The 72089-nt window shown below is 37.7% G+C and overlaps 1 protein-coding gene across 2 annotated transcripts; it reads right to left on the bottom strand.

Annotated features, from left to right (window-relative positions):
- Positions 1-24328: 24328 nt before the first annotated feature.
- GORAB (golgin, RAB6 interacting) lies at positions 24329-47280 on the bottom strand. Of its 2 annotated transcripts, none has more exons than XM_068541226.1 (5): positions 46960-47063; positions 36955-37306; positions 34608-34709; positions 32117-32257; positions 24329-25616 (listed from the first exon to the last, which is right to left on the bottom strand). In XM_068541226.1, the coding sequence occupies exons 1-5, from the start codon at positions 47018-47020 to the stop codon at positions 25157-25159; spliced, it is 1116 nt and encodes a 371-aa protein (XP_068397327.1). In that variant the 5' UTR covers positions 47021-47063; the 3' UTR covers positions 24329-25156. The 2 variants fall into 2 exon arrangements, with proteins under 2 accessions (XP_068397327.1, XP_068397328.1); XM_068541227.1 differs by lacking the exon at positions 24329-25616 and adding an exon at positions 27068-27469 and having other exon boundaries at positions 46960-47280.
- Between the last annotated feature and the right edge of the window lie 24809 nt (positions 47281-72089).

The raw sequence follows: 72089 nt of genomic DNA, 5'->3' as shown, positions 1-72089 counted from the left end.
TTTTGTTTTCTTCTAACATGGCAGACATGTTCTGAAGGCACTGATAGTGATTAACCATAAATGATTGTCTAAAGGGTGGTGTTTAAACATCTATTTTCTTGCCACTCCACTCCGCCCCGCCCCTTTCCCCCCCCCCCGAACGTCAACCTTAACCTAGTTTTATCAGGATAGACACACCTGGAAAGTCATTCTGGAGAAGTGTGTGCATGGCTCCCACCTCGAGGGTGGCCACCAGTGTTGCCCTGAGAACACTGGTGTAGCATCCTCTGAGACAAGTCTCTTGAAATATGTTTCAACTTATGTGTCCCAGTTTCCAGTATTTGTTTCCATCAGAAGTGAGCTCCTCGAAGGGGTGAACGTTTCAGTGGTGCAGTAAGAAGCAGTGCCTAAGCAGACTGTGCTGTGGATAACAGTAATGATCCATAGGTGCAGCACCAACCCCCTTGCCGGGTAAATGATGGTAGTTGGGGGACATGTATTTTAACCACCGTCAATTTAGGAGGCAGAATATTGGTATTTTAGTACGGATGGAAGTACTGTTTCTATCTGTTTCTACTGTTGATTGACAGTTGCAGATAAGTGAAAGTCAAATCTGGCCATTCCCATGTGGCGGAAATAGCACGAGCTTTAAAGTCGGACGGGTCTGGACACACATGTTAACGCACTGCATGTTAACCTTGCACCCTTGACTTCCCACATCCTCAGTATCCTCACCCTTTAGAAAGAACACCACCTCAAGGGATTTTTAAGATAAGATGCAGAAAGTGCTTCGTACGTTTAAAAAACAAACGGGAAACAGGGAAAAAAACAAAAACAAAACCATCAACACTCAATGAAAGTTAGTTCTTTCTTTTCTCCTAAAAATATAACAAAACGACAATTTTTGAAGTGAACCATTTTTGGTGCAAATCACTCTGAAGTCTAGTTGTCATCCTCTTTAACAGTTGATGACCTTGCTATAACCATGATAGATTAGAGTAGTTGCAGAAGTTAAAGGAGACACGATATACACAATGTCTTAAATGCTTAATATTATGCGTCATCTGTCTTTAGTACCAAATATCCGTAGGCAGTTTTCTTATGCTGTAATAATCATAATCATAATATCTTTTTGAACATTGTGAGAGCTATAGATATATTCTTCCGTTTATCTCACATAACAATTTTATGAAGTGGTTATTCCTGTTTTACAAATGGGACAATTAAATCTCATTATTTGCTACCACACAAATAGTGGAGGTGAGATTGTAACCCAGTTCTACTTGGCTCTAAATCCCAAGCTCTTAGCCACTGTGTATACTACCCTATGCTATTCAGCCATATGGTACAGAATTTCACCATAGCATCACTGCAGACAATCATTTAGATTCTGCTCAAATACTCTGATGACATGAAATCTACTTTTCCATCTAGGTAACCCATTCCACTTTTTAATAGTTCTGTTTTTCTATAGTTATTTACTTGGAATCTGATGATCATCACTGTGAAGCTGAGAAGGACATCCAAACAATTGTATGAAAAGAAATGTGTTGTTATACAGGGTAAAAAAGAGAAGAAGCTGGTGAATTCTCTACAGGTCCCCTGGCCATTATCCAGTTTCTAGTAATATTCCCAGGGTCATTAAATGTTATTTTCCATGTGTTGGAACATTTTCATGACCAACATTTTAGAACTGCACTTGCTACATGTGGGTATTAAAAACTTGAAATGTGGCTAATGTGGCTAGTCCAAACAGAGATGTGAGTGCAAAATACACATCGAATTTCACAAAAAACTTCTCCTTAATTGCTTACACATTGATATGATAGTATTTTGGATATTGCTTAAATAAGTACATTATTAAAATTATTTTTACCTGTTTCTCTTTACTTTTGAAAATGTGGCTACTGGAAAATTTCAAATTACGTATGCATAGACTTACATTTGTAGCTTGCATTACATTTCCATTGGACAGCAATTGTTCTGCACCCTCAAGAGGAAATGTACCAGATGTTTGAAATGTATCAAATCCATACCTTGCCCCAAACAGTCTCAGAGAACAATAAAGGCAAATGCTTATTTATCTTCCACTCTACGCTGTTTTAAAGCTCTGAGTACAAGGTACTTTGTATGCACAGAGAGATCAGTTATCTTTTGGCATGTGTCTAGCGCTAAAGTGAATATCCCTTAACCATCCTTGTTTAAGTTTGACAAGAATTATTTCTTTATTTACACCAGAAATATTGCTCTTTGTGTTGTAGAGAAATGCATGGCCTTAGTTCTTAAAAACCATGGAGTTAGCATTGGAAAAATTTGGGCATCTGTTCTCAGTTTTGCTGGGTGTGGGTAGGTGGGTATGAAGGGAAGGTGTGGAGCAGAGAACAGATGGAGAGCTCTCCTAAATAGACACCACGATGAACATAAAGGTCTTTCCAAATCCTGAGTCCTCCACTTGAACACAACAGACTATTATCCAGAGTAACCAACCATGGCTGAAGACCTGAGTTGGCTCCGATAACTGTTCCCTGGGAAATCAAATGGTATTTCCAACCTCCCCACCTAGAAATGGTTTGTTCAAGTCACAAGAGGAGGCTACAGCTGATTTCCATCTTGGAGGAAGGAATTGTTCCTGTCAGCCTGCCTGCCTGGGATTGCAGCTGAGCCATATTTAGCCTCTAAAGCTAGATGTTTTAGTGCCTGGCTCTTTTTAACTGGCATATGTTAAGAGCTTTGAATTAACAGGTGCATAAAAACTGTCAAAACACACTTAAATCTCAAGACAGACCGTCAGTTGTATTAAAAAATATGGTGTTACATAAACATGCACTCTCAACACATCCAGCATATAACAGCTTGGAAAGTCCTTTCTCCCTGCAAGCAACCCAGCAATGTTAATCCATCCCATGAAACAAAAGGCCATGGTCCTTTAACCTCTTGATGGAGGATGGTGTGTGTGTTTGTGCACACGCACGCGTACGTATTGGGGGGATCAGAATCATGCACAAACTTTTCCCTTCTGCAACTGAATCTTCTTTCAGTTTCCAAGATCCCCATTTATAAACTAATCTAATTGAAAGGAAAAAGAACTCCCAGAGCTCTGGAAGGCACCCTTGAAATTGTTCCTTTTAAGGAAAATAAATTTATCATGTAATATGGTGAAATTTAAATTAAAATTATCACAGGGTGGCCGAGAGAGAAGATGCATCACTTAAAGCTGCGTGAATTATGTGTAAAAGACACTACTTGGTTAAAATGGGTAGAATCAAGTAAGATCCAGTACTTGATCAGAGGATAAGCAGAGGATAATGTTTGCTTCCATGATATTAAGTTCCTTTATTATATTTGTAAAGGCAATAGTTATGTATCACGAACTCTAAAATTGGCATGAAAGAACCTTACATTTCTGAGTTAATTACTTTCTTGCACATAATATGTACCATAGAGCATTTTAATTTAATCAAATTAAAAGTTTAATATGACCTTGGCTCTGTGTTTCATAGTGACATCTTAGATTCAGCACTAGGCCCTCATCTACCAAATAGCTGGGTGACCATAACCAAGTCAGTTACTTTTTCAAAGCCTCATTTATTTTTTTAAATTGTAATATGAAGGTGGATAGAAGTGGGATGGGAGAGAAAGTCTCCTTAACATTCATTTTGGTTCTAAAAAGAGTAAAATCCTATGACTACAACATTCTTCCTGGACTAAGAGTGTCACTTCTAGATACCCCTGTGTAGAATACTAGGGCCACTATACTGAAATGATGAGGCAGGGTATTATTTGTTTGTTTATCTTTTTGTTTTTTCTATGTCCTAGCATTTAAATTGTTTATGTTTTTGTTTTTTTCATTTTTTAATATACATTCCAGAAGGCTGTCAAAGATCAGACTTCCCAGAAAATAGAGTCTGGGATGGAGACGTGTGTGCCGAAGTTTATTGGAGAGTATGCTTGAGGACAAGGGCTGTTAAGTGGTCAAGGAAGCAGGACTGGGTAGGGAGAGCCGTTGGGTGTGATACAGACACAACACAGGCCTCAGCCAATCCTATTTGGCGTTCTGGCCCCAGTTCTTCCCAATTGAGGCATGGGGGCCTTTGTACCCCCATAACTCTTAGACTTTGGTTCCAGGCTGCCCCCCCCAGGAAGGGGGCACAAACTTTGGCAAGACCACTCTCTTTAGCCTAGGGCAATTCCTGAAGAAAGAATCTCCAGTGAGCCATTAGCAACCAACACTTTCCACAGCTGGGGGAAGGGGTGCCTTGGTCCTGAAGGGGTCATCTGGGCAGTGCACCACTGTGACCATTACAAAGACAAATATAGGATCTGTTCTCATCGTTCTTATTGTAGCTTCTCTCCTACTAGATGTATGACCTTAGACAAGATGCTTAATTTTTGTGCTTCTTAACTCATGCTTTGCTCATTCCTAAATTGTGGATAATAACAGAACCAGATAAAGTGATAATGAAGACAAAAAGAAATAAAATTTTCAAGCATCTAGCAGAATGCCTGACATGTAATGGGCTCTCTTTAAAAGTGAGTTTCACCTTCCTCTCTTATCAAATGATAATCCTTTTTTCATGTCTAAGGATAGTTTCAAAAAATAAGGGAGATCTAACAAATAGCAGACTGTCCTTGAGGTTAGTCCACAGATGAAAATGTTGTCGTGTTGTAAACTGCCTTGTTCCACGAGGAGTGTTGACATTTTGGATCAGGGTTGTGCTTTCTGCCCCTGGAGGATGTCACTCTTGTCAGAGGAAAACAATCAAATGACGTAATGCCCTTACCCCACCACCACGTCATCCCATTTCAACACCATCCCTGGTATTAGCATTACTCAGCATTAACTGTTAATACATTAGGGATTGAGATAGGAAGTATCCTTCAGAAAGGCTATTTCTGCCCTACTTACACATTCATTTGAGAGGTTATCACTAAGCAGCCTGCCAAGTTCCTCCGACATCAGTTTATTAAGCTGCATAGGGTTTGGATAGGATAGAACAGAGGTAGACAGAAGCATCTAATTATTTTGCCAAATCCCCTTTAAAATATGAAACCAAGCCAAGAGCAGATAGCATGCACAGTTCCCAACACTGTTTTCCCATTGGGAAGGTGTTAACATTATTGTTATTGTTTTATCCTTATTGACTGGCAAAGACAAGTTCCTTTCTGTAATGAGTATGGAGGAGAAAGGGGTTTTGCCGAAAAGAACTACATTCCAAGAAAGATCAAAGCATGGGTGTTTCATCTGATACACGACGTTTCCTCTGTTTGGATACTCAGCCCTGCAGCCTGTTTTGAAATTCCTGTGTGCATGTCAAATAGTCAGGGCTTGTTCCTCTTTCTTGCTCACTCTCTCCTTCCCTCCTTCTTTGCCCACAGAGGTTTCCTCCTGGCTTTTCCCCTGCTCACCACCAGCCCGTCTGATGTAGCTACCCCAGCAGACCAAAGAAGGAGATGTGATGTTGTACAATCAAACCCTGTTGGTAAATATTTTCATTTCAGAAAAGCTAAAAAACAATTGTTATTTCAGAGGTTGAAGGGCCAAGTCCAGGAAGGAAATTCCTGAAAAGGGACCTGGTCCTGGCATTGACGATCTCTTTAGCTGGGAGATATTTTTATCTTTGAATATGGAACAGGAAGATCATCTTCTCTAAACATTAGAATGAAACCGAATCTTGACCAGCCTGCCAGCAACTTATAACAGAAAAGAAGAAAATTACTTGAGTCCTAACCATGGAGAAGTTAAAACCATAACAATAAAACAAACTAAAAAGACCCAAACAAACAAAAACCACTTTTCATTCCATTGTGTGAGCTAAACAATCCCATCCCTCAGGGTGTATTGGTTTTTATTTTAGTTTATTTACATTTGGACATCCTTTTTGCTTCTCTTCAAAGGAGGCTGAGGTGTCTTAGGGATGGAGATTAGGTTTTCTAGGTTATTTATATTAGCAGTTTTCATTGTGCCATGTCGATGATTATATAAGACGTCAGGTTTTTGTTTTTTTTTTTTTCATCTTTAAAGAAAGTTTGGAACAAGTCCCTGAGAGACAGTATTCAATTAAAACTCTATTCATATTAACTCTTCAGTTCTGCTAAAAAGAGATGATCAGGGGCCTCATAATTGATTCATACCTGACACCTTGTCAAATTTTAATGGACAGTGTTTATATAGCGCTAACCTCAAAGAAAACCAAGTCTTGTGCTGAATTAGGTAGCCCTGTGGGGTGGGGGGTTGAATGCTCCCAAGACTGTCAGTAAAGAGTGGGATGGAGGTGTGAAGGGAGGGGCTTGGAGGTGATGTGGCACATTCTAAGCATCTCTCAAGATTACCTTGGAGCCTCTCACTTTCTGCACCCTCACCCCCTTACTTGCCTTGCTTTGCTCAGCCTACCAACTCAGCCAGGCCTGGTGACTCCCCTGCTGCCATGAGCAGCCTACTGTTTGCAAATGCCAAGTCCTCCCCCTCAGCGGCCAGTCATTTATCCACATGTTTCTATCTCCTCCCACCGCTTTCGGACTTGGATAAAACAGTACACCACCGGCCTACTACACATACTATACCTACGGTGGCATTTGACATCCTAGCAGCCGCCGAGATGATGTAATCCAGAAAGGTGGGGAGCCCCACCCCATAGGGCAAACTTCAACCAGTGAGAAAGGGAAAGAGGTGGGAGCTGGCCAGATAAACTTCCTCTTCTTCCCCATACCCATGGACTGCCCTGAAGCATTATAGTCTATCTGCAGAAGTGGCTGCTGGATATACCAGTGCTGCGACCAGCTACAGCTCTTCACCATTGTGGCAAAACACTGGCCAGTGCATAATTGCTTCCTGTTCCTTCCCTTCCTCCCTTCCTTCTTCCTCACTCTTTCTGACTTCCCAAGCAAAGCATCACCAGGGAACTTTTGCCTCAGGATCTGTTTTCCAGGGGGCCTGAGTAAAGACCAGAGGGCAGCATGAAGTCCTCTGAGAAACTAGTTTTTTCAGCAACCCTCACGGACTACTGTCTGAATCTTAGAAAAAGTGTGTAAAAGTAAGAAATCACTCTGAGGAGTTTGGAATGTTAGATAGCCTCCTTTAAGATCTTGGTAGCAGAGGGTCGCACAAATACACATCTATGAGGGCAAGCGGAGGAGAGGGCTCTCCACTTGCTCAGTGCAGGACAATGCGGGCACAGGGTGGCCCTCAGGGGCCACTGGGTCCCTCAGTGGCAGGAAGTAGCCCAGCCTTAATAGTTGTGATGACAAGCTTTGCAGAGAAATCACTAAAGAGAAATAGACAGAGGAGCAGAGAGTATGGTGGGTGGCACATGGTGGTTTGAGAGACCTTGTTCAGAAGAATTTGAGAGGCTGCTTTTCAAAGTTTTAGAACTATTTGGAAATTTGGGAAAGGGGAGTATTGAGGGAAGGGTTAAAAGTTCTGTAATACAAGTTGGACCAAAGCAAACTTTTATAATGCAGTTGCTGAGCTAGAATGACTAACTGCATTATACATGAGTTAGCCACAGTGTGATTACTATTTGCTGTGTACCCTTGCCATGTTTCTGTAGGGCATAGTGTGACACTTGTGAGGTCCATTTACTAACGGGATGTACCATGACTGGCTCTACATTATTATTTGTTTTCCTGCATCCTAAGCCAGTAATCAATCCATGAGATATTCCATTTCCCTTAGAAATGACCATGCATCACCATGACATCAAGCTTTCTTGACTAAGTCTTTTAAATTGTGTACTCAAAGCTAAATGCTTCTCAAATGATAGCTCTGGGTAAAAAGAGGTAGAGAACTTGACACTTGAAAAGATAATATGTTCTAAGGTTAGAGCTCCTTATTATAAGCCCTCTACTTATAATGAAAGGCAGCTTCCAGATACCCTCAAATTATGCTTGAGAAATTATTAGTAATTATTAAGCTTGAGAAAAAATGACTACAGGAAAGAGCAAACAATACAACAGCTAAGTAAGATTGAGGACAGAACCAATGACTTTTTCCCTTAAAACTTTACCTGTGTCACAGTTTCTAAGTCCAGGAAGAACTGAAGGGTCTGCCCAGTTGATTAGCATATGTGTCTGTACCCCAAAGAGACTAGTATAATATAGTTATAGTCATAAACACATTCCCCATAACACAGTTTAAAAAGCTCAAAAGTCCATACCAGCTATACTCATTCAATTTCTATTTTGGGATCTTATGATTTTTTTCCCCCCTAATCCTTTCTTCGAGTAGTTAGAGGAATGATGACTATTTTAATTTTAAGATAAAAATAATGAATAATAAAAATAAAATTTCAGAATTCCCACATGACACAAGATTTAAGGTTCAACATGTATGTTATTGTCAGTAGATCTATTACTACTGCTTTCTTCTAGTTGATATTCAACTGTGACACATATTCGTATATACATTATTATGGATACACAAAAGTAAAAAATGGATATTGTGCGTTGCTGTTCATTTATTGCCCCTTCTCTCACCCACCCCCTCCCCACCTATCAATATACTTTCTTTTATTCAATCCGGAGATCAAATTTTGTTGATTTTCACTGATGCATCTCCAGTATCATAGCACTTGCAATATGGTAGATATTCAAGAATTACACATTCAAAGAATGAAATTTATCAAAGGAGATCACTCTAATGGATTAAATCTCTTAAAACCATCTCTTCTTCTGAGAAATCTAAACAGGGTTTACTCTTAAGCTACACACTAAACTATATGAAGCACATAATTTTGAGACCTAGTATTTATTCATTTTTGTTACTTTACCCTGAAGAGTACATCTGTTAATCAGGCAAAAAAGAGGCCACATGTATAATCATAAGGTGGGAGCAATTATATACCTTTTCATAGAAAAAATGTACACAGCTTCTGTGTGTGTAACGGCATTATTCCTCCTCCTCATCAGCATGATTATCCCCATCTTCATCATCCACTGTGGGCTAACAATCACCACAGAGAGATGTAGGGAACGAGGCAAAAGGTGATGCCCAGAAGGAAGCCTCAGGAGACAGTAGGATAGGATGTACTAAAAAAAGCACCAAAGTAGGAATCAGGAGGCTGGGGTCTTTGATAAATTGCATTACCTCTTGATCCTCCATCTCCTCAGCTATAAAACAGAAATCATAATTGCTGTGTCAATCTTAACTGATTGTCAGGAATATCCAAGGAAATCAGTGCTTGAGAGCTCTGACATTCTATATGGCTATAAAGTGCTATTATTCTTCATGTAACAATCTATTTAGGAGATAGCAAGGCATTAGAATCAGATAGACATGAGTTGAAATCCTGAGTCCTTTATACTAGAGCTATATGGTCTTAGATGGGTTACTTCATTTTTCTGAACCTCTTTTCATTTTTATATGTGGCTAATCATACCTGTTAGAGTGGACATAACAATAAATAACTGCCAGGTTGCTAGACACAGCACTTGGGTACCTTGTCCATGTAAGCCTGATTTTGAAATGTGATCATTTTACATGAACAGACATTTGTGGAGGATTTTGTCTCAAGAGTTTGACAAATTGGACCTTGTCATTTATTTAGTAAACAAATGGAAACTTTGTTGCACTATTTAAAATATATAATGCAGGCTAAATTAATTTTCCTGAAGATGAGGCTGTAATCTGCTTCTTACTGGCGATGTGACCCAGGAGAACCCAAGAAATTTCAACCAATTAACAGTACCTTGGTCACACGATGCTCACAAACAGAATCATTGTTTTCCATCAGATCTCAGCACTCAGTAACTAACTTAAGCAGTAGTTGATATAGAATATTAAAATAGCATCAGTCAACTGGAAAAGTGAATTACCTGTGATGAGTCACAAACCATAAAAGTAAGAAGGTTTTACTCATAAAAATGTTTACAAACGGTAGATAACATAATAAGGGGAGATAATTCAAATCAAATTTTAAAAATAGATAGAAGACTGGAAATAGACACACATAAAGCTTTTTCCCAAGACCACTGGATTTGGTGAACAAAAACTCTCAAACCTACTTGACCAGTTTACCATGGTATGAAAAAGGACAAAATGACCCTGGTGTCTTTTCTTTCAGTGTTATTGTTCTATTTCTGATGAGACTTGAAGAAGAAAGTCATTTGTTAATAGAAATAAAGCAGTCATTCAAAGGTGAGACCATTATTGATGAGACAGCAATAAAGAATAAAACAATCATGAGAAAATATACTAAGGTCAAAACCCAAGGTTTAATAAAAAACAAATATGAAGATTTTCCATGGATAAACAAGAGTCAAATGAAAAGATGGGCAGCTAGAATTTCCTGCACCAGACGATTATAGGTCAAAGAGTAAGAGAAGGAGAAAGATGAGGCACATGGGCGCAGTTGTAGAGGCCCCCTGGGACAGCACTGTGGAATGCCAGCTGCCAGGTGATAGCTGTTGCCAGCTCTTGGGCATTAGGCTGAAATCTAGAACTTCCTTTCCCTGCTGTCTGACATAAAGCTCTCCTGTATCCACCATCAGATTCTGCCTGGTCCTGACCTCCTCGCTAAGACATGTGCAGTCACCTGTGTCCTTGAGTCATCCTGGACTCTTCTATTCTCTTTTGAGGCTGAGTGCAGCATGTTTTTTTTTAAAATCCTCATTTTTTTCCCCACTTTTCTGGTTGGAAAAAAATGTGAATAGAAGAGAAGTAAGAATGGGTGGAAAATGGGGAAGGGCGTTAGACCTGCTTGTAATCACGGGTGCCTTGTTAGGACTGATTTATGTTTGTCCAACTTAGAAAATGTATTTACCAAAACAATCCAGTCCTAATTCATAGAGCTATGAAGTTTTTCACCCTCAATCTGACTTAAACTACTAACATGATTTAAACTCTGAAATGCACACATTGCCCAAGGCAAGGATTTAAGGTGAGAGTCAAGTTTGCAGTCTTTTACAAAGTATACTTTCTCACCCCCTGTCACTTCTCTAGTTACCAGATCTTTCCCAACCTGTCTGGACCTTCTGGGGCTTGGGCATAAATCAGGAGAAATGCGGTTGGAAATGGCTTCCTTTTCTTCAAAGCATCAGGTACCCACCTCAAGGCTGCATTAGAAATCCATAACAGTGCATGTGGTTTCCGTTATGCCATGGGAAATCCTGTCTTAACTGCTCTAAACTGTCTCTCCAGTGTATGACATCGCAGCCCAAGTTGATTTAAAAAATTCTGAAGTCCTTGGGTTAAAATCAAGAAGGGATCTTCTAGGCTCTCAGATCTAGTTTATTATTCTGAGAGACACAGAGAGCGTGTGCTTGTGATGTATGTATGGTGCCTTGGCATGGTCTCTGAAGAAAAGATCGTGCTATGAGATTTCTGGACTCTAAATACCACTGTCCTTTTGGGACTTTAGAACTCCTCTGAGGCTGTTCCCAGCCTGAGCCAGAATGGTCACGAGAGTCCTGGGAACAAACATAAGACACGCAGCCTTGAGGCAACAGCGATATGTTCACGGCATTTTTTCCTTTCTTTTTTCTTTTTTTCCTCTCTTTCTCTATCTTCCTTCCTCTCTCCCTTCCTCTCTCCTTCTCTCCTTCCCTTCCTTCCTTCCTCCTTCAATACCTTTATTATTGATTGTTTAACTTTTATTTTTGAGTTTTATGGTATATTTTTCAGAGGGCTGGGCAGGTGGAAAAGGTTAGTAAATGATACATATTTGTCAAACGCCTTCTTATAGCTTTCTTGTTTTTTCCAAGATGGTTATTAGTTTTACTGTGTTGCTGCTTTCAGCAGTGGGGAGTAGCATTGAAGTCCATAGACAAATGGGTTACCTGCCACGATGAATTGATCTTTATGTGCCATTGAGAGTCATCTAGTCATCAGATAGGAGACCAAGGACTCAGAAGAAAACACTCATCAAAGCGAGTATACCAAGAGATATATGCACAAGCCCTGTCCTCCAAAAATTACAGGCTAGTGGGGAAAAAAAAAAAAAAAAAAAACGAGAACCAACACTTACTGCACACTGATTATTCATTAATTCATTTAATACACATTAATTGAGAACCTGCTCTGTGCTAGGAACTCTTCTAGGTGCCAAAGATAAAGCAGGGAACAAAAGAGACAAAGCTCTGACTTACTTTGTAGTGTAAGGGACCAGGTACTCTGTATATATGACTTTATTTGATGTTCCTAAGAACTCTGTAAGCTAGATATTATTATTTCCAGGTTACACATGAGAAAATGAAACTGCAGAGAGGTTAAATTACCAGTTTATTAGGGAAAGGTCCCAGATCTCCAACTAAGTCTATTTGATTCCAAACCCTATACACTTTCTATTATCTCTCATGGCCTTCAGAGCCTAATGAAATCATATGAGATATAGGGCAACGCAGACTAGCCTAAGTACCAGAGGAATCCAGATGAGAGAGACCTGGGAAAGCCTGGAGCAGCCCATGAGAGTTTCATGGAGGCATCTAGTCTGAAGGGTAGAAAGACAGAGCTTAGACAAGAGAAAAGAGGGGAAACAGAGCACACTGAAGGTGCAGAGGCACATGTGTGCGTGGCCTGGTTAAGGACAAGTAGAAATGGCCTAAATGAAAAGAAAGATTCTCATAGGAAAATATTTGGAGACAGAGCTAAAGAGACAGAGCCACAGTATATGTCCTCCAGCTCTATTATTGCTAAAAGATTTTTTACCTTTTCAAAGTTATGATTTCCTTGTCAGTGAGATAGAGGATAATCATGGACATGTTTTTAGATGACTTCAACAATGACCAGCTAATAGAAACATTGGTTAATTGCTGGACAAAGGGTTAGCCCATGATTAGATTTCTACCCTGGATATATTTTTTAATACCCACTCAGATTCTTCTTTGGGCGGGCTTGGTGTTCATATAACTGGATACATGAGTATTTAGCCAATAAAACTGGTTGAAGAATGCGAGAAATTTATCTAGTACATGAAGTCATTGTTTCATATTTGTCTGAAGCTCCCAGCGGACTCTGAACACCAGATTTTCGTTCCCCTCTGCTTTCCACATTGCTCTTTCCCATGAGGAGATTCTTTTGATGTCAGCATGGGGTATATGGAATTCTTTGGGGGTGAAAGGTGTTCTTTCTATTATAGTAACTTTTTAGTTAACTAGTTCATTTCCATGTAAAAGCTGCTATTGATGCAATAAAATAAGAAGGGGCATATCAGATTTGTTTTTAATTTTCCTCTGGTGGGGCAGAGTTGCTGAGCAAATTTGTTGAGCAGCTGGAATGGCTAAGGTCACACTAACTTTGAAAAAAGAAGGTCCTGACATCAACATATCCAAAGATCTGAATAATTCTGGGCTGCCTCCAATTCTGAAATCCGCTTCTTCAGGCTGTTCATTTCTTCCTTTCTTTCTCCCACACTGGTTTCTGGCTTTTCCCCTTTTTCTAATGAACCCAATACTATGTGGATGTTTTAATTTTGCCTGCTCTAATGCAAACAGTTCCTATGGTATAACCTTTAGGTCAGCTTTATCAAGTATTATTTGCTTGGTCGGTTCAGGAAGAAAAAAATCACATTCTTCTGCCCAGATCTCATGTAATTGCATGAATTCTCTGATTTAGTTGGCTCTGCAAATCTATCCCAAGGTGCATTGACTGCAGAAATGGAAGGGAATTCATTATACGTTCCCTGTTGAAATAGTGACCTGCAAATAATGACGGGGAAATCAACCTTGATCGCTGTGCTTTCGCTTTAGTCTAATTTCTTCTGAACTTTAGACTGTAACTTGTTTTTTGGCTGGATAGCCCCAGGACACACTGGAGTCTGACCAAGGGGGTGCTGAGACCTGGATTTTCACACCATGAAGCTGGTAACAGTTTTGACTTCAATGCCTTGAAAAGTGGGTGATTTCAATTGCCCTGTTTCCTTTCAGGGGAAAATGCTTTCTTTGCACCTAAACAATCTTCCGGTGCTCTTGACTGACAAGCATATTGTTATGATTATGACTGGACTTCTTGACTCCTGCAGGGATAGCATTTAAAACTGCCTGAGACTGGCACAAATCAAAATATTCATCAACTTAAACTATGTCAGCTAAAATGGAAAAGCCAAAATTGTAGTGTTTTATATCATGTCAGAAGTCCATGAACACAGTGTAAGACTGCTTAACTCTTTCCCTGCCTAAAGAAAATTGTAGCACATAATAGAAGGTATCTGGATACTTTTTCAAAATTATATCTGTCATGTAAATGCCTTATATTTCTCCCCTTAGAGTATCCATTGATTTTGGGGGGAGGGCTTATTGGTTCAATTAACTCTTTTTTTTTTGTTCCCATTCATTGATTCTTTTTTTAAAAAAAAATTATTTATTTACTTATTTAGTTTTGGCTGTTTTGGGTCTTTGTTGCTGCGTGCGGGCTTTCGCTAGTTGCAGAGAGCGGGGCTACTCTTCATTGCCGTACGTGGGCTTCTCATCACAATGGCTTCTCTTATTGCGGAGCACGGGCTCCATGTGCGCGGGCTTCAGTAGTTGTGGCGCGCGGGCTTAGTTGCTCCATAGCATGTGGGATCTTCCTGCAACAGGGCTCGAACCCGTGTCCCCTGCATTGGCAGGCAGATTCTTAACCACTGCGCCACCAGGGAAGTCCCCATTGATTCTTCAATGGATGCTTTTGAATCCTGTACTCTGCAGGGCGCTGTGTTTGCCTTTGTGGGGAGAAACTAAGTTCTTGCCCATGGTTGCTTGTCCCATTAGAAGAGAGACATATCCCTAAATAGCTATGAAATGAGTAGTCTGGTAGGTACTACATGATAGGTACAGATAAGCTGCCAAGATAGTTTTGGAAAGGTGAAGTCACTTCCACCCAGAGAACAGTAAACTAGACATCTAAAGCGCTATCTGTCCAACCTCTTTTTTTTCAAGAATTTTCCTTTCTTCTGTTGGGCATGGGCACTTGGCAGTCTTTGTAAAATGGGATTCTGCCCTTCCCTACAAGTACTCTCTCAGCTATTGTTGCTTGATCATTGACCACACTGATCGATCCGTTCCATTAGAATTCATATATTAGAACAAGAAGATTTCAGTCTCAGCACAGTAGCAGGAGGAGTTCAAATGCAGGCCCTATCTACAGAGGGGCCAGAGAAAGCCATGGCGTAAACAGAGCCAACGTGAAAACAGAGAAAGCTTGGTTCAGATAGAAATTTAGGTCCTTGGTGGCTTCGTGAAGCATGATTACTTTTCTGTCTGTCTCCAATCCTTCCCACTCCTTCTCTCAGCACCTGCATTTCATTCAGGGAGTGGGTCGGCAAAAATGGGTTGACTGCTATTACTTACATCCCAAAGACCCCTTTCTAATGCAGAAGACTGTAAGAAAGGAGAAAGATGGGTTTGTCATTGAACAAAGAATGAGAAAGAGAATAGGAATCCTAGTGTAGCAGGATAATATTTTTATGTATTAACAAATGTGTTTTTCCCCGTGATTTCCTGTTACCCTTGACCCTCCCCCACCCGGGCAGCCAGACCATGAGTCATTCCTTGCCTCAAGGGAGGGTTGTCACAGCAGAACCAGAGAACAAAAGAGACAAATTCTTGGCTTTCAGAGTTTAAAAAGCTGAGCTTCAGGCTTCAGACAAAAAAGATTTGGAAGAATATTAGATCAACTTGAGCCAATATTTTCCTGCCCACGTAAAATAAAAATTCCCCTGGCTCGGAGACAAGAGGCCATTCTAAAGCAAAGCAAGAGGGTTAGATGCTGGTGACTCCCTGAAAGGGACTCTTGCACTCTATTCTGGCCCCCCCCCCCCCCCACAGGCTGAACCCTGGCTTAAGAGTGGGTTTTTCAGGTTCTGAGAACAAGGAGACCTATGCCTTATTTCCAGGTTGGAAGGCAAAAGATGGCAAACTTCCCAAAGATCCCCTCTACCCAGCATTGTGCCAGAGACACTGCCTGGCACACCTAGAGCAAAAGGGTATGGGTTGCCTCAGAGAATTTTCCATGGTCCTAGAGTGGCAAAGGAGTTGTGAGCCTAAAATTTTCTTTGGTCCTGAGAGGTATAGAAATGGCCAAGAGGAAGCCAGATGTGGAAGAATCCCACAGTCTGGTCCAAGCGATGTTGAAGATGTAATCCACATGAATTGAATACGAGGGACAAGTGGTACCATATACGACTTAAGAGGATGCCAGCCTGGACAGATAACAACCAAGAACCAGACCCTAAGACAGGCAAGGGCAATTCTGGGAGAGTAGCTCAGCTTCCCTTTGGGTAGCGATCTGAATCTAACCCACAATTCTTTGCTCTCTGCACTGAATACTTCCTCAAATGAAGGCGCTGATCAGGTCGTTTAGGCATCATTTAGATATGGCACACACCTCCTTAGATGGGACAGAGCTTCTGCTAATCACCTTAAGGGAGGCTGACCTCCCTCATGGCCAACTTGTATTTCGTTGCCTCATATAAAAGAAAGAGCTCCTGATTCAATCTACTGCACCATATCAATTATTTATTGCTGTGTAAAAACCCAACCCTAAAACTTAATCCCTTTAAAACAAAAATCATTTTCTTTGCTTCTGATGCTGTGTATAGAACATAAGAACTGCCCCTCTGATCCTAGTCTGAATTGCTGACCCACAGAATGGTGAGAAAATAAAACAGTTGTTTTAAGTCACTATTTTTTTCTCAAAGACTTATTTGTTGAGGCATGTTTATACAGAGTGAAATTCACCCTTTTTAAGTGTATAGTTTTATGTAAGCCATACCTGATTTAGATGATATTTAGATGAGGTTGGACTTTAGACTTCAGATGCTGGAATAAGTTAAGGGTTTTGGAGCTGTTGGGATGGAATTTGTTATAACAGCATCCCAGTTCTTGCTACATATACGTGTATTAGTCAGCTTGGGTTGCCATAACAAAACACGATAGGCTAGATGGCTCAAACATTAGACATGTATTTCTCATAGTTCTGGAGGCTGCAATACCAAGATCAAGGTGCCAGCTGATTTGATTTCTGGTGAGCATTCTCTTCCTGGCTTGCAGATGGCCATCTTCTTGCTGTGTCCTCATATGAGGGAGAGGGAGAGAGAGAGAGAGAAAGAGAGAAAGAGGAAAAGAGAGAGAGAGAGGGAGAGAAAGAGAATATGAGGGCTTTCTGTTGTCTCTTATGAGGACACTAATCCTGTGAGATCAGGGGCCTACCCTTAGGACCTCATTTAACCTTAGCTACCTCCTTATAAGCCCTATCTCCAAATAGAGTTACACTGGAGGTTAGAGTTTCAACATACATATTTTGGGAGGACATAATTCAATCCACAGTAGAGACATTGGGTCACAGCTCCCTGACATATACAAGAGAATTGAATTCACAAAAGCACCACCAGTTCGAACTAAAAGAGACTAAGACTTTCCAAAATGAAAAGAGACCCCTGGACCCTCAAGTTTCTATGGACAGGAAGCAGGCTGAGAAAGCTACTCATTTGCAAACATGGGTCATTTCTTCTGGAAAAGGGAAGAGATCTCCGAGTGTGCAGGCTAGAATTGTGAACTAGGGTGCCACTCCCAGAGAGCAGAACTAGGCTCTCATTACGTTCCCTGGCCCCAGAAGAGGGAGACCTGACAGCATATCTCAGGCTAGATTTCAGAATGCCTCCTGTTTGCCTCATGTTCCTCTTCTTTTTAAAAGGGAATGTCTACTGAAGCTATCCTGTTCTGTCTCACCCCTGTACGTTGACATGTGGTCAGGACAGGTAACTTTTCATTTTAGTTCATAGGTCTTTAGATTAAGAGGAGCCACGCTGGAGGAGTTACACCCGAGGAGCCTCATTGTGTGGCTGAACCACACTGACTCCATTCTGTCAGCTCCATCTTAGGCCCGCAGTCCTACCCCCTCCCCGTTCTGCATCACTGAGCTCTAGCCTCCTCACAAAGAATGCACCCAAGCCAGCTAAGTTCCCTATCGACTTCTACTCTTGCCTTCATCTAATATGAAAACTGGAAGAATGCCTTTTGCTGATGCAGATGATTAGTGATCATGAGACCCCCCCAGGGGTGGAGGCAAGGAAAACCTCCTGGTTCCTGTCAGCGCAGACATACTTCTCCCTAGTAGTCAGATTCTGTTTTTAGCTTTGACCTCCTTAAATTCCCCTGTGCCCTTTTTGATGGTACAGAGGGAAGCTGTGAATGTCTCTGGATCACCATCAGCTTGATCCTGCCTGTATGTACGTTACCATAATAAACTTCATAATTGCACTTTATGGAGTCACCTACTTCAGTTCTAGGTCTCAAACTTTCTTAGTTTGCAGGATATTGTTCAATATATCAGCCTTGCAATACTCATCCATATCTGGACTTGATCAAAGGATGAGTGCCTGAAACCAGACTAGGAAGGGACTTTTAGGGGAGGCGGTGAGTACATTTTGCATGTGAAATGGCTGTGACTTATAGTAGCGAGGGGGAGGGTGCAGACTGTGGCTAAATTGTTTGCAAAGATGGCCACAACAGTTCCTCCCTTTTCTGTATGACTGACCCTTTTCAGAGTGCCTTTCTGTTCCTCCCATCAAGATGTAGAGCACATTTTGCCACCACTCGAATCCGGGCTAATTTTGTGGCTTGCTTTGCAGTGGAACGCAGCAGAAGTAAGGTATGCGACTGCTAAGCCTGGGTCTCAAGAAGCTTTGCAGCTTCCACCCTTGCCATCTTAGAACCCCGGGATGTCCATAAATAGAAATTCATGCTACCCTCTTGAGGATGAGACTAAATGGAGAAAAAAGCCCAGGTGACAGGCATCGCCAATTGCCAGAATGTGAGTGGGGCTTTCTTAGATCATCTAGCCCTGGGAAGTTACCAAATTACTGCAACCACATGAGTGTTCCCCAGCAATCACAGTGAGCTTCTCTGCACAGCCTAGACCAAAGTATTGACCCACAGAATCATAAGCAAATAAAAGTGGTTGCTGTTTTAAGACACTAAGTTTTGGGATGGCTTACTATGCAGCTACAAATAACTGGTATATGTGGCCTGAATGGCAGACTTGGTTTCTTTTCAGGTTGGAGTAATTTTCCTCAAATGAAGATTATTCCAGCATGAGCAATAAAGGCTTCAGGGACTCATTTCTCAGCTCATGCAGTAGGCTATGATTTCAGGATTTCCTCAAGTCCTCTCCAGGCAGTAGCACTATTCTCACACCTGCTCTCTGATGCTTGAAATTCCTTTAGCTGGGGGTTAAGATTTCCACTACACAAATTAAAATACACTACTTTAAAATATTCCTTTACCTTAAAATGCAGACACCCTTGGGAAAAGTAACCTACTGACTTAAAGTTTCCCCAAGATGTAAGTAACCCTTGTCTTGGTCTGTCTGGGCTGCTATAATAGAAACTTGAAGGACATTTGGTCTTGTCCAAAATGTCCATAAGAGACACTTGGTCCATAAGACATTTGGTCCATGCCAAAAGGTCCTTGATATTTGGTCCCATCCAAAACCATTTGGCATGGACCAAATATGCTCATAGAAGTTTTGGACAGGACCAGATGTCTGAAAAATTAACAGAATAGCATAGACTGGGTGACTCATAAATGACAGAAATTTATTTCTCAAGTTCTGGAGGCTGGGAAGTCCAAGATCAAGGTGTTGGCAGATTCTGGGTCTAGTGAGGACCTGCTTCCTGGTTCAGAGATGACTGCCTTCTTGCCATGCCCACACATGGTGGACGGGGTCAGAAAGTTTTCTGGAGTCTCTTATAAGGGCACAAATACCATTCATGAGGGCTCTACTTTCATCACCTAATCACTTCCAAAAGGCCTTGCCTTCTGATACCATCACATTGGGGGTTATGGTTCAACATATGAATTTTGGAGGGACACAAGCTTTCTTTCAGTCTATAGCAACTGTATTCAGATCTTTTCTCAAGAACAGATTTTGAGAGTGAGAGCACTGGTCACAAGAGGGCCTAGACTATCTAAGATAAATTGTTTGCATAGCATTTTGTCCAGGGTACAGCCTGAGACAAAATTCACTGGTATGGGGAGACATTAAAGTCCACAAAAAATCTTGTCCTCTGACTTTGGTTCAGATTTTTAACTATCTTCCAAAGTGATAAAGAATCATAGAAACATAGAGAGACATCTGGCAGTAAGATACCTACCTCTGTCTGCTGGGCTTTTCAGGGCATCCGTCAGAGTCTGGAAATTGTTTACCCCACTTTACAGCTACTGGGTATCGCACTTCTCATCCTAGTGAAAGGCTCACCTCCACCATACTGTGGGGTTCAGTTAGTCACTAGCTCTAGAGTTCTCCCCGTCTTCCACCAGCAGCATAGCAGTAGGGAAAGGAAAGCTGACTAGAAAGGTGGAAACGTTTCTGGACCTATGTGACACTCGGGCCATGTCTACTGGTAGTTTCTGAGGGAAATGCATATGAGATAAATGAGCCAAGATAATAAAAATAACTCAGTGGGGTTGCTTCAGTTATTTTTCAGTTATAAAAGCCAGGTCTAAAAAAAAAAAAAAAAAAAAAAGAGCCAGGTCTGAGCAACTGTAATTATAGTTCTACCAGACTGTAGTTCCATATATACGGCTATGAACTTTCAAGTCTGTTTGTGTCTTAATTACTTGGTTTTTGCTTGGCTAAGAAAATTTGAAATGGACAATTCTGGGTTTTAAATTAGGTGAAGGCTCTGGTGTACAGAGCTTCAGGATGCGGGGTACAACTAGTGGTTACATGTAATGTACATATGGCAGTGTAACCCTACAATTGAAATGAGAGCTCGTGAAATGACTCTTCTAACTCCCATTATTCATTTGCTTCTCCTTTTCCCTCTAAGAGCACGATACTTTACATTGCAAGGTTATTATTTCACTCCTCATATGAACCTTTGGCCTAGTGACTTATCCCTTGAGGCATGCTATAATCACTGAGAAATGTGTTCTCTGTCACGTCTTATTGCTTAATTATGGCTCTATTTTAGATGCCTAGAGTCATTTGGCTTGAAAAGACCTCTCTTACGTGTGATCTTTGAACATGCATCCACACTGTCATCCTTGAGTTCACACCAGTCTGTCCCATTTCCATCTTGTCCTGGCTTGGGTAATAATTATTGTCCCCTGGTTCAGCAACACCTTGAATTACTGTAATGAGATATTATATTTATGCTCTTCTCCACATAAGATACTATCAACCCTTTGTCGGAAAGGTATGTGCTTAAAGTTCATTTTTCCAATGCTTGATTTTTTTTTTTAACTGATAAATCCCAGTGGGCCCCATTTTAAATCATGTCATGCAAACACTTCCTTTCACTCTTGTTCTGGTGACTACAATTTTGTAGCTCAACATCTGGACACGTTGTCTAGCAGAGTTTTGTTGTTGTTGTTGTTTTAGTTGTGTATGTGTTGCTCCTCAGTGCTAAAGGCAAACTGAGATATGGCAGGTCCTAAATACATTCAGAGATTGCAGAACAACTGTATAGACTCTTTAAAATTAGAACTGTTCTAAAAATTTGGGACTTCTGGAGAATGCATCACTGGTCACTTATTTTGCTTCCCATTAATAATACATGATGTTCTTTTATCAGCGTTTGTTTTATGCATGTAAATCTTAGTCCTTCAAGCAGACTACAAGCTTCTTAAGGACAAAAGGCAGACTGTATACCTCTTATATAGCTCTGCATATATGTAGTTACACACAGCTGTTTTTTTGATCAACTGCATGAAGAGATGATGTTGTATTTTCAAGACAACTGTTTGGGATTAGGAGCTTGCAAAAGTAGCCTGACATTAAGGTAAAGGCAGACTGGAGAATAGTGTCCTGCTTCATCCCTCCAGAGAGTAGTTCAAGTCTGGCCTGGGATAGATCTATGTTGAGAAGGGGTATAATTACCCTGGTACAGAGTGGCCCCAGGTCTTGTCTGGCAGACTGAGTTATATCTATCAAGGACTTTTAAAATGCTGACTTAGCTCTTAGAAATACAAAACCCAAAACATCATTTATAAAGGTCACTGGGAATGGCCTGGGTCAGAATAACTTGAGTTCATTTTGTGCCAATGCCTCAGAAGAGGAAGCTGCTGAATACTTAAAGCTCCCTGAGAATACTATGTTGCCAAATCCAAACAAAGAATGAGAGAGGTTTATAGCTGACTTTTTACTCTATAATTCAAATGCCAATCTAGCAATGAAATATGTTCTAGGAATTCCAATCAGAGATTTTTATCAGCTGACTTGGAAACCAGCTGTGCTCTCAGTGAATACAAAGATTTACCACCTGCAACTGCTATAATTCAGTAGAATTATGCAGAGGTGAAAAATTTGAGAAAAACTTTTTATTTTAAATGTATTGAGAACCATGCTTTAGGAAATTTTGCTTCTCTGAAACCTATAAAAATGGCTCTAATTTAAAGAAAGTAGTAGGGTCTCAAGTTATAACTCTTAAATTCTGGAATTCATGTTTACCCTTCAAAGTAGGCCTTTTTAAGATAATGAGTAAAAATTACTACAATTTGGTAAACTCTATCTTTTAAATAGAACGAGTGAGATAACAAAGCAGTTAACTCCTAAATTACATATCACATCATTAAGAGCCTTGATAACATTACACTCTAACTATCTGAGAAGAGGGAGGAAGAGAAGAGTAGTTAAACACCAGAGAGGAACAGTTCTACCAAGCATCCCAGTAAACTCATGGCAGTAATTTTGAACCAGTAATTTCGTTCATAACATTTCATAAATTGTTCATAAAATAACAATTATTGGGGTTTCCCTGGTGGTTAACAATCTGCCTGCCAATGCAGGGAACACGGGTTGGAGCTCTGGTCCGGGAAGATACCACATGCCGCGGAGCAACTAAGCCTGTGCGCCACAACTACTGAGCCTGCGCTCTAGAGCCCGCATGCTGCAACTACTGAAGCCCGCGCGCCTAGAACCTGTGCCCCGCAACGAGAGAAGCCACCGCAATGAGAAGCATGCCCACCGCAACTAGAAGAAAGCCCGTGTGCAGCAATGAAGACCCAAAGCAGCCAAAAAGAAATAAATAAAATAGAATAAAACATTAAAAAAAAAGAAAATAATTATTGTGGATTTCTGAATCCATATATCAAAAGTCTTTCAAGTGTATTTTATGATTTTAAAAGACATCAGGGCTATCCTGGAAAAACCAGTGCATATGGTCCTCATACCGATGAGCCCCCATTCTCACTCATTTGCTCTGTTCCTCTCACACATGGGAGACAGCTGCCTTGTACAAAACGGATGCAATGTAACTTTGTCACTTATATCATCACCTGAGCACTTGGATACCACCCTGGGAAAGCCAAGTAAGGTAAGTTTTTCAAAATAATGGTTTCAGTGGACCTTTTATAGACATTTGAAAGCATTTCACATGTACAAACACAAACCCTGAATGAGTTATAAAGCAAAATTTTCAAGTGGAAAAATGCAGTGAACTTCATGGCCTAATATATGTACGAGATCTATCAAGAGTTTAGAACTGCAACTTTACTAGCACTTTAACATGAGCCAGTCGGCCAACATGCCATAAGTGAAATCTCTGGCTCTCAAATTCCTCAACTGTAAAATAAGATGATTAAATCGAATCATCTCTGAGGTCCCGTCCAATTCATTTATTTCATGGTTCTCATTTCTCCTTGTACCTTATAAGTACTTAAAGTATAGACTGAGAATTAGATTGTACCTACCTGCATTTAGCCAATATTATAGAAGCTGAATTGATGGATTTTCCCTAAAAGAGGCTCATACAAAGGAGGTAAGTGTACCTACTGCATGGAGATAACAGGATACATTATTGCCACATAGTGCTTAAAAATACACACTAAACTGCTTAAAACTTTGAAAGGTGACATTATAAATGCATTAGAATCATTTATTCCTTAGAAAAATAAGAGTGTATTGGACAATGAAGCTTTCCGTTTTTATGTATGTAATTCATAAATAAAAAAAACAACTATCTATATAAAAGCCTCTGCTTAGAGAAGTCAGTAATGGAAAGCTATAAATTCAACTCAAATTACATAATATAAAAATACAAAGTTCATCTGTATTACTAGAAGGTAATACCCTCAAACAAACTCATTTAAAAATAGTATGTCCCCAACTTTTCAGAAGTTATTATGGATACAATGTTACATTTGTCCTTATCTTCTTTTATAATAGTTCTCTAAGACTTAAAATGTAGTATTTGTACTTTTGGAATTTCTGATAAATAGATCATAATTTAATGTGATATTCATAGATTTTGTGACGAAACTACAATATTTATTTACACATTCACATATAGCACAATGTAGTGGTCAAGTATTAGTGACAGTAATTAACAAACTATTGAAGTAATAAGAAAACCATCATTTTAACAATTTAAATGCTTTATGACAGGATAATTTATATCCAACATATAAAACACATATCTTAGAGGTAACTTTAAGAAAATATATCAACTTTTTTAGATAATCCAAAGTAGCAATAAGATTTTTTTATATTATTTTCAGCCTGCAGAAGGGTAAATTTAATCAATGTGCCGATTAAAGAAGAGACAATATATTAATAGTGAAATTATTTATATACGACGGTATGTGTATATCTGTGTGTGTGTGTGTGTGTGTGTGTGTGTGTGTGTGCGTGCGCTCATGTGTATCAACTAACCAAAACTCAGGTTGTAAACTAAAGCCATTTAAAAGGCAAATTGAAAACAAAAGTGATGCTGGTTTAAGTTTTCTGGTTCTTTTCATAAACTACAACTTCGAAGTTGTGTTTTACAACTCTAGTGAGATCCAAATAGACAATTCAACCTACTACTTTTGTTGGTTGTTCCTCATTCTTTCTTTTTCACACGTTAGCTTTTATGTCTCTTTACTGATTACATAAAATAGTACTCTCATTCTCAACATTTCTCCCAGGAGAAGTTAAATGAGTTCAATTAGGTATTGAGTTCATTTTTCACTTACTTTTCAGTATTCACCTGGTCTAAAAACACTATTAACCACGTAGTTTTTCTTCCATCCTTTTAAATCACTTGTTTTCACCCAGTAGTAAGCGTACAATGAAGGAACTGGATCAAAATCAAGGTGAACTATGCCTCCATATAAAAAATTATCATAATCTGAGATTCTCTAGAATGTTCAAACGTTATACTAAAACCAATGGACTTAAAAATTAATACTGCTTTGAAGAGGCACTTATCAGAGGTCATGGCATGATCTACAACAGAAAATTCAGTTTACTGAATGTTAGTTGTAAAGAACAAACACTGGCACCTCACGTGGTCAGAGCAGCTGAAATGTCTTTTACAGTAGTTTCCACTTCTTGCTTTGGCTGGTCTGGATCAAGAAGGGCAATGCTACTGGAGCTTTCACACTGTTCATCTACCTTTGGGGAAGCAGCCTGGTCTTGATGCTTTTTGTTCTCTTTAGCACACCCTAAGGTCATACTCTCCCCAGAAGGCTGAAATGGCCTCTCTAAATGAACCACTTGTTTCCCTACTCCTGCTTCTTGTTCACACAGCAGTCTCTCCACCTCCACCTCGAGCTCCAAAGTCTCCTCATCAGCGTGCACATCTAGTTGCTGCATCAACTCCTCCAACTTCTTGGCCTTGCGGAGCTCGTTTTGCTGTATGATCGTGCAAAGGTGCTCAGTGAGCTGCTCTTTAAGCTCAGTCTTGCGCTGTAGATCTAGCTTTGCTGTGACATACTCTGCTTCAGCCCTGTCAAACCGCTTCCTGCAGGGACAGGTACAAAGACTGGTCCATTAGTTTTCCATTGAAGAAGACAGTCAAAGGAGGGCCTAGAAATAATAATTAAACTCCAAAATCGGGAAACATATATATATATATAAATAATGAAAATATGGCTATTAATACTTTACGAACACCTATCTACACGTTAGACAGAGTAGGCTATTGCTGCTGAAACTTCCACAACACGCACATTTGGACTCTCCTAACAACATTCTTCGGCACCCGTTTCCTCTTTCCAAGGCTGTGCTTGAATGAAAGCAGGCTGAGAGGTTAATTCAGTGGTGTGCTAGCTCCAGTGGGGGAGAGCCCTAATTTGTAGTGTTTATCAATTTCTGTAGTAAAAATACTATTACTATGGCCAATTTCAAGCTATCAATGTGACATCACTGAATACAGAGTTGGGAAGAGATACACAAAATCTCTCTCACGAACCAGGGCAAGCCAGCTCCAGCACACAACTGGTTAAATTTATGAGAGATAAAATAATAAGAGATGGAGAAAGTAGAAAATCTCTATCTTTTGATTAATGGAGTAGAAAAGGAAGAAAAATTTTGGTGGAGAAGGACATGGACAGTGGTTCAGAAATGACAGAGCACAGCCCCAGCCCAATGACACTGGGTGAGAGTAAGAAGTAAACACCAAGTAGAAGAGAAAACTTCAAGATAGGTTTAAGCAGGGTTTCTCAACCTCAGCATTACTGACAACTTGGGCCATGTAATTCTTTGCTGTGGGGAGCTGTCCCGTACATTGCAGGATGTGCAGAGCATCACCGGCTTTCTCTCCTTAGCTGTCAGTAGCACCCACTGGTTGTGAGAACCAAAAATGTCTCCAGACATTACCAAATGTCTCCTAAGGGGCAAAACTGCCCTCAGTTGAGAATCCCCAGGTTAAGTTGTCATCACCCTCTCCACTCTGTAACAGACTACTGTTAGGCTTTTATTAAGAAAAGTTTATTATTTTTACATATATAGAAACTCCATAGGTAGGTAATGCCAGACTTATTTGAAGTAGGGTACAACCCTTGGAAGTCACCTTGCAATCTTCCTTTTTCTTTTTTTCTTCTTTTTTGCCTTTTCCATACAATGCGTTGCTTTTCTTTTTGCCCAGAAGAGGATGACCCCTACCTACCAACTAATTATTCTATTTAGTTACCACTAACAGTTGTGAAGGCCATGATGCCTTACCTGTTATGACTGCCTTACCTTACTCAACGTAATAAATAATTTCTCATACTAGAGTTATAGCAAAAAAGAAACAGGTATATCTCCTTATGCAAGATTCTCTGTCTTGGAGGGAAATATAGTGAAAAAATAAAAGGCCTTGTTTTTAGAGAACCCAGGGTTCAAAACCTGCCTCTGCCATTTACTATGTGTGTACCTCCTTTGGTGAAGGCTTTTTCTGGATGTAATGAGCAGATATTCAGTCATACTCACTCAGGTAAAAAATGGGTTTTATTGTAGGATACAAGAGGCAATCTCACAGGCATGTCATCAGAATCAAAGGCTATTGCTCATGCTAATGCTGAGAAACCACAGTTTCTCTCATTTAGGCTTTCCTATCATATTCACAGCCCAATATGGCCACCAGCTGTGCCCTGACATCAAATTCACTCCACTCAATCTCTCAGTGTTCCAATCCCAAAATTCCAGAGGGAGGGCCTGGGTTGGCTTGGCTTGACTCGTATCAGTTTAAACAGAACTCTTAATGCCAGGCCATGCCATGCACCCCAGTTTAGTCTATGGATTAAATGTTCTGAAGTTCCCATCTTTGTTATCAGGTGTGTCCCAGGCTCAGCATCATGAATACAAAACACAGCCAGGTTCCTGTGGAAGAGGCTGGAGAAAAGGCATGCAGTGACTGAAAATTCCAGTATGGTGACCAGGGTGGTTTCTTGAACTAAGTCTTGGTTTATCTGTAGACTGGTGATGATAATAACACCTCATAGGAGTGTTAATTAAGCATCAAATAGAATAAACAGGGCAAGTGTCTAGCCCAGTGCCTGGTAGGCATTCAAGAAACAGAACTTCTTCTTCAGAGCACCAGAATAAAAAAGCACTGTTAGTATACCACTAAACATGTATCTAAAATTAAAATTATGTACAATTTAAGGACTTGGTGTTTATATTTGAAAACTTATTTATATTATGTTCATTTCTCATATTTCATTTTTTACTGTCATCTAGTAAATATAAGAATGAGAACTAGATGTTTTTCAATTACCCCTATGTTAAAAGAATTGTTGTAAAGGAGCTGTGTTGGGTATCTGGATCCCTTACTTCTATACTTTATAACATATCCTGTTTATGAATGTTCTTTCACCAAGCTTAAGAGCTCTGACAACATTCTCTATAGGTATACATATCTTGTCTCTCCCCCCAGCTCAAACCTCCCTTCTCTGCAAGTCTGTGGTCTCCCTCAGCCAAAGTCAGTTAGTAAAGATTTACTGACTGGGCTCATGAATGCTGAATTGAAATTAAAATTTGCAAATAGGTCCCTAGGTTTCCATTGATCTTTCACCCTGGATAAATCACTGAAGATTCTGCATTTTGTTTATTTATTTAAAGTCCTTCTGGCCAGAAACACGCATATATATATTTTTTTTTACAGAGTGATTTATGTTCAAAATATTGATTAGTTTCACAAACTGCACTATGAGTCTGGGGGTCAGGGGGATAATACCAAATCAGAGTATGAAGACATAATTTGGAACAGAATAATAAGAGCATTATACATAACACAGTAAGACAAATTGAACTGGAAATGTAATTATAGAATTGTTTTATTATTTTAAAGGAATGTTGAATGATTTAATGAATCTTATTTAAAGGATTCTAGAAACTGTCTCTTGGTTTTGGTTCCCCGAAATTTTTTAAAAACACCGTTAACCCTTGGCATGTCATTAGGTTCCACTGAAATACTTAGTTCTTCAGTTTCTTTCCTGAGCAGTTCTAACTATTTGTAAGGATCAACATATCATAATTTTTATCCTTTCTCAGAAGTATTCCAGAGAACAAAGAGAAAATTTACTTATATTTTGAAAAATAGACTTTAATTATATGTTGCAATTACTATATGGGACCACTTTTATAAACCTAAGACACAGTATGGGATTGTTGAAATATATTTTTTCCTATATCTTGAAACATTTTGCCATTTCATCACCCTAGGAATTATTTACTCATTACTCATCAATTATTCACATTTATGCTAAAAAAAATTAAAATAATAAGAAAACAGAGAATGATGGAATGACCTAAAAGGATGATACCATAATGAAATAAATCATCATCGCTTAGTTTCCTTATTGTTTTGCCAAAGTATTACATCACCTTTAAATAAGGTATAAAAGAAGACTGGAAATACCACACTTGTAATCTGCTCTTAGCTTTCACTGTTCAGAGGAGAATTATTACTTTTCATTTTCTACCCAGAATGACAAAGAAAATTGACAGATGAAGACACTTTGCAGTTATTAGACAAATCAAAAGATGCATGTTGTGGAGACCCCCCACAAAAGATACTCATTTCCTAATCCCAAGAACCTATGAACATTTCCTTAAATGGCAAAAGATGTGACTAAGTTAAAGATTTTGAGAGGAGTCTATTCTGGACTATCCAGCAATTTAGGGATTGCTGGGCCCTAAATGCAATCACATGTATCCTTTTAAGAAAAAGGCAGAGGAACTTTTGAGAGAAAACAGGAGGAATCAATGAGACTATGGAGACCCAGAACTGAGTAGTGTGGCCACAAGCCAAGGAATGTCTCCAGCCACCAGAACAAGCTGGAAGAGGCAAGGAATGTATTCTTCCCTAGAGTCTCTGAAGGAATAATAACCCCACAGACACCTTGATTTCAGACTTCTGGTTTCCAAAAGCATAAGAGAATAAATTTTTGTTGTTTTGAGCTACCCAGTTTTTGGTAATTTGTTATGGCAGTCCTAGCAAATCAATACAAATGCAGAGGCAGGCTAGACTCTAGATGGTGAAACTGATCATGTAAGTGAAATCTCAGAGTATGAGTCTTCAGAAAAACACATCCTAGATGAATTTTCTCAAACTCAAGAATCAATGGGTGAAAAATATATTTCTGAGGACAAAAAGGAAATACGTTATTCTCCTAGAATTAATAATTTCAAGAGGAAGAATTTTATCATACAATATTTTACAAGTACCTGGACCATCCTGTGTGGTTGAAAGGATATAACGATATTCTTTTAGCTTTTTATAATGTTTGCAGTCAAACATTACTTGATACAAAATTTTCTGACAAAGGTGTTTTCCACAATTCTTTATTCTTACTTCTTTAAATTATTCATAAAATGACTTTAAAAATTTATGTATATATGTTTACACGTGTATGTGTGCATGTGCGTATGGGAGCGTCTACTAAACATCGATGGCAAATGGTGATCACTGTTTTTCCTGGTATACTGAGGGTTAAAGAAATGTTCTACAGGCAGCCACTCTAGTTTTACAAGCTGGTCTGCGCAGCACATGGCAGCACTGTAATCACAGCTGTGAACAGCAGCAGCACTGACAACTCTCTCCGCTGGGACACTCCAAGTGCCATCTCCTCAGAGGTGGATACCCTGACACTGCTCTACAGAAGCCAATTTTAGGATGAATTCTGGCCTATTCGTATACAAGAACACTTTGTGGACAGAGCACCATGCCAGCCACTACAGAACTACAATGTTTTTATTAAAAAAAAAAAAATCAAGGAAATCTCCCACAGAACCACAGAAACTGACTGCCCTGGGGATTACCTTCTAGTAGAAATCTAGACCATAATACTATATTACCAATCTATAATTTCTTAATAACCACAGATGTAAATTTAGAAAATATTGTCTTAATCTTATGCATGAACAAGATACAACTCTGGTTCTAGTCTAAATTGTCAGTGGCTTCTCTTTGACTTAACTCAAGAGCTTATGTTTTTAAAAATAACCTCACACATACGATAAAGATATTCACATACATCTATGTCAATACTAGTATCATGATAAACTGTCATCTTTAGCTTAAGAGATGTAAAAATTTACCATATAAAATCTTTTTACTATATAAAAATGTACTAAAATGTCATTAAAAATATTCATATACTATGGGATGTCTTCTCTTTTAACCAGAATCCCACCTTCTTTGTGGTTCTCTGAAGGCTAAAACTATGACATTTCTTATATAATTTTCAATGTACAAAGGCATCCTCTCCAGCCTCCCCTAGGACAGAATTAAAACACGATCAAATGATTTTTCTGTGGAGATATCCAGAATAACCAGAATTATTCATTTAAGGAGCTACAAAGGCATAAAAATGTTCCTCTGGCAAACTTAAGTTACAGAGAATAAAATGTGCTAAAAATCTAGGCTTAGTTTAATCTTAATAAAATCTTGGTCACCTCCTTAATGACCTTATTAATAGAAATGGAACCACCAGTTATCAGCTACTGATGGCATTAATTTACACAGTTAATTAATAAAAGCAACCCATTAGGTCTGATAGCATATGGTCAAACAACAATTACAAAAATCACAAGGACACCACAAACCTCTTTCTTAAACAATAAACAGTGAATTAAAAACCACAATCAAGCATTTCCGCTTTATTAAATTGTTATATAAACATTCTGATGCTGTGGTTTACCCTGGACTAATGCGGCACTCTGATTGATTTCTAGTGTTACAGAGAAAGATGCAAAACTGAGTCATTAACACAGCATTCCCTTGTGAAAAAAGACAAACCAGGATGATTAAAGCAACGTAGAAAGGACTGAAAACCCTGAAATTGGGCTTAATTTTTTGCTTTTATCTGTTTGCAAAGTTCATGTAATTCTTTACATGTGTTAGTTTGTTTTGAGAATATGCAATGATGATTTTTTCTCTTTAAAAAAATGGCAATCATTGAAACCAAGGAAACACATGATAGCAAACCATTTTATATAGAGTATAATTGAAAAAAAACAAAAAAACAAAAAAACTTCAAGCTTTCAAGACAGAGTGGTATTTTCTTTCAAATACTCAAAGGTTTTAAAAAATAAACTAGATCTCCTTTCTTTGATGAAAACTGAAATGAGAAATAGGCTAGTTCCTATACCATCTCACATAATCAAAATTTCTAAAGGAAAGAGCATAGACTTGGTGTTAGAATAATACCTAGAGTTCTGGGGCAAGTCATTTAGACATTTGAAGAGTCTCAAACGTTAAACAGCTGATGGTTTAGCAGGAAAGACTAAAATGTAAATAAATAATGCAAGAAATGCTCTAACAGGGATATAAACAAGGTTAGTGGGTATGGCATAGTTAAGGAAGACTTCAAAAAGGAGATACTTGATTTAGTATAAAACTGGAATAAATACAGCGCCTAACAGGGTCATTATGAGGCTTAATGATGATATATATATATAAATGCCCTGGCCTAGCTAGCAATAAACGTTAACTAAATTAAACTCCTTGTTCAGAGTTCCATTTCCCCAACTTACCAAGCATATGAATAGTCAAGGCTGGCCTGATCAATCCGGTTCCTGAGGATTCCAATGTCAGCTGACACCATGTCATCTAAAGCCTGTAACTCCTTCTGGATCCTCTTTAGTTTCATGGTTTCTGCCTGAGTTCTTTTAGATCTATAAAATGAGGAATATGAGTGGAAAAATAAAAACGTTTTAAAATCATGTATCCATACACAATATAAGTGAAAAAAGCAAGCTACTGTATATACAATATGATTATAATGTGTAATTTTTAAGAATTAAAAAAAAAACAGAAAAATTGAGATAAAACAAATTCTAGTAACATTTTGGTGTATCTCTAAAACTGCATTTGCACTTTTCCTCCTTACTAGTCCAAATTATATATTAGTATATACTTTTTTATACACAAGAAAAAAAGTAATTAAAAAAAATACCAATAGAGAGTTCACTCATAGGCCTATATTCATTCCATAAGGATGAGAATAAGCACTAAAAGGATGTATCTGTATAGAGAACTGGATATGCTGGAATACTGAACACAGCTTTCCAAATTCCAGCCTTAAACTCTTCTTGCTAAGCCTACCTTCATTTGTCTGATACTTAGTGGACACCAAGAACAGATGCCTACATTAAACACCATTTCTTTATATGTCTGAGAACATCTACTTGGTTTTATTTTTTTTAATAATTTTTATTGGGGTATAGTTGATTTACAATGTTGTGTTAGTTTCAGATGTACAGCAAAGTGAATCAGTTATACATATACATATATTCACTCTTTTTTAAATTCTTTTCCCATATAGGCCATTACAGAGTATTGAGTAGAGTTCCCTGTGCTATACCATAAGTCCTTATTAGTTATCTATTTTATATATAGTAGCGTGTATATGTCAATCGGTTTTAATTTTCTTAAGATTCATTTCCCCAAACTTCTTTGATTCCTCTTCTCTAGGAAAACTACAGGTCCTCAAAATTCTTCTTTCTGGGGCTCAAAACCACTCTTTTTGTTCCTTTGCTTAAAAGCAACCTCAGCCTTCTCTCCAATCCCAAGTACATCAGCTACTTAAGAAACAGAATAAACAAATACAAAAGCCAACCTTTAATCACAATTCCACTCATTTCAAAATTTCATACACATTCTCACAGGAGAATAAAACTCCCAATAAAACCACTATACTGCAACTTACATTCTCCTGATCTCTACTCCATTATGCATCTACCCTTATTTTCTGCCCAGAAAAGTTAACCATGTGATCTTTTTACTTCAAGTGATTCACTATCCATTTAGTAATAATCTAATCAGGTTATATTCCCTTAAACTTGTCTACAGTAATACTTTCTGTCTTAAATCAAAAGCACGTAGAGAAGAGTAAGTGCTAAGCCTGTAAATCTTTTTGTAAAATCCCGAGTAAACAGCCTCCCCAACCTCTTCCAAACTGAAGACTACTAAAATGCTTTTCAATAATCATTTTTCAATAATCACGTTGTTTTTCTTCTTGAAACATAAGTTCAGTAAGTTGAGTATTTCCTATGCTTCATGAAAGATCAAGGTGTACCAGTAAGAGAAAAAAATAATCATTATTTTCAAATACATATATCCTTTTGGCAGATAAAATCCTGAATTACTCTTATACCCACGTGCCTTTCTCTCCATCCCTATTCCTTCCTCTCCCCTGACACATACACCAGCTTTAATGAGTAATAGTTTTGCCAGACTTTTCTGGAGATCTAAAAAGAAAATGCCTCTGAATACTTGCTTGCATTTAGTTCTCACTATCCCTCAATCATTGCTTTACTGACTGAGCTTGGTTTCCTAAGGCCACAGCACACTAGAAACTACAAAGAGGGAAGAGTGGGTGAGGGATGGGAAAAGTGGCTCAAATAGGAATGTTGTTGTTCAAGGCTTGTACAGTGCAGTAAAGGAAAAGGGATCGCTGACAAGCTCACTCTGGAAGGTGAGAGAAAAACTGAATTGTATACAGTATGGGACAATGCTCATAATGGTGACCCACAGTCATGGATAAAAAGTTAAATTATATCATGTATCTTTTATCAGTGGGGGCAGGATACGTTATTTAAGTAAAATGGCCATAGAAAATACAATTAGGATTTGTGGGTGTATAAGTCACTTATGTGGAATAATCTTATTCCTCTACGTGTCAGATGATTAAGGCCTATGTGAAAATTAAAACCTGCATTTGTTGCTAATTTACTTATGTTGATAGCTATTTACTGCTCCCTTATGAATGTGTAGATGGGTAAAACTAAAAACATTGCCCCTGTATTCATAAATACATTATAATCTATGCTTAAAAAGCCCTCCTTAATAAATTAAGACTGTAATTTCAGTAGCATTTGTAAAGCATAATTTGTTTAGTAGGTCTTAAAAGTAATGGCTGCAGAGAAAATGCCATTTATTAGAACAGACATAGGAAAATAAATATACAACATGACAAAACTAATTACAGGTTACAAACAACCTCTCCTGGTTCAGGTGCCTCACCTTTCTGCAATAGCTTTAGCCAAAAGAGCTTTCTTACGTTTATTTTTCTCTTCCATTAGCCGTTGTTCTTGTTGGAGGACTTCCCAACGAGATTTTTCTTGCCTAGGGAGCAAAAGTATAAAAGTGAGTTTCTGAAACCCCGCTCACATCTTACCAGTCTCAGTTCCTAAGTATAAAATTTAATCAACCAGATTATATATATTTTCTTTCAAAAGTCCCCTTAAAAGGAACCCATCTGTAGCTCATTATTTTGGTCTAATAGGAACAAAGACTATGATTTGAAATAATGAAGGCTTATGTAAATTGGCCCTTTGAAATCCATTATACATATATAATCTAGGAACCCAAACTGGAAGCCAGAGTACTATGGCATTTTTTAGGAGTACAAAGAAACTTGTTTAAGTTAATCATGTGTTATATGCAAAATAGAAAGCAAAATAATAAGTTGTTCTGTAACTAATTTCATATCTTTTATAGTTTTCTATAATACACATCTTCACCATGTAATAACCCTTAGCACAATAACCAATGTTTATTTCATACATTCTCTTACAGTTTGCTCACTTCTTTCTAGCTCTTAAACATTTTAAACAGAGTGAAACACTATGAACTAAGACTTTAATGCTGGGCTAAAGAAAAACTCCAAAGATCTGCAAACATCAATTGTCTTCCAATCTTTCCAATTCTAAAAGAAATATATTAAAATTTCCTGTAAATTCATGAACTTAATGTCAACTCAAATTAAACAAGGTAATGACAAAGCTATTTGTTCCTATTACTGTCATCTCTCACAGCCATTATATCAAAAAACTCTATTCCCAGACCTAGTAACCACTTGCAAAATTATCCTTTTCTCTCCATTCCTACAGCCTCCACCTTAGTGCTGGCATTGGTCCTCTCTCATTTTTACTATCTGCAGGCACCTCCTCCCCAGATACCTTAGTTCCAGCTCACCCGGCACCCAAATGGTGTGCAACAGTGACATCTGGATTTTCTCTAACCATTATTTTTATCAGGGCATCTCTCCTTCAGGGGTCTTGGTGGTGTATTACAGCATCAAGGAACTCACTAGGCAGACATCTTCTGTTTCCAAGTCCTTCTTCACTTCCTTAATTCTCTACTATCTTCTGGCTTATCTTGTGCCTCTTTCAGAAAAGTGAAATGTCATCTCTGACCTTCTCTAGTATATAGTTTTCCTTTCCCCCTCTTAGAGCCTCAGAATTTCTCTGTTTTAACAACAGTTCCTGAGATTACATGTCTTCTATGAATATTTTCTCAAGTACCTAAAAAGAGAATAATTTTCCTGATGACATTCAGTCTAAATTCTCCAGCTCAATTTACACATCCCCCCCAACAACTTGTCTCAGGACTTTGCTGGTAAACTACACTTAAGACATTAGACGTATGCACTTGCTTAATTTGGGTCTCGTACTTCATGTGGCTTTCTATCTCTTGTCAAAATGATTTCTTGGCTGTAAACCCCTGGTGGGCAGGAAACAGTTAAAACTCAGTACAGAATCTGGATTAGCAGAGACTGGAAAAATAGGTGAGATGAGAAAAAACATAAGACACTTTGAAAAAGAAAGACTTGGAAAATGGAAAACAGAAACAAATACCATTCCTTCTGCCCTGTGAGTGATAAATCAGGAGGAAATAAAGAGTGGATATTCAAACATAAACTATATAATAAAAAAAAATTCTGATTTTAAGAATTCACAAGTCTTAGAATGGTAATTTCCACAAAAATGTGGCTAAACCAAATTCTGGAGGTGGTTTCTAATACAAACACATTAAATAAAGAAATCTAATGATGCAGCTGAATTATTTAATTAGTCCTCTCAATTTCCAATACTCTTTCCTTTGACCATCCCTTCATGTCTCTTCAGAAGTACCCTTTTCTGGGCCAATGGAGATGCAATGTGGAAGTTGAAAGAATGGGTTCAATTTGGGGAGGAGTACTACGCATATAAGAACTGGTTCCGGTGAGTGAAAAGGGCATAGACTCTGGATCCAGAGTCTTGTATGTGAACCCCACCTCTACTACTTATTAGTGGTGTATTCACTTTGGGAATACAGTATCTTTTGAGTCCAAGATATCTCATCTGTAAAGTGAAAATAATGAACATGCATTGTAAGACTGTTGTAAAGACTAAATAACATAAAACATAAGAAGTGCATAACACTGCTACTTACATTTAGGTGGTAGCTATTTTTCAATAGTTTATTCATTACATTTCTATGTTAGAATATAAAACAAACAAAATGTTAAAACTGTATTTCTTCAAAGCCCAATGGGAAAAAAAAGGTAAAATGGAAAAAAGTCTCATGGATATATAGACTTACTAACAATTCCACTTTCTTTTTTTCCAATTTGCAATCTGGTTTTGGAGGTAGAACCTCAGCATTTTTGTGACCTTCATGGGAATTCTTAAGTCCTAGTTCCCTTGGTTGACTTTCAATACCCTGTGGTTTTCCATCACCAATAGGAGAGGTGAGTGTAGGGGGAGTGGGGGGAGAAGAACATGGTCTTTGAGTATTAAATCTTTGTTTTGGTGCAGAAAGCAGCTGCTCTGGAGGTAATGAGGTTGATCCATCTTGAAGTCCAAGTTTTTGGCTTTGCTCTTGAAGGGCTTTTTCTCGCTGAAGTTGTTGTCGACTTTTCTTCACAGGGACAAGACGCCGCTGTGGTTCAAATGGATCTATATAAAAAAGAGAATGGAGAAAAATTCCTTTGTGTGAGCAGCAAATAATTATAATTTCTCTAAGGAAATAAAGCATCAACATTAAACTCTGATAATTTTGCAGGGTTTTTCTCCCCTTCTCTTTCTTAAAATCCCAGGGAAAAACAGCCATCTTCTTGCAGAGTTTTGACAGTTCTCTGACCATACCGTTAATATTTAACAAAAACTACCTTAGTTCTCCATTATCTTTGAGGAAGTCCATTTGTCTGTGAGTTAGGCCTTAGAATACAAAGCAAGGTTTCAACTTGATTTGCTAACTGCCAGAAGAATCTAATATGACCAAAGTAGGTAGACAAATGAATTCTCTGATATGTCTTAAATTTGATTTATGGTTCTGTCTGTTCTTCTGAAATAAAATGGTGGTTGTTTTCAAATGGGCTTCACCTTTCTTAAATTTTAACAGATCTTAGGGTAATTTGATACATAGGTAGACATGATACACAAAGTATAGCTGAATGAAGTCTCTTAATTTTAGGAATGTTAGTTAACCCTAAATTGTTTTCTTTCATCTTCCAAACAGTCCAGGGCTGTGTTCCCCAAAGTGTAGTTAGCCTTTAATCAATGTATGCAAGTTAATTTTAATAGCAGCCTGAGCAAAGCAATAGAGGAAGATAAAACAATCGGGAGAAATTTTTTTAAAAAGCATTACGAACTAAATGATAACACTTCTATTGTACTTTTTGGATTGTCCATACCAGTATTAACCTTGTAGGTCAGACAACTGGAGAATCTTGACTCACATTCATACTATACTTAATAAGATCTGTAAGAGATATTCTTTACAAAATGCCTGAGAAATGAAACTATGATAAGTTCTTATAAATGAACTAAATGGGTTTTTTAAAATCCTGCATATTGACCTTTGAAACAACATAAGCTTAATATTTAAATTTCCGAAAGGAGAGTTAAAAGCTTTGGAGTCAAAGTTCTGGTGTTGTTTTTCTCCACACCTCAGTAACCTTAGGCAAGTCAATTAATTATTCTATACCTCAGTTTCTTCATCTGTCAAACTGGTTGAAAATGTACTTGCTCTACTTAACTCATGGAGTTGGTGTAAGAATTAAAGAAAATATTTTCAAAGACATACAATCAAAAGTAAAATGTTATTGTTGACTTTAGACAGAAACACAAAGTAGAGTACTATATCTTGCAACAGAAACTTACCCTTGGCTACTGATCTTTATTCACACCATCAGAAAATGTCATTGAGCCTGCTTACCTTTCAGTTACACTTGTTAGCTGAATTATTAATATCCCTCTGAAAGTCAGTAATGCAGCTTCCATTTTATTTTGCATTTTCACAGAACCTACCTATAAGGTTAAAAATGCTAACTTTTAAACTCCCAAACAACAAATCAGGTCACTTAAGAATTAAACATATGACCAAAAAAACTCTTGGAACTAATAAGTCATTATAGCAAGGTTACAGAATACAAGATTAATGTACAAAAATCAATTACTTTCCTAGCGGCAAGGAACAAGTGGAATTTGATATAAAAAACACAGTAACATTTACATTAGCACTCAAAAAAAAAAAAAGAATTACTTAGGTATAAATCTAACAAAATATGTACAAGATCTGTGAGGAAAACTACAAAACTCGAATGAAATCAGGGAACTAAATAAATGGAGATATATCCCATATTCATTGGTAAGAAGACTCAGCATTGTCAAGATGTCAATGTCAGTTCATCCTAACTTGATCTATAGATTCACCGCAATACCAATCAAAATCCCAGCAAGTTATTTTATGGATATTGAAAAAATGATTCTCAAGTTTATACAGAGAGGCAAAAGACCCAAAATAACCAACATAATATTGAAGAACAAAGCTGGACTGGCACTACTTGACTTTAATACTGACTATAAAGCTACAGTGGGTATCAGCAGAAGAATAGAATAGAGATCAATGGAACAGAACAGAGAGCCCAGAAATAGGCCCATATTAATACAGTCAACTGATCTTTGGCAAGGGTGCAAAGGCAATACAGTGGAATAAAAATATTCTTTTCAACAACTGGTGCTGGAACAACTGGACATCCTCAAGCAAAAACAAATAAATCTAGACACAGACCTTATGCCTCTCACTCAAAATGGATTATAGACCTAATGCAAAACTCCAAACTATAAAATTCCTAGAAGACGACAAAATTTCTAGGAGAAAATCTAGATGATCTCAGGCACAGCAATGACTTTTTTAGATATAACACCAAAAGGCACTATTCATAAAAGAGATAACTGATAAACTGAATTTCATTAAAATTAAAAACTTCTGCTCTGTGGAAGACAATGTCAAAGGAATGAGAAGACAAGTCACAAACTGGGAGAAAACATTTGCAACAGACACCTCTGATAAAAAAGGACTGTTATCTAAAGTATACAAAGAACTCTAAAAACTCAATAGTAAGAAAACAACCTGAATAAAAAATGGGCCAAAGACCTTTAACAGGCACCTTGTCACCAAAGAAGATATACATACAGCAAATATGCATATGAAAAGATTCCAAATCACATGCCATCAGGGAAATGCAAATTAAAACAAGATACCACTACACAACTATTAGAATGGCCAAAAATCTGTAACACTGACAACACCAAATGCTGGTGAGGTTGTGGAGCAACCAGAACTCTTTCGTTGTTGGTGGGAATGCAAAATGGTAGTCACTTTGGAAGACAGTTTGGTGGTTTCTCACAAAACTAAACATACTCTTACCATACGATATAGCAATCGTGCTCACTGGTATTTTAAAGGCAATAAAAACTCACGTCCACACGAAAACCTGAGCACGGATGTTTATAGAAACTTTACTCATAATTGCCAAAACCTGGAAGCAACCAAGATGTCCTTCAGTAGGTGAATGGATAAACTGTGGTACACACAGACAATGGAATATTATTCAATGCTAAAAATAAAAGAAATAAGCTGTCAAGCCACATAGAGCATGGAGGAACCTTAACTGCATACTACTAAGTGAGAGAAAACAATCTGAAAAGGCTATATACTGTATGATTTCAACTATGTGATGTTCTGGAAAAGGCAAAACTATGGAAACAGTAAAAAGATCAGTGACTGCTAAGGATTGAGGAGAGAAGGGATGAATAGGCAGAGAAAAGAGGATGTTTAGGGCAGTGAAAATACTCTGTATACTATGACAGATACATGATACAGGTACAGATACATGACATTATGCATTTGTCCAAACCCATAGCATGTACAACACCAAGAGTGACTTGGGTGATAATGATGGGTCAATGTAGGTTATAACCAATGTGCCACTCTGGTGGAAGATGTTGATAATGGGGGTGGCTATGTACGTGTGGGGGCAGGGAGTATATGGGAAACCTCTGTATCTTCCTCATAATTTTGCCATGAACCTAAAATTGCTCTTAAAAAAAATTAGGTTTTTAGGAAGAACTGGAAAGAAAAGGAACATACTGTTTTACATACTTATATTGGGGGCTGCAAGTATCCAGAAGACTGTGGTAAACTGGGAGCACAAGTACAGTTTAAAGGGGGCAATCCATAGCCACCTCTAGCCATTAAAAATGGCAGCTGTCACTAAAAAATTTAGGTCAGTGTTATCAGACATTTTGATTTTTCACCAGAAAAATTCAGATTTTTATGTAAAATATAGGGAATTGCATCAATCAAGAAAATCTAGGTTATGCTATAGAGGCAAAGAACCCTGGAATCTTTGTGGTTTCAAACAACAAAGGTTTATTTCTCATTAATGCCACGTGCCAACTGAAGGCCAGCAGCAGCTTTCTGCTGATCAGTCTCTTAGGGCTCCAGGCTGACTGCACAGCCATTTAGTGTTGCTAGCTCCCATGGCAGGTGAGAAGAGAGCTCAGGAAGGTCCTGGTTCAGCAATTAATTGCTCTGACCCAGTAGTGACATAACACTTCTGCTCACAATTCAATGCTGAACTAGCACTTGATCTGATCCAAAAACAAGGGCAATAGGAATATACTGGGAAGAGAAGTGAACTAGAAGTATTTTCACCACTATTAATTTAAAAAGAAATTTAAAGATTAGATAATCCAAAAAAGGAAAAATAAAATGAAAAGACAAACACATATCTGGGTTAAATCAATCCAAGAGGCTGAGTCTGTGAACTTTGTTCTATATCCTTTAAGCTCTACTTTCTCCTACCAAGACAACCATCATTTGAATCATGTGTTGATCATTCCTTTCCTTTGCTTTTTATGTCATACTGCATCTACAAATATTTCTTCAAAATTTTAGTTGGTTTTAACTTTATATAAAGGGTGTCATGGTGGATGTAATCTTCTTTAACTTAATATGATATTGCCAATATTCATCCATATTGTTCATGTTGCTTCAGCCATTCGATTTTAATGCTGTATAATATTCCATTGTATTAATAAACCAGAGTCTATTCATCTTCTTCCTTTGATGGACATTTAGATTGGATCCAGGTTTTTGCTTTGGTGAATACTGCTGTTATGTCTCCTCTTGTATAGATACAAGAATTTACCTTGGATACCATCTAAGAACTGTTGTGTCATAAAGTATAACTTTAGGAGAAATGTCAAATTGCTTTCCAAAGTGCATTCTCTCTGGCAATGTATAAGATCCTGTGGATGCAGCTTCTCTTCAATATATAATAGTATCAGACTTTGATTTTTGTCAATCAAATGGGTATGAAGTAGTGTCTCACTGTGGTCCTGATTTGCAATTCTGTTTGTTGATGGTGATAAGCATCTCTTCATATTTCCTTCTCTAAGAAATATATATTCATATCTTTTGTTGATTTTTCTTTTGGCTTGTTTGTATTCTTCATATGTCAGCAGCAATTGGAAAACATAATTAAAGAGAAGATATTTCGGGCTTCCCTGGTGGCGCAGCGGTTGAGAGTCTGCCTGCCAATGCAGGGGACATGGGTTCGAGCCCTGGTCTGGGGGGATACCGCGTGCCGCGGAGCGGCTGGGCCCGTGAGCGGCAATTGCTGAGCCTGCGCGTCTGGAGCTTGTGCTCCGCAACAGGAGAGGCCGCGATAGTGACAGGCCCGCGCACCGCGATGAAGAGTGGCCCCCGCCTGCCACAACTGGGGAAAGCCCTCGCACAGAGGCGAAGACCCAGCACAGCCATAAATAAATAAATTAATTAATTAAAAAACAAACAAACAAACAAAATCATTGACTTAAAAAAAAAAAAAAACAGCTAACTGAGGGAGAAGCGTGTGCCTGCTCCTGAAAAAAAAAAAAAAAAGAGAAGATATTTCAATACTAGAAATTATCTAGTATCTAGGAACAAATCTAGCAAGAGGGTGTTCAAAACCTCTACAGGAAAAATTCCAAAATTTTATTAGAAGATATTAAAGAAGACCTAAATAAATGAAGACACATACTGTGTTAGTGGTAGTGTTCACAATGTGAAAATGTGAAATCTCCCCAAATTGATCTAAAGACTCAATGCAATTCCAATAAAGATTTCAACTCTCAATTTTCATGGGTTTTCCATGAAATTTGGTAAAATCACAAAATTTTTATATGAAGGGGTAAAAGCTCAAGAATAGCAAGGAAACTTCCAAAGAAAAAGAACAAGGGGACTAGACTACTAGCTATCAGGAATATTGCAAAACTTTAAAACACTGTGGTATCGGTGTAGGAATAGATACAACGACCAATGGATTAGAATAAAGAACAGAGAAACAAGCTCATACATGTTTGAAGCACTGGTATACAACAGAGGTAGCATAGCAGATCAACAACAAAAGTTGGGATCTCTTCAGTAAATGGACCCGGGGGAAAAATGGTTATGTATATGGAAAAGATGAAATCAGATCTATCCCTCATACCATATAAAAACAAACAAAACACTCACCAAATGGATTAAGGACTTAAATGTCAAATCAACACTTTAAAACACATCAGAAACACATTTCTTTATGCAATGTTTTGAATCTGCTACAGGTTATAATAAAAACGATTTTTAAAAACTCAATTGAAAATAGGGATTAATATCTTTTAGAACTTATAGTAGGGTGCTAATTTCTTAAAACACAGAAAATGTTGACTATAAAAGAAGAACTAACAAATTTGTCCATATTAAAATTACTTTCTTCATTAAAAGATAAAAGTTAAAACATAAATTACATACTGTGAGAAGATATTCATAATATAACTGGCAAAGAACTAGTATCAAGAAAAAAGAACTCAGGACTTCCCTTGGGACACAGTGGTTAAGAATCTGCCTGCCAATGCAGGGGACATAGGTTCGATCCCTGGTCCAGGAAGATCCCACATGCCATGGAACAACTAAGCTAGTGTGCCACAACTACTGAGCCTGTTCTCCACAACTAGAGAGCCGCATGCCACACTACTGAGCCCACATGCTGCAACTACTGAATCCTGCGTGCCTAGAGCCCATGCTCCACAACAAGAGAAGTCACCACAATGAGAAGCTCATGCACCGCGATGAAGAGTAGGCCCCGCCTGCCACAACTAGAGGAAGCCTGAACGCAGCAACGAAGACCCGATGCAGCCAAAAATAAATAAAATTTAAAAAAAAAAGAATAAGGAACTCATATTTTCTTTAACTAGAAATTGACAGCACTATTTATGTACAATTTTTTTCGTTATGAAATAAACTATACATTAAATAATATGTATGTCTCTGTTACATATATACATCCAACTTGCATGAATTATAAAAACTCATGACACAGTTTAATAAAACATGACTACAGGAGACATAACTGATGTTCAAGGATTGACACATTACCCCTCTTTTGGAACACACAAGATAATTTTACTTCCTGTCCTCCAAGTCATATGACTTACTTTTGCTAAATGAAACATAAGTAGGAGTGACACCTGTCATTTAGTGGTGGAAGCATTTAATTGCCAATGCTCAATTCTCAATCTTCTGCCATGGTGAACTCCTATGACAATACCAAATCATGGTGTGTAGTGACCATGTCAACCCATGGAAGACATGAAACTAGAGTGAAAAAGAGACCTTTATTATTTCAAACAACTGATACTTTAGGGATATGTGTTACTGCAGCTTAACTTGGCTTAACCCGATTTCATAATTATCAGTACTTCTGAAAGTGTATTTGCCCCTTCCATATTCCCTTGCCTTCCCACCACCCTGAATTTTGTGTTTCATTCCTTTGATTTTCTTTATATATTTCCTATATTCCTAAAAGAATATACCTGCTTTGTATGATTTTGAACTTCTATAAATGGTATCAGACTGTATATATTCTTCTGCAATTTGTTGTTTTCATATGTTAAGTTTATGAAATTTATACATGTTAATACGTGTGACTATAGTTCATATATTCCCACTAGCTGTATAGTAGCTCAGTGGATGATTATACCACTATTTATTTATCCACTCCTTTGTTAATGAACACTTCGGTTGTTTCCAGCTTTTTAATATTATAAACAATATAAACAAATCAAGAACTTTTTGACTTTCCCAAATGCCCATATGGGTTTCTCTAGAGTAGTGTTGTATTTATTTTTGCTGGCAACCAACCCCATCTTCATAGATCATTTAAATATATTTTTAAGGCTGGAGAACAGCTGGAAGGAGCCTTAAAAATTAAAGATTCAGCTGTTTTAGTTTTATAAATAAGAACTCCAAGACAAAAAGATTTAGAGGCAGAGCTGGGAGATCTTCTATATACCAATCACTGTGTTTGGCTATGAGTATACAAAGATGTTGAGATGTTTTCTTAAGGTGGTCAAAGACTAGTGAGTTGCGTCTATGTTCTAACCTCTCACTGAAATGACAGGTCTTTAAATTAAGGTCCTTCCACCCCCTCTCGATGCCAAATTACAAAGCTATTTAGAAACGTACTTCCACATAATGAATCCAATGTTTAACTTAGACTTCTACATTAAGTCTTCTTTCCCCTGGCAAACTCATCTCTGCTAACACATAATCTCTGTGAAATTTTGCCAAGCTCCACCCAACCACCGGCACAGTAAAGTTCCTGCTAATTATGTAGCAAACTCTTGTACAACATCTACTATCACATTATATTATAGTTTGTCTCTTCATTAGACTATAAGCTCTTTGAAGGCAGGGATGAGGCCTTGTTCATATCAGCATCCCTAATGCAGAAGCTGATACCCGTAACTTCTGGTCAGACCAGAGCAGGGGTACTAGTACTCCATACATGTGAACATGGGAATGTCAGTTAATTACAGAGTGTAGTGTAACTTTTACGATATAGTTTTTTTTTTTTTTAATTTATTTTTATTCATATTTATTTTTGTCTGTGTTGGGTCTTCGTTTCTGTGCGAGGGCTTTCTCTAGTTGCGGCAAGTGGGGGCCACTCTTCATTGCTGTGCGCGGGCCTCTCACTATCGTGGCCTCTCTTGTTGCGGAGCACAGGCTCCAGACGCGCAGGCTCAGTAGTTGTGGCTCACGGGCCTAGCCGCTCCGCGGCATGTGGGATCTTCCCAGACCAGGGCTCGAACCCGTGTGCCCTGCATTAGCAGGCAGATTCTCAACCACTGCGCCACCAGGGAAGCCCCTACAATATAGTTTTTAAAGGCCTCTGGACCAGTCAAAATTTCCTCGATCTACATAATCTACACTGGCCTTACGTTACAAATTTACTTCCTTTTCCACTTGTCAGCCCTAGATTATTTTCACAACCATGCTAAAAATGCACAAGCTTACCTGAGAAAACATCCAATTTTCTCACATACTCTAATTAAAGGCATGGCAGAGCTTATTTAATTTTCTCCCAGAATGTGTAAGTTATAGCACCAAGAATGGTGTAAGCTCACAGAAGTGGTGTGCATTACCAGGATCACCATACAGAACTTTACGAAATTTCAACCACAATCAAAGCACAGTTTATATCACCAAGAGTTTCTCACAAAGTATCAGCAAACTTAATTTCTTCATTAAAAGATAACAAAATAGTACAAGTCCATTCAATGATTACGTTAAAAAGCTGGAGAAGGAAGCACAAAATTTTAGCTTACACTAAAGTCAGTAGATATGGATGGATGGATGGACAGAGGCGTAGATAGGTAGCTAGATATTTCACATCTAACTTCTCACAGACCCTTTTGGTTTGCTGACTCTCAAGAGTTGGAAAGAACTGCAAAAATCACCTGGCAAGTGAAAGCAAGACTCCAGATGTCTTATGAAAAGCACCAACTTTTTGCATTTATTCAGACTCCTGTGCTCCTTTTTCCCAATCATTGCCTGCTTCTATAAATTCATCACAAATCTAATATGGTGTGTGCCCCTTCTCCTTCCTTTACTCAGACCCCAACCCTCCAACCACTGATCTATGCAGCAATCCTCCTAATAGGTCACTTCCTCTCCCAAGTCTCCTTCCTTTCACCGGAAAAAGTCAAATCCGTGAAATAAATGTCTTAAGTCTCTTTTCTAAAAGTAGACCCCAGTCCTCTGTGCCCGCCCCCCTCCCCCAGCCGTGGCTCCAAGTACATTCACTTCTGGCGCCCTCTCAATCCTCTCCTCCCACTTATAGCTCCTTCCCCCAACACAGATAACCCTTTTCCCCGCCCCCTTCCCCTCAAAAACTGCAGCCCCGCCCCTTCCCCTTAACAGACCCAAGAATTAAATCTGTGCAGACCCGTCCCTTTACCTTTAGTCTGCTTTAATCGCCTCAGCTCCTCCTCAGAGAAGCCGGCCCAACCCTGCGCCATCCGCCTCGACTTGCCAGCACGCCTAGAAAGCCCAAACCTCAGAGCCCCAATTGCCAACACAGCTACCCAGGCACATCCGGGTTCTTCCCCTGCCGCGGCTGACCAACCAATCAACGCATCGAGCTCTGGACGCAAGGCCCCCTCTCCCCTGCAGCAGGACCCGGCTCTCTTCGAGGCTCTCTCCGTCAGTGCCGGACAAACTGCATGAAGAAATCGTGGCCTCGCAGACATTCATTTCCCCTGACCTGGCTGCTCTTTCTCCCTGTCTCCTATGCTTGTTGGGTTATCGCTTCAAGAGGTAAAGGGGGAAATAGCGATGGAAATAAAGGTGGAGATAAACAGGCAGTGAGGAAGTGACTACGAGTCGGTGGCGGAAAAGGGAAGACAGAGCCGCCTCTTGGCGCCCTCTGAATTTATTGGGGCGGAGCACTCTACGTGTTGGTGGTGGAGGGTTTCGCTGCGTGGCTTGTAGAGGCTTCTTCCAAAACTGCACTGAAATCATCCCGCAAGTTGACTCAAGAATGTTCAGATTTAGGCTTTTAATTATAAAGAATCATTTCAGAGGACTGGGGTATAATAGTGGAAAAGGAACAGACACGTGTAACAGCGTAGCCAGGTCTCCCCCAGGCTGTAGCGACTCCTAGATTTCTGTGGATTGGGACTTGGTTCTTCGATTTTGAGAAAGATTCTCGCTAATCTGTAACCTTTCTCCTAAGGGATGTCTAAATTCCTCCTTTTAAAAATGATCTGTCCTCTGTTTTTATGTTCAGAGAAGGCAATGTAAAAACGTCGGCGCTGGGGGATGGGAAAACACTTCCTAGGGCTTCTCCCGCCTGGAGTCCTGATTTCAATGTTCTGGTACTACCTTGAACACGTTACCACTCTGGGCTTCCATTTTCTCATTTTAAGCAAGATTTTGGAGATTAAAAGATGCAAACGTTGTCAAAGTACATATAGATCAAGATGATTTAAATGAGACCACTTAATTTTTCGTGTTTCTCTTTTCACTGTTTTGCATTTTTAAAACCAGTTATTTTGGCTTAAATTTAAAAATCACATGTGTGGCTTTTGGTTTTAGTGTGTCAATACTTTTAAACAAATTGAAATAAAGGAGTAGACTAAAAATAAAATAGTACACTAAGAAAAGAGTTGGAATGAATATTTCAAGCTTAAATAGGTGATTAGAAGGTGAAGGGTGTTTGGAATTTTCTTTGTAACCTTTAAGCTTTTAAACTTAAAAGCGATTTCTTAAATTTAGGTGTGCACAAACTCTTCATTTTAAATGTGGACTCATTTTTCCTAACATTTAAAAAAAATGCTATCCAAAAGGATTGGAGGAGCCAGATTCATCCAGTTTTTGAAGCTAGACTAAATACGTTAAAGTATACAGATAATCTAGCTTCAAAATAGTAGATGAGGATCGGTACATTCTGGTAGTTAATTCAGTTTGCCATTTACAGGCATCAGCTATCCAGTTCCATCTAATAAAAATGAACCACCTTGTATGCCCCATGTTAAATTTTATACATAAACTTTCTTTAGCTCACTTTGGGTAGATTTCAAGAATTATCAGTAATCTTAATAGAGATGGAAATTAAGGTATTTAAAAAGTTTTGCATTAACCCTGAATGAGAACCAAGCATGAGCAAGATTATGGTAAAAGACAACATCTGTATAAAGTTATAATTTCCAATTTGCAAGCTTCTAAATCTACTGTTTGTTGTTTCTGTTAGCTCTCCCTCATGGTGACTGGTTTCTTCAAATAATGTATATTTTATTGGGAGTTTATCTTCAAAAAAGTTCTGTGAGAGTCCTTTATATCTTGGATTGAGAGACTACAGATTGGTTTTGCTGGTCCCTAGAAGTTTCATTTGCTTTAAACCAGATTTAAGGTAATTTTTTAAACTTGTAATATAAATTTAGATCTCACCGCCATGTATGATACAGGCCTCAAGTAGAGATAACAGTCTTCCTTACTGCTTTTACAAAGCAGTAGGCTGAGTTTTTTCTAATCCTCTGTTACCATGTGGACCATCCTTTCCACACTCTGAACTTTATTTTGGTGATCTTGTCTTCAAATGTGTTTAGGAATCAAATCCCCAGCACACATTCAGGTAGAGTACCCCTTGGATTTGCTTTCTACATCTCTTTTTGCTTTCTTTTAAGTTCTGTGATGTATTTTTTCTTTTAAATAAAAACATGTTGTGTAGTATACAGCATTTTTGTGTTTGTAGCAAAAGGGGACCATCTGTGACAACTTAGACTATTATATTGGCTCCAGTTGATTCTCCAACAGAGAAGCTAGAGTAATTTTTTAGAAAAGAAAAATCTAATGTCTATAGCCTGCTTAAAACTGTAAAACAGCTTCCCGTTGCCTTTTGAATAAAATCCCAGTTCCTACATGAGCCTGCATGATCTATCTGATCCCTGCCTACCTCTTACATGACCATTGTGCTGTCTTTCCCTTTATTCCACATTCCCTACACTCCAGCCAGGTTGGCTTTCTTTGGAGTTTTAGAACATGCCAGTCTCTCCTGCCATCCCCTACTGCCCTACCCAAGGCGTTCCCAAATCCTGTTCCATTTGGCTGTAATGATCTTTACCTTATCTGGCTGGCTCTGCTTCAGGTTTTGACCTGAATGTCCACTTAGACTTCAGTGACTACCCTATTCTATCCAAATAGCACCCCAGTTTTTTCCCTACATTTCTGTGTTCTTTATTATTTTCATTTAGCACTAATTACAACTCCTAAATTATTTGCATTTGTTTATTTTCTATTTCCCTTTACTAGTTAATATCTCCACAAGATCAGGCGATGCATTTTTTATTTACTCAGTGTAAAACAGTGTTTGACACCTACTGAGCACTCACATAAATATTGAAAGAAGAAACCTTTCAAAGTTAAGTATTGAATTGAAACATTTCCACATCTTATATATTCTGAGATTCCTTTCCAGTATGAGTTTCTATGAACCCCATTTGTTACTTACTGCTAGTTGCAGTCATGGCCTCATGGTTTAGTAAATAAAAAACATTAAAAATAGGCTGAAAAGGGACTTACCTGGTGGCACAGTGGTTAAGAATCTGCCTGCCAATGCAGGGGACATGGGTTTGATCCCTGATCCGGGAAGATCCCACATGCTGTGGAGCAACTAAGCCCGTGCGCCACAACTACTGAGCCTGTGTTCTAGAGCCCGTGAGCCACAACTACTGAAGCCAACGCACCTAGAGCCCATGCTCCACCACCACAATGAGAAGCCTGTACACTACGACGAAGAGTAGCCTCCGCTCACAACAGCTCGAGAAAGCCTGCACACAGCAACAAAGACCCAACGCAGCCAAAAATAAATAAATAAAATATAAATAAATTTATTTTAAAAATAAATAGGCTGAAAAGAATCAAGATGCCATTTTATTTCTTTATAAGGCCTTTAAAATAGCATTTCAGCAGTATCCCATAATCTTCAATGTATGTCTTGCACATCTATCAGATTTACCCATAAGTAATAAATAAGATGATGCTATTGTAAATAGCAATTTTATTCAATTTTTAATATTTTGTGTCTACTATATAGAAATAAAATCAATTTTTGTTGATCAACCATGATAAACACACTTAATAGTTTTTTTTTTTTTAATTTTTAATTTATTTGTTTATATTTTTGGCTGTGTTGTGTCTTTGTTTCTGTGTGCGGGCTTTCTCTAGTTGCGGTGAATGGGGGCTACTCTTCCTTGCGGTGCGCGGGCTTCTCATTGTCATGGCTTCTCTTGTTACGGTGCATGGGCTCTAGGCACGCGGTCTTCAGTAGTTGTGCGTGGGCTTAGTTGCTCTGCAGCATTTGGGATCTTCCCGGATCAGGGCTCGAACCCGTGTTCCCTGCATTGGTAGGCGGATTCTTAACCACTGCACCATCAGGGAAGCCCAACACACTTAATAGTTGTAGCAGCATTTTTAAAAGTAGATTTCATTGGATTTTCTACCTGGATGATCATGTTGTCTGCAAACGACAGTTTTACTTCTTTCTTTCTTCTAATCTGAATGCCTTTTTTTCTTTTCTTGCCTTATTGCACTGGCTAGACCCACCAGTATAATGTTGAATAGAAAAATGAGATTGTGTATCTTTTCTTGTTTCTGATCTCAGGGGAAAAGCATAAAGTCTTTCACCATTAAGTGTAGTGCTAGCTTTAGGTTTTTTTGGTAGATGTCCTTTATTAGGTTGATGAGATTCCTTTCTATTCTTAGTTTTCTAAGAGTTTTTATCAGAAATGGATAACGGATTTTCTTGCATGCGTTTTCTGGGTCTATTGACATGATAATATGATTTTTCTTTATTAGATTCTTAATATGGTGAATTGCATTGATCAGTTGGCCAGTGTTACACCAATCTTGCATCCTGGGATAAACTCTACTTAGACATAGTATAGTATATTATGCTTTTTGTATATTGGATTTGATTGGCTAAAATTTTGTTAAAATTTTTGCATATGTTCATGAGAGATACTGGTCTAAAGTTTAATTTTGTGTAATGTTTCCCTTGTTTTGGGGTCAGGGTAATACTGGTTTCACCAAATGAGAAATGTTTTCTTCTCTTTGATTTTCTGAAAGACTTGTGTAGCATTGGTATTAATTCTTCCTTATATACTTGGTAGAATTTACCAGTGAAGCCATCTGAATTTTCCTTTGTGAGAAACTTTTTAACTACAAATTGAATTTCTTTGATAGATAAAGGCCTACTTAGATTATTTATTCTTGAGTGATTTTGGTAGTTTTTCTTTCAAGATATTTCTTTGTTTCATCTAAGTTGTTGAAAGTATTGGCATAAAATTGTTCATAATGTTCTTATTGTTCAGGAAAAGGTTAGCTCAGAGGGTTTGTGATGTTCAAACTCTGCACATTCCAAAGAAATAACTGGCCCTTGACTGACTCCTGGGAGAAAACCTCTAAGCATCCTTCATGATAAGGTTGTCTTTATATGCCTAGGGTCTTTGTGCTTGTCAGATAGTTTATGCTAACAATGTGATTTATGGTGAATGCCTATTTTTGTTTACCTGGATTTCTGGGCCATACTTTATCAGTTTGATCTCTGGGGGGGCTGGAGACTGGATAGCTAAAGTCAGTGATGTTGGTGTTCCATGCCTGCATGACTTGACTCCCGATAAGAACCCTAGACAACAAGGTTTACATGAGCTTCCCTGGTTGGCAATACTTCATATGTGTTGTCACACATCATTGATGGGAGAATTAAGACCTGTCCATACAACTACATTGGGAGAGGGTGTTTTGCCTTTTCTGATTTTAATATGTATCTGTTCACTGTAATAAACTGCAGTTGTAAGTATAACAGTTTTTCTGAGTTCTTTGAGTCTTTCTAGTGCTAATCATCAAAACTTAGGGTGGTATGGGGGCCCCCAACACTTATTATCCTTTTAATATCTGTAGATTTTGCAGTGTTATCACTTCTCTAATTCCTGATATTGGTAATTTGTATCTTGTCTCTTTTTATCTGATTACTCTCCTAAGAGGTTTATCAATTCTATTTTCTCAGACAATCAGCTTTTGGTTTTACTGAATTTCTCTATTGTTTATTAGTTTTCCACTTTGTTGATTTCTGCTCTAATCTTTACAGTTTTATTTCTTCTGCTTACTTCAGGTTTCATTTGCTCTTCTTTTCCTAGTTTCTTAAGGTAGAAATTGAGGTTGTTGATTTAAAACTTTTCTCTTTTCGAAATAGGTGTTTAGTGCAATAAATTTTCTCCTAAGTACTGCTTTGGCAGAATCCCATGAATTTCGATGTGCTGTGTTTTTTCATTCAATTCTAATTTCTCTTTTGATTTTATCTTTGAGTCATTGATTAAAATTCTGTTGTTTAGTTTTAAATATCAATATTTTGAGATTTCTAGAGTCCTCTCTTACTACTGATTCCTAGTTTACTTTCATTGTGATCAGGTAAGTAGTATATATAGTTTGAGTCCTTTTATATTTATTGAGATCTGTTTTATGCCCCACAATGTAGTCTCTCTTGGAAAATATTCTGTGTGCAAATGAAAGGAACATGTATTCTGTTGTTGTTGGATAGAGTGTTCTATTAGTGCCAATCAGGTCAATTTTGTTTGATTGTGGTTTTTAAGTCCCCCATATTATTACTGGTTTTCTGTCTACTTATTCTATTTATTGAGAGATGAGAAATGAAATCTCCTACTATAACTGTGAATTTGTCCATTTCTTCTTGCTGTTCTCTCAGTATTGCGTTAGTGTCTTGAAGCCCTATTATTAGGTGCATGAACATTTAGGATTGTATGTCTTCTTGATTATTAGACCCACTTATAAAATTTGTCCTCCTTTTGCCTGATAATATTTGTCTTAAATCTATTTAGTCTGATATTAATATGCCACTCTAGTTTTCTTTTGAATAATGTTGGGATGGTATATCTTTTTTTTTTTCTTTTAACATACTTGTTGTACCTTTCGTTTAGGCAGCATTGGTCTTGCTTTTGTATCCAATATAGCAACCTCTGCCTTTTAATTAGTGTGTTTATACCGTTTATATTTAATGTGATTATTATGTTTAGGTCTTAAACCTCTAAGCTAAACCTTAAACCTTAAACCAAAATATTCCAGTCTTCGATTTCTCTTTGTCTTTGTTGTTTGTTCCCCTTCCCCATCTTCTTTTTCATTAAATTTTTAAAATGATTCTATTTCCTTTGGTAACTTATTAGCTATAACTCTATTTTATTATTTCAGTGGTTGCTTTAGAATGATAGTATACAGCTTTAACTTATCACAGTTGACATTCACATAATATTATAACACTTCAACATATAAGAAACTTACAAATATATATTCTACTTCTCTTCTGCCCTTTATGTTATTATTTTCATGCATTTAACTTATACATGTTATAAACCTCACAATATATTGTTATTATTTTTGTTTAAACAATTATTTCTTTAAAAGATTTAAATAAAAATGTCTTATATATTTACTCATATAGATACAGATTTCTGTGCTCTTCATTCCTGTGTGCAGATCCATATTTTCATCAGGTATAATTTTCCTTCTGCCTAAAAGGCTTAACATTTCTTCTAGTACTGTTAAGGTCTACTGTTGATGAATTCTTTCAGCTTTTATATATGTAAAAAAGTCTTTATTTTGCCTTTGGTTTTTTTGTTTTTGTTTTTTGTACTTGAATATACAAAAAAGTTTTATTCATATCAGGCAAAATACTGGGAACGATCCCAATGTCTATTGCTTAATAACTGGATAAACAAACTATGTTTTACTCATGTGATGGAATACTATTCAGTAATAAAAAGGAATAGACTACTATTATTTCTTCAAATATATTTTCTGTCCTCCCTGCTCTCTTCTTTTGGGGCTTCCATTACACATTTGTTAGCCACTTGAAGTTTTCCTGCAGTTCACTGATACTCTTTTTATTTTTTAACATGGTTTTTTTTCCCCTCTTTTTGCTTCATTTTGTATAGTTTCTATTGTTGTGTCTTCAAATTCACAAATATTTTATCCAATGTCTAACCTTCTACTAATCCCATCAAGTGTATTTTTTCAACACAGACATTGTAGTTTCTTTCTATAGATGTTCTGTTTGGATCTTTTTATATCTTTGGTATATCTCCTTAACTTTCTGAACATATGGAATACAGTAGTGATAAATATTAGTGTCATTGTCTGATGATTTTAACATCTGTGTTAGTTCTGGGTCAGTTTTAATAGATTAATTATTTTCTTCAATATGATTCATATTTTCTGGCTTCTTTGCATGCCTGGTAAACTTTGATTTGATTCAAGATGTGAATTTTATCATGTTGGGTGTTAGCTATTTTTGTTTTCCTATAAATATTTTTGAGCTTTGTTCTGAGATGCAGTTAAGTTACTTGGAGATAGTTTTATCTTTTTGAGAATTGTAACTTTTAAAATTTGTTAGACATGACCAGAGAAATGTTTACTCAAGACTAATTATTTCCTACTACTGAGGCAAGAATCTGTTGAGTACTCTACCAAACGCTCTGTGAATTATGAGGTTTTCCAGTCTGACTGGTGGCAATAGCCCCTATTCCTGGTCCTGTGTGGGTGCTGTGTACTGTATTCTCTGGTGCTTTTGGATAGTTCTTTCCCTGGCCTCACACAGTTTCCACACACGCATGTGCTGATCACTATTCTGCTGCATATTTGAGGGTACCCTCTGCTGATCTCCATCATTCCTTTCCTGTGCAGCTCTTTCCTTTCTGGTACTCTGTCTTGCAAATCCTGACCCCCTTGTTCTCCTGGTACTCTGAACTTCATCTCCTCAACCTAGGGAGTCCAGCAGGCTTTGCCTGGATTCTCCCCTCTCCCCCACCCCATTTGGTGGCCTAGGAACTCTCTCAAGGCATTAAATTGGGGCAATCATAGGGCTTGCTTCGTTTGTTTCCCATGTCTCAGGGATAACTATTCTCCATTGCCTATGTCTTGAAAATCATTGTTTCATATATTCTATTTGCTTGTTTGTTTGTGGTTGTTTTAGGAGGGAACATAAATTCAATCCCTCTTACTCCATTTTGGTCAACAGTGCAAGTCCCAGTACTGTTTTAAGTGCTTTACATATATTAACTAAGCCTTTCAACACTGTGGAATTCTTTCAGCTGATATTCCTGTTGTGTAAATGAGGAAACTGAGGCACCAAGAGACTGTGAGTTGCCCAAACTTGCATAGCTTGTTAGTAATAGAGCTAAGACTCAAACTCAGGCAGTATGACTCCAGAATCTATTATCTTACCTACCTGCCATTCTGATTTTGTAGTATTCCTCAGTTTATAAAGAACTGTGGCATACATCTCATTAAATTCTTATATAGCTGAGTTCTTAATCCCATGTTATTTGCATTTTCAAAAGAGTATGCTTATTCATCCAGAAGAATCTTTAGTGAGTGAAATACCATGTGTCCTGACAAAGAGAAATGAGAAATATTTTTGAAGTGTAGCAGAAGCACTTTTTAGTCATTAACTCTCCCAATTTCACTCAACCTTGGAATTTTCTGACTTGGTTTCCCTTAGCTGGTCTTGATTTTTGCCAACTTCTCTTACTTCATTCTTTAGACTGTTACAGATTGCCCAAAATTTTCCCTTTTTTTAACCTTTGTATTCATGGCATCAGGTACTAGGAAAGATGGTGGTTATTTGTAAGGAAGAGGCTTTTTAAAATGAAGTACTACAAGTAATTTAACAGTTTGCATTTTCCTTTGGGAAGCATTCAAAGCTCTTTCCATTAGCTTTTAAATTCTAATTTATTACTTTGTGTTTGAACTGTTGTCTGTCTCCAAGTGTATAACCATTAGGCAGCTAGGAGAGGTATGTGGGAAAGTATTTCTGTTTATGGCTACATTACAAGTAACGTTACAAGTCACTTGAGATGGTGACTCAAAGAATGAATGGATGGATGGGTGAATCAGAATATGCTGGTGGCCAATTGGAGGAGCCAAAGGGAGACCGGAGGGCAAGAATATGCTGCAGACAGCATATTCACTATGAAGTGAATATCTAGCACAGAGACAATTGAGTCTTGACCACATGATGTCCTGGCTTTGGGATGTCTATTCTATTTGCATTTGAATACAGTTGTTTTTTGATTTCAGAATTCCTCACACTGAAAATAAGAAATCATACTGAGTTTCTCTTTCCTTTTCCATATGCTGTCTTCACTGGAATATTTTAAATATGTTTCTCTATGAAGAGGCAATGCCTTTTCATTACACTGGTATTTCAAGCATATTTAAGAAATGAAAATACATTAAAAGCATTAACTAGAACTTCTGGGCAAAATAGGTCTCCTGTTTAGTCTTCGGTTTAATTACTGTGTTATTCTGCCAGCTTTCTCCAGAAATAATTGACTGAATGAAGTAATTTCCTTGGATATTTACAAACACTATGACTTGTAAAGGTCTGTGAAGTCCCATTTGGCTTGGAAGTGGGACTGAGGATGACCTGGCAGTGCACAACTGTTATTTTGGGCTTAGCATATTTTCATAGTCACCAACTCAGGAAGATAATAGGAAGCAAACAGAGGAAGGTCAAATGTTTGGCCTTTATACTCAGTCCTAGTTTTGTAATTTTAGCTATAAGTTTACTTAAAAAATGAGAGAGTGAAGCATTGATTTAGTCTAAGACACAGGTGGTTGGATAGTGATTTCTGCGTGTGTGGTTGTTAGAATATCTTGTTAAATTATGAATAGTCTAGAAGAAATTTACAAAGCTTTGACTATCAATAGTCAAAGCTTAAACATTGGCTTATCCGTCATAGGATACATGAATCACCGAGGTCAGTCTGTTAATGTTATTGATTTACTATTCTGTAATAAGGTGTTTTTGTTTTGTATTAAATAATAGGATTTGATTTTGAAGGCATAATGTCAAACTAGAGAGCAGACAAGAGGAAGATTAGACTGGAAATTATTTTATCTGAGGCAGCCTACAGGAAATTCCAAAAGACAAGATAAGTATAAATGAAGCTTTTAAAGAATTGAAGTGGAATGCCAAATTGCAGTACTGTGGGTTCAAGTTTAAAGATGTCAGTCCCTACTCAAGGAAAAAAAAATGATACAGAAACTTCAGATGGTCTTCAGAAGGAATTTCAACTGTGGTAATATTTACAATGTGATGATTTCAAAGTGGCTATTCGTGGTCTTAAAATATTGAGAAGTAGGGAGAGTAGAAGTAATACTATTGGGTAAGGTGTTTTAAAAAACAAAAACAAAAACAAAAACAAGAATAGAGGTGATGAATGTCCTAAGAGGAATTCTAAAAAGTGAGATGGTTGAAGCTGATGTTCTTATGGAGCGTACAGAGGGAATGAATCTACTTTTAGTTCTTATTTGGATCTACATTTTACCTGCACAGAAGGATGAATACCTCTCTCTCAAAGGTGACCTGAGAGTAATCTAAAGTGAATTTTAGTCTGTCATATCATGAGTAATTTAAGTTCAGCTATCTCAATCATAACTTACAAATTTGGTGACAAGCTATTGAGTCATTTTCATCTTATATGGTAACAGCAGGTTTTGTAGGACATGAAGATTATACAGTTTTGTGGGGCCTCCTTAAGAAAAAAAGATTACAATATTATAAGCGCACACTTACTTTCAGGGACTTGGAAGCCTCAAGCAAGTGGAAGGCCCTCAGGCTTGAGCTGTAGTAGCCTCAGGTGGTCAATCTGCTTCTAGTAAACAAATTTAATTTATACAGGATAAAAAGATTCATGTAAGTGAAGTGTAACTAGAATATCAGTGTGGTGGAAAGAGGAGTGGATTGGGATTTAAGATTCGTTTTCTAGCTTAGGCCGATTCATACATTTCATTGTTTATTTACTGAGTGCAGCATTGTATTGGGTTGGCCAAAAAGTTTGTTCTGGTTTTTCCGAACGATGCTACCAAAAACCCAAATGAACTTTTTGGCCAACCCAATAAGTGGCATTATGGAAGTGGCTGTGCGTTCAAAGAACCTGTACTTCAGGAGTAAAGCATTCCATGCTCAATTTGAATTTGGGAAATAGTGTACACGCCACCCCTTTTAGTGAGACACAACGGACTTTAGCATATTAATGGCTCTGAGAGGTGCTACTGTTAGCAAACACATCGTGTACATACACACAAGGTGAAGCTTCGTTTATTCCAGTTTTTAGCTCTTTTCTTTTTTAGTATGTGTAACACATAGTAACATCACCTGGAAGACATTTTGGGAAATACTGCTATGCGGAATTATCCCTTTCAGCCTCCTTAACTGTTACAGGTGTTCTTAGATTTTCCTCTTTGGCCAAGTGGGAACTGTCATTCTTGAAGGACTCAACATTCCCAGCAGTGTATTTTAGGCAGACTCGCACACTTGGACTCAGTCAGCAGGTCTTATTAAATGGTACCACCCATCGAGCAGAGATTGGCAATGGGGTGTGAATAAGTGCTTAACAGGGGTGGAGGGACTGGCCCGTCACAGCCCAGGCTTGTTCTTCATGATTCCCAAGAAGACTTTCCTTTAAGCACCCTTCAGCCTTCTTAAGTGAGCTCTCTGCTTTGGTAGTTTTCCTTCTGTGCTTGTTTGTAGAAGTCATTACACTTAAGTGGAAATATCACCCAAGCAGCCTGTGCAGTGGTTCGGGGACCCAAACAAGAGGGAGATTCTGCTCCCTCTTCAGAGCATTTCTGAACGTAGAGGCCTGAAAGGAGGTCTTTTTGCCAAGAATGGTTTGGAATTCAAACTTAATGCCAGAGCCACCACACCTTTTTTAGGGTAATTACCACTTAACCAAACATTTCTGAGTTCCTTATAAATTGGTCCCCTCAGTCACTTAATCATTTTAGTAGCTCTTCTCTGAACTTAGTACAAGTTTTCCACAATTTTGTTAACAAGGTGCTCTGTAGGGAATGCAGAGTCCAGGTGCAGCAACCTTGCCAGGGCATTTGGTGTGGTGGGAGTGAGCAAGAGAAAGATGACAACCACCCAGTATCCCTTAGGCTCTTATAAGTGTACGGCAGCTTTCCACCAAATGGAGTTGAGCTCACAGTAAATGCATAGGTGAGTAGACAAGAAATTGCCCTTTCCTCGATTCAGGGGGAAGAAAAGCCAGTGGCCTGCCAACAGGTAATGTGTGTGTGAAGTCGAAGGAGTCCTTCACCTGAAATAACATTATAGCCAGACTTTACCATAAGAAATCTTTCTAAAACAGAGGCTGAGAAGTTCTCAAAAGGGGTATTTTGAGGAAGGGCAGTGGCCTAACCTGAATGTTATCATTGTTTTATAGTTTTTCAGAATGTATACTGTATTTGTATAAATAAGATCATTAAAATAATGTTCACTATTTTTTTCTCATTTTTTGATGGATCTGAAAGGAAATCTAATGAAATGTAGAAATCACTTGAAGTTGAGTGATTTCCTTAGGGTCAGGCAAATGAGTAAATGGGAGAGTCAGAATGATACCCCAAATATGTATGTCTTCAAGCCCTGTACTTTTCACTTAAGTCTAAACAAACAAGCAAACCAAACAAAAACACTCCTATCCCCATATCCTATTTCTAACACTGGTTCAGAGATAAAGACTTATTGGCAAGTCTTTTGGCCTTTTAATTTAGTTACTATATCTTTTGTGTCCATGTTTTTTAATCTTATGTCTTTAGTTCACTTTTTTTTTTTTTTGATAACTCTCTTTTCTACCAAAAATGAAATTCCAAAGACATCAGCATCTGGTACTAAAGTAAAAGTAAGTTATTTCAGACTTTGTTGGGGTTCTGGGAGAGACCCTAACAAGGATTGTTAAGGTTTAAGTACAAAAGTCAATAATAAATTCCTGAAAAATATAGGGTACTCATTTCCTGATATTTGGGACATTTAAACAAGTATTTAACACAGTCTGATTCTAGGGCTAATTAAACATACGAATAATGGGCCACCCTAAGAACTACATTAATGAGTTATTCATGCATGAAACTACATATCTTTGTGGCAACTAATGTTTGAACCATATTTAAAATGTAGAAGTATTGCTATAAAACAAAACTAGGCAAGGAGAACCATACCAGAAGGAGTATAATATTTAAAGACAAATATGCATATTATTGTAGCATTTTAAAAAATACTTTTTATAATCATGAGAGCATAAGATTTCAACTGAAATGTTATTATTTCCCACAACCTTGGAAGATTGCTTGCCATTAAGACTCTCAATTCACCATTGCTGATGTGAGGTCACATGCTATCAATATTGGAATTGGGCTTTTGTTCCAAGCTCCTTGCTCTACTGTGGATTTCTTTTTTTTTTTTTAATAAATTTATTAATTTATTAATTTTTTGGCTGCATTGGGTCTTCGTTGCTGTGCACGGGCTCTAGTTGTGGCAAGCGGGGGCTTGCGGAGCATGCAGCACGCGGGCTCAGTAGTTGTGGCTCGCGGGCTCTAGAGCAAAGGCTCAGTAGTTGTTGCACACGGGCTTAGTTTCTCTGCGGCGTATGGGATCTTCCTAGACCAGGGCTCGAACCCATGTCTCCTGCATTGGCAGGCGGATTCTTAACCACTGCACCGCCAGGGAAGTCTCTACTGTGGATTTCTCCCTGATCATTGCAGGATGACTGTTTCATTAAGAAACCTATAATTAAGTGAGGAATAGGGAATAGGATACTAATATTGCACCCAAAATTATTCTTCCCTTCTCTGGTCAGCCCTATCCATCTTTGGCGGCTAAGTTCTAGAGATCTTTGAACACAGCTGGACTCTCAGGTAGTTTGGTCTTTGGAGACTGATATACCTAAAATAACTTTGAATAGTTAAATCTGACCACGTGTGAAATGGCAGTTGCCTTTTAATTTTAATGGAATATTTTAGAGCATTTTTATGGAAAAGCTCTTAAAGTTCTGTTTTTCACTACCTTAATGAAAGGGGAAAATGTGTTGCTGTTGCTGTTACTTTTTATAATAAATTTAAAGCAGTTCCTGCAAGTCGTAACAAGTAGAATCAAATATTTAGTGCTTTTGGCAAAACATCTTTATAAAATTTCCAGAGCAAAATAAAATATTCTGCGTTTAAACTTCTTTGAATAAAACAGACTGAATTTCTAAGAGGACTTACATCATGTATCAGTATTTCCAAGTTAATTGAGTATGTGGAATCATCAAACCACATTACCGCTATTCCATCTAAAAAGATTTGTGCTCAAAATTTTAAACCAGAATAGAAAGCTAGATTCACAAGTAAGAATATTATAGATAAAAACACACTTTTTTTTTTTGCACTGTATTTCTTTTGTATATTCAAATCAGGATGTCTTCGGATACCTGCTTTTAAAATACACTGTATTGTAAAAGATAACATGGACACTCTAACTCTGGGATTTCACAAAGACTGGTTCTTTTGAGCTAGAGGCTATGATTTGCTGGGAATGTTTAACAAAAGGCTCTCCAGAAAGAAAAGAAAAAAGCCAGCAACCACCTTGATTTCTCGATTCCCATAGTTTAAGTATGAAATGTGGAGTTAAGAAGAGATGCATACAGTCACCTCTTATCAGTTGATGCCAGCCTGCTCCAGCAGACCACTGAAGAGGAATTCTTTTATATTTACTAAAGGTACATTTTGGAAGCCATCAGTTATAAAGGTCTAAGTTTAAAGGGAAAATTTGATTTAACTGGGTAAAATGGACTAGTACCATTTCTTTGGGGATATACCGCCTGGGAAAGTTTTGACAGAATTTAGTCACCTTATCAAATGGAGAATTTTGAGCAAGTGCCTAGTTATAAACTTTAAGTAGCTATTGAATAAGTGGTTTGGCAAAATGAATGGAAATAGAAAAAGTCAAAGTGGTCATTTTTTATTTATATTACTTGTTTTTCACAAAGAATCTGAATGAGCTTTGATCTGGATCCCTTGAAACAATCATTTGTATGAGAGAATGCTAAAATGTTTCTGGGAAAGATGTCTTTCAGGAAAATATTTTATTAAAATAATTGTAGCTAACATTTATTTTGGCATTCTCTGTTCTAAGAGGTTCTCATGTTTATCTTTTTAAATCTTCACAACAACCTTCTTATTATCCCTCCCATTTTGCAGGTAAGGAAACTGAGGAACAAAGAGTTTAAGTAACTTTTCCAAGTTGCCACACCTAGTAATTGGGATTAATCCAGGAAGTCTGACTCAAGAGTGCATGCTCTTAATGCACTCTTTTGCTTCAAGTATTGTTTTTGTTTGTTTTTTTAAAGATTATGGCAGTTAGCCAATCACTTTGAATATTAAAAAATGTTTCTTTTTGGTCATTGAATTTACATAAGATTCAGTATGTGGATAAGAGATATAGTGAAGCTGTCATTGATATTCAGAAGGGTAGACAGTTTGTAAACCATTTTAAGGTTAAGACATTTCTAGGCCAGATAATCTTTGGATTACATTAATAAGATGGAGATTAAATAGTAATGTGGCTAAGGTGTACACTTGCCTTTAGTTAATGGAAATCATGTATCAAGAAATGATAAATTTGTGCTCTTTATATCCCTGCCTAGGCCCGAAAGAATTTAAGGTGATGCTTATGTATACACACACATATATATTGAATAGGTACGTATGTACACACATTTGCCAATGTATTTTACTTTAAAGGAAATGAGGAAATCCAAGTTAAGGGAAAGTAAGGGCAGAAAAAATAAAATGGAGCCAGGAATGAGGGTAGTTTACCAAAACCATGTTTCAGGATTTCATATACTTTCTAGAGCTATATCACGATTTTGGCTCTGAACCTTTTTAGGGCCAAAGCAGAGGGGAGAAATAATATGCCGTGTCCATATTATGGTAATTTAAAAATAAATACTTTTACTTATGCATTTATAATTATATACTGATACTGACTTTTCTATCAACATCAAGAATTAATCAGAATCTGAATCTCCTCTATCTCCCAGAGCAGACAAATCCTTTACCATAGTTTCTCTTTAACAATGCACTGCATCATCAATTTACATTTGAAGATTTTTTCGAATCCTTTTGGATTGATCTGGGTATATTTGCATCCTCTTCTATCATTGTGTTTCTGATTGCTGATGAATCACTTCTTGGCAATTGAATTAACTTTAGAGTCAATTGTCAATTTCTACTTGAACTTAACTGCAGGCCTCATCTTTTATTTGCTCACAGTTTTTTCTTATATTAGCCTCTTTCTTAAATTCTGTTTTTAGTTATAGTACATTATTTTGTATTTTTTCAGAAAGATTATTGGTGTTCAACTCTTAGACTTTTCATATTATTATTTGCCCTGGCTTTTAAATGATAGTTTACTTTGTATGTAAACTCTAGTTGTCCCTTATTAAAGTATTGTACTGTTATCTTCTAGGTATTTGTTGCAGATGAGAGGTCGGATGCTGTTTTAATTTTCATTTCTATTTAGTTATACTCTTTGTCTCTTTCATAGTTTATTACTTATTGTTGGAGTACATATAGTTTAATAAAATGTCTGGATGTTATTCTTTCCCTGCTATCAGTGTGTTCTTTCACTATGAAAAGACTTTATCTAGGGGAAATTTTGTTGTTGCTGTTCTTTAGTGTTTTTATTATTTATTTGATTTTGTTCCTTCTATTTTTTAAATTTCTCTTTCTTGAACTCCTACTAAATGCATGGCAGAACTTTTAGATATATTCTACATCTCATCTTTTCTCTCATCCTTTTAATCTCTTTGTCTTTTTCAACTGAATTCTGATAGAATCTTTTGGTTTACCCTTCTGGCTCACTGATTTGATCTTGAGTCTCATTCATTCTACAATTCAGCCCATATTTCATTAATCATGATAATTTCTGGAAACTTCTTTTTCATGGCATCCTGTTTTGGTTGATGTAATTTTTTTTGTTAACACCTTTTTAAAAATTTATTTATTTACGCTTTCTCTGATTTTTAGGAGGTGAAACAGATGAATAATTATGTTCAGCTTGCCTTCTTAAACCAGAAGTCTTATCTTCTTTATATTGGTTTAAGTAAGGATTTAGAGTGTTTTAACAGTGGTCCTCAAACTTGCAGAACCTTTTTAAAGAAAAGCCAAAATTTTTGCAGGCTCCTAGTGTCTACTGACTTAGCCTGAGAAACACTGTTGTATATTAAATCTTCATTGGATTTCTTCTTCTGTTTCTTCTTCTGCTTCTTTTTTAAACCAAGGCATTTGTAAATAGAGCAGTGTTTATTTTACAGTTCTTTCCTTTGATTCAGCACACCTCTCCAGAGTTTTTAGTGGTCTGTGTAATTATCATCATATTCTTTGGTGAGACACCTGTCTTATATCAGACATCTATTATTGTGCTTTGTTTGGTCGCTGTTTAAAAATAAATTTAATGAAGTTCCATGTGTGCTTTATTTGTCTGGTTACACTCTTTTGCCTGATATCAAGGTAGTTCCTATGTTGGAACCTTATCAATATGGACCCAGGATGAGTCATGCTTACAGGGACTGCCAACGATAGAATTCTGTATGCTGAGTTTTCCCACATCTAAAAAGTCCCAATGATTTGACATTGACATAAATATTACAGATATTCTGGTTTGCACCAAATTAATTTGTGATTACTAAAAATTGGAGATTAAAGACATGGTCTCTGCTTGTATTTTTAATTTATTAAATAAAGCTTTGCTTCTTAACATTATTTAAACTTCATTTTAGAATTAACTCATAATGGAGATTCTTCTTAATTTCAGTTTTTTAATTATCTCAGAACTTTTCAAATAATAGAGAAGAAGAATTTTGAGGGAAAGAAGATAGAGAATTGAAAAAAACTGTCCTACTTCCCCCAGTTTTTAGCATGAAATTCAATCTAAAACTTTTAGTTCCATCTCAGGTTATAGTTAAACAAAAGGGTATCAACGGTTGGCTCCCTAAATAACACCAACACAATCTGTGGGTAAGATAGAGCTGAACTTATTCAGCTCTATCTTAAGGTAAGGTAATAAGTACTACCTCACAAAGCTTTGGCAGTATATGGGAGGGGAAAGGGGGAACGGTAAGATCAGAATTTATTGAGGATTGAAAGTCTGGTTTAAATCTGCTCTCAATGTGGGGACTAGATTAGGATTGGGTAAGAAGTCCAGGATTGGTAGAAAGTGCAAGGGGAAGGTTTTGAACCAAGGGATTCCAAAGAATTTGAGCATTTGTCTGTTGATGTTTTCTGTTGAAGAGTTGATGGGTCTTTGGGGAAATTCCTGTATTGAACAATCAAACAGTAGGACAGTCCTGGAAGAGTTAAATAAATAAATAAATAAATAAATAAATAAATAAATAAATAAATAAATAAATATTTAAAATGCTAATGAAGACAGTGGAATAGCAAAATCACATGAATCTAGGCAGTAAGTTGTTATTTCCTTTCTCAGTGCCCAGGCTGAGTGTGTGGGTAGTTGGTTTTACTTCTCAAGATTCTCAAGAGTTATCTAGGTTGTGTACTCTTCTATTTGCTCCGCAGTCAAATCTCCTAATTTTCCAACTACTCCTCTCTAAAAAGTGGTAGGATAAAATTTTGCCTGGAAGTAGGAATACTGATGGTCTAACTGGCACATTCTGAAGTCTTTGAATCATGGTGCGATTATCTGAAGCTCAAATCTAGGAGGCCCGAGACCTGAGGGCCAAGTCCTCCACTCCCCAGCATGGGCAGGAACAAAGCATATGGGCTAGCTGGCTCAAGCATTGTGACTTCATGAGTATCAAGGGAGCCTTAGCCATGGAGAACAAGGGCCTAGAGGTGATGACATTGAAGCAATTTGTTTCCAGAGTGACTGGTGAGATTGTGAGGACAGGATTAGAAACAAAGACTCTTCAAAGGTAGCTTTCAATTATCTTTTGAAACTGGGCATTTTAGAGGCCTCAAACTGGGCCTTAAAACAGCTGTCATACTGTTTCAATGCAAGGAAGATGAATAAGTCTTTCTTGTGCCATCCATTCTTCTTCCTCCAAATACATATCACTTTCCTGCCTCCATGTGAAAGATCTAAATTTTTATTTTATTAAAATTTGCACAAAGGCTTCTGTTAATATACCATTTTCTATTGTATATTTAAAGTACTTCAAAATGGACATGATACCCAAAGTCCCAGAGCACACATCACATTGTTCTGTGCCTATGTATTGAATTGGAAAAAAATTTTAACCAAAAAAAAAAAAAAAGATAGAGGCTGAGTAAGAGGCAAAATAAACACTTTAAAATCTTATTTCCATGATGCTCAAAGGATCTCTCTTGCTCTCAGAAACTTCAGAGCAAGATAGGGCCCTTTCTTTTTTGTAGCTTGAAGCAACTTTCCTGTCAACCATCCATCTAACCTCTGTCACTAGAAAGCTATGCGCTGGCAAACTGGCCTCAACAATTCAAGGTTGGAGAACCACAGCCAATGCCCGAGGGTGGGACAGAACCCAGGCGCCAAGCAGTATCCTTGGGCTGCTAATTTGCTGGACACAGAGAGCCCTGTTCTGTAACCTCCCCCTAGGTTGTGGGTGAGTGGAACCCATTAACATTTAAAAATATTTGCAGAAATCAGAGGGGTGGAAAAGGTATTTCTGGAGGGCCAGTACTCAGTGCACTTTCATGTGTGCCAAAGTTTGCTGCCATGGCTTCGGCTTTGATAGAGAACATCTGGGCAACTGCTGCTGCAGCATAAGATGGGGCGGAGGGCAGGGAACAAAGGGGGCTTGTGAGAGAACGCTCAAGTGGGGGAAATGCTCTCAGAGAAGGAGGCCTTACTTAATGCCTATCCCATGCTCCGCTGGGGGAAGGGATTGAGGAGAGGAATGGAAGGTTTTGCCTTCACGTTGCCTCATTAATGAAGGCTGAAGACAGAAGCAGCACAGCACCAGCTAGTGGGGCTGCAGAGACCTTTGTTTCCACTGCTAGACAGACATGTGCCTAAGTTCAAAGATGCAGCCAACAGCAATCACCACTGGTAGCAACCTTATGCTACTCCTCTCTTGAAGCCACTTGTTTGGGGTGGGGTGCTGGAGAGGCGGGGAGGCAGGCAGGGAACAGGAGATGGATTGGAGAGGAGGGAGGATTGGTAGAACACTTTCAGTCAAGACAGATGTGTCATTGTTTCCCCCATTGCCAGCCCCATCCATATGGAAACAAGATAAAGTGAGTTGCATATCGTGAATGGGTATATTTCAAACACAAAAATGCTTTTATTAACTGAAGGTTAAGGTCAGACTGTTGAAAATCTGTCATTTATGAGTAGAATTTTGTATTGAATTCTGATTTATGCATGCTGCACCTTACCCAGCATGCACATATATGTAAGAAAAATCCATGTTTAGGTATTTATTAAATCACAGAAAGCTTGACTTGCTGATATATGATAGGAACCACTATAGTTCTTTATAAGAATGAATAAACTACTACCCCCTTTACCAATCAGATACTGGTTATAGATATAAGCTGGTCTAGGTATTCCAATAAATGTGATGTATATACTTCATTTTCAAAGTCCTCCCTCCCCTCTTCCCTTTGCTCCCCAGGTCATTGGCACCTTCTGATTCAGCTCTGAAGAACTAGTCCCATGTCTTTAATATTACTAAGAGCTCTTTTCCCAGTGGATTCATCTCAGAGTCCAGACATTAGCATTTGAAAGTGCTACAGGTTTTGTGATGGTAGGGAAGTTTCTGCAATATCAAACTCCATTCATTTAACAAATATTTATCAAGTGTCTCTTGTGTAACAGGCTCTCAGGTTATGCTATTCAACAAGATAGTCCCTTCATTCTAAAGCTGAGAGCCCCAAATGATAATATATCAAATAGCGTATTCTGGTTTGCTTGAAAATAGGTGGGCAAACTTTACTTCATTTAATTCCGTTTATTGTTCTGATGAGTTTTATTCTATATTGGCTCTTACTACTTCAGATTATTCACAGTATTTTAAAACTTATATAAGATTGCCTGCTCTGTTGTTCAAAAAATGCTAATAAAATAAGGTTACTCCATGGCTTTGAATTTTAGGTGATCTGGTATCCATGGTTGATCTATTTACATCTGTCTCCATTATCCATCTAGCTATATCTATCTTTAGCCTATAAATAGGCCAAGTAGTTTCAAAAGTTTGGCTTTGGCAAAAAGTAATTTTAAAACTACTGTTATTCCTAAGTTTGTTTAAAATTTGAGTTTACTTCAATTGCTTGTTAAGAATTATATGTTGCTGCTCATGTTTTCACATTTCTAATTGGTTTTTTTAATATCTTGACTTTTTTTTTTTTTTTTTTACTTTTAATCGTTTCTAAGACTTTCACCTTAGAAAGTCTTCCTTCTCCTCCCTTTCCAAAGCAATAAACCAGGTCCATCTGAATGGCAGATTTATGGCCAGTTACACCAAGAAAAACGGTTTTTAAAATTAAAATCAGTAGAGGTTACTTCAGATCCTATCAAGTATTCTCTCTTGATAATAAATTATCAACACCCTTATCTCAGAAATAATAGACATCTGGTGCTATGTGGAAACAGAATCTACAACTCAAACTACAAAACAATAATCTTGACCAATTTTTAGTCTGATGAAAGCTATGGTTCCCTTTTACAGAAAAAAAAATGTATATTAACACCAAATTTTGCCTCCATCCTTTCACAACTATGTATCTGTTAGTAAGAAACTGTACCCCAGGTAACTAACTCCATTTCCTTTTGAGGTTAACTTACATTTTTATGCAATTACTGCCTCTTGGACAAAAAACATTTCATATTTATCTGAGTATCAGTGTTTTGGGGTGTATTAGATATTCAAATATTAAGTGGAACTTACATTCTTAAACTTAGGACTATCCAGTGAGCCCTTTGAAACTGATCCTCCATTTAAAAGTAGTCCTAACGGTATAGGTCCATGTCATAATTTCTTCCTTAATATGTATCCAATCACCAATGGCATCTTATATTCGATGTCTATTTCATTTTTTCATCAACTAGAAAATTGATTCATGTGAACGTGTCTTGGCTTGCAAGACAGTGAAATCACAAAAATATCCAGTGGTCAGTCTTACAAATGCAATGGATGATTCAAATTACCCACAATTAGATAGTTTTCAAAGAAGTCTTCTGAGTTTGATGTCAGGGACCCACTGCCAATGAAGCATCTCAGGAGTTAAATCCACCTCATGCCATTGTTACCTAGTCCCAAGATGTCCACTAGGATAAACCATCTGCATACAGCAAAAGAATCTGGATTTGCCCATCTGGGCATGAGGGTAAGATTGACTCAGCTGCTACATATGATCTGAAAGCTGTCTGTTTTCCATGACTGATTTTATTACCTTATTTGAGTCTGTCTCTGGATGAGCTCAACTGTCCTGTCCAGCACTTTGCATAGCGGCCCTGCTCTGCCGTTTCAGCCAGTTCCAGCCTTGCCACATATACAGTGAGGCTTTATCAATGGTAGTAAACAGTGTTTCTAAGTATCCTTCACGCAAGGAGATGTAACTTGTTTACTGAGCTGCGTAGGCATTTCTTTTATACAACTCTAGAGGCAGCCTCTACTGTTGTCTGAGATTCTCAGCTCTTAAAATCCGTTTGGCCTTGAGCCCATCCTTATTCTAACTGCAGTATCAACCAAGCCCTAGCAAGACTCAAAGTGTCACAACCCCCTTAACCATCACCCACAGCCCAGCACTGATGCAACTCGATTGTCTCTAGCATGTTCATTCCCTTTATAATGTAAATATTGCAGTGATTCTATCAATGTAAGCTTAAGTGTCAGCTGATAATTTTGACATATAAATATGTACTTACAACCATGAACTGTCATTAATAACACAAACTTTCCTGAAACTTTCAGAAATTCAGCAGCAGATGAGATATCAGGACTTGCCATATCTATGGTTCTTTAGCACTGTGCAAATCATCTTGAATTGGTCATTATTGCCCAAAGAGAGCAATTTTTTTTTTCTTTTTTGTGAAATATTATTTCAACTCAAAAATCTAATCTTAATGAGAAGCCACATTGAATAAAATGGGGTTGACACACTGAGCAGAAATCTCAATGAGGCAAAGCAATAAAAATCCAATGGAAGGTACTGAAGTCATATACTTCATATCAGAAGGCAAGCAGACTCTTAGTATAAGCAAAAAATACTTGGCTCTTATAGAAAATTTGTGTGTATCAGTGCAAGTCTCATTTAAGTGAAAGGTCATTTTTAAAAGAGTAACCTGTATTAAATGCATATAAAACTGGCATTTATAAGAGTAATATTTATTTTTTCATTTTTCTTTTTAAGTGAGTGTAGGATTAGCAGTGTGTAAAGATCCTTATTCAGGGATCTTGTTCATTTGACTATTCCTAAGAGAACTGATAAGAGCAAAGGTCTGACACAGTCACTGCAATAAAATCTTTGGTGGAACCACTCGAGCTAGTATTCCAATGTTTATAATCTGATTTTGGGGGGCTCCTTTTACCACAGAAGAGATTAAAGACTTCAATTCCTCTCCTTCCTGTAGCATGCCTCATGGGGGAAGTATGTTGTCCCTAGTGATGTTTAAATAGTTCTCCAGCTGGTGGGTTTCTAAAGGTGTTTCTCAACTTTTTATAACCTCTGCCCCTCTTTGATAAAGAAAAATTTCATGTTTCTCTGGAAATTATATTATGGCCCGCCTGAAAAAGGGGAAAGACCAAGATGAGTGAGGAGTGGAGGAGGGATGATTGCTTCATTTGTTTTCTGTTTTCTGAGTTTCTTCACCAGCCAAGAAGTTTATATCAAGCTTTTGTTTCTTTTTCTGTACCTTTTGAAAAATCTCATTGATTTACATGTTTTTAGATATGAAAAAATATAATACTGAACATGTTTTATTCAAACTATGTATCTTTCACTCTTTGATTCTATTACCCCCTCTAGACATGGAAGACAAGAGCAACTTGCTCTGACAAATGGAAATAACACTGTTTTTCTCAAATGTTAAAAATAAACTAAATTTTTGGAGCACAGGATATGTTTTTAGCCTCTTTGGGGATAAAAATATGTATTTGGCTTATGTAAACCTCAAAATTAAATCTAGTTTTTAAACTATGGAGCAAATGGTTTGGGGACAAGATGGGCAACAATGACTTTAGAGGACAATGAAAACACTACTGTATAATTTTCCACTTATCCAGCCAAGTGAAGGCATTCTTAAGGGGTATCTTGAAACTGTTAGTGATCATCAGCAAGTAATACTCTGAAGACCATAGTGCTTTCAACCCTTTTTGTCTTCTTTAGTTGGTACACTTTTCTACTGCCTGATGATACTACATCTAGATATCCTTTACTCTTACCGTTCTTCAAATTATCTCTAATTATTAGTGAAATCTACTTTTCATTCTAGTTGTGCATTTGTTTTATATGGTTACTAATAAACAAGCATTTCACGTAGAAAATCAGAAGATTTAAATGGGGTTTCTGGATTTGTCATGCCCTCTCACTTGCAATGGTAGGACACTACTCCTGTTTAGTCCACATAACCTTTTGGTTACATCTTTTCCCCTGGAGTAGCCATTTTTTTAAATCTCTTGTGGTGTGCCAGGCACTGTGTTAAGCATTCACACTCAGGTGCCCACCTGACCCCATAGCAGCCCATGGAGACAGTCA

Source organism: Eschrichtius robustus, chromosome 3, assembly GCF_028021215.1.
Source record: "Eschrichtius robustus isolate mEscRob2 chromosome 3, mEscRob2.pri, whole genome shotgun sequence".
Lineage (NCBI taxonomy): Eukaryota > Metazoa > Chordata > Mammalia > Artiodactyla > Eschrichtiidae > Eschrichtius > Eschrichtius robustus.
Note: the sequence above shows the minus strand (reverse complement) of the source record. Positions and strands in the feature narration are given on the sequence as shown.

Bases quoted from the DNA above. Each gene is read 5' to 3' on its own strand.
- GORAB (XM_068541226.1), bottom strand. From the start codon at position 47,020: ATGGCGCAGGGTTGGGCCGGCTTCTCTGAGGAGGAGCTGAGGCGATTA. The intron at 32,258-34,607 runs GTGAGGCACCTG...CTCATTTTATAG, and splicing joins GCTAAAGCTATTGCAGAAAG to ATCTAAAAGAACTCAGGCAG. The intron at 25,617-32,116 runs GTAAGTTGGGGA...CTGTCCCTGCAG, and splicing joins CTTGACTATTCATATGCTTG to GAAGCGGTTTGACAGGGCTG.